This window comes from Colossoma macropomum, unplaced genomic scaffold (assembly GCF_904425465.1).
Source record: "Colossoma macropomum unplaced genomic scaffold, Colossoma_macropomum, whole genome shotgun sequence".
NCBI lineage: Eukaryota > Metazoa > Chordata > Actinopteri > Characiformes > Serrasalmidae > Colossoma > Colossoma macropomum.
In genome coordinates, this window is record NW_023494788.1 from 18,414,082 (window position 1) to 18,486,170 (window position 72,089).

General features: G+C 36.1%; 3 protein-coding genes and 1 long non-coding RNA gene across 5 annotated transcripts; all 4 read right to left on the reverse strand.

Annotated features, from left to right (window-relative positions):
- Positions 1-15,197: 15,197 nt before the first annotated feature.
- On the reverse strand, positions 15,198-33,811 carry LOC118806534. Its single transcript, XM_036567963.1, has 5 exons — positions 33,571-33,811; positions 30,577-30,915; positions 19,844-19,948; positions 19,704-19,756; positions 15,198-15,796 (listed from the first exon to the last, which is right to left on the reverse strand). The coding sequence occupies exons 1-4, from the start codon at positions 33,809-33,811 to the stop codon at positions 19,743-19,745; spliced, it is 699 nt and encodes a 232-aa protein (XP_036423856.1). The 3' UTR covers positions 15,198-15,796; positions 19,704-19,742.
- LOC118806973 lies at positions 27,118-29,442 on the reverse strand. The gene is made up of 3 exons (XR_005007158.1): positions 29,304-29,442; positions 27,788-27,831; positions 27,118-27,694 (listed from the first exon to the last, which is right to left on the reverse strand). It is a non-coding gene; the product is annotated as an uncharacterized LOC118806973 (long non-coding RNA).
- A 4,039-nt stretch (positions 33,812-37,850) lies between the features above and the next one.
- Positions 37,851-51,649, reverse strand: LOC118806972. 2 transcript variants are annotated; one of them, XM_036568709.1, is made up of 6 exons: positions 51,537-51,649; positions 51,095-51,445; positions 49,554-49,892; positions 39,572-39,688; positions 38,152-38,195; positions 37,851-38,058 (listed from the first exon to the last, which is right to left on the reverse strand). In XM_036568709.1, the coding sequence occupies exons 1-6, from the start codon at positions 51,610-51,612 to the stop codon at positions 37,906-37,908; spliced, it is 1,080 nt and encodes a 359-aa protein (XP_036424602.1). In that variant the 5' UTR covers positions 51,613-51,649; the 3' UTR covers positions 37,851-37,905. The 2 variants fall into 2 exon arrangements, with proteins under 2 accessions (XP_036424602.1, XP_036424603.1); XM_036568710.1 differs by lacking the exons at positions 37,851-38,058; positions 38,152-38,195; positions 39,572-39,688 and adding exons at positions 46,454-46,583; positions 46,688-46,731; positions 47,225-47,338.
- Positions 51,650-57,008: 5,359 nt separating this feature from the next.
- On the reverse strand, positions 57,009-61,231 carry LOC118806431. Its single transcript, XM_036567849.1, has 6 exons — positions 61,127-61,231; positions 60,682-61,029; positions 59,582-59,920; positions 58,000-58,116; positions 57,730-57,773; positions 57,009-57,610 (listed from the first exon to the last, which is right to left on the reverse strand). Exons 1-6 carry the CDS (start codon positions 61,182-61,184, stop codon positions 57,509-57,511), a joined length of 1,008 nt encoding a protein of 335 aa, XP_036423742.1. The 5' UTR covers positions 61,185-61,231; the 3' UTR covers positions 57,009-57,508.
- Positions 61,232-72,089: the final 10,858 nt, after the last annotated feature.

The window sequence follows — 72,089 nt, forward strand, 5'->3', positions numbered from 1 at the left end:
CACAGTCCAAAAACATGCAGTTAAGCTAATTGGACATGCTAAATTGCCCCTAGGTGTGAATGTGTCTGTCTGCCTGCCCTGTGATGGACTGGTGACCTGTCCAGGGTGTATCCTGCCTTCTGCCCAATGACAGCTGGGATAGGCTCCAGCACCCCACCGCAACCCAGAAATATAAGCGGTTTAGATGATGGATGGATGTATTTATTTAATAAATAAGTAAGTTCATGAGATGATCATCAAGTATAGTTTTGTACTACTTTCAAATGAATATAGTTCAAACTGTATTTAGAGATCACTGCCTTGTCTTATTATTATTAGCATTTCACATACTGTCCCAACATTTTGGAACTAAGGTATGTAATTTATATCTATATATCAAATAAGACGGTTTATAAAGAGCATAGAAAGACTTACTCAGTTCTACTGATGTTCCATTCCCAAAGATGACCTTCCCACAAGCAGCCACAGCGCAGTAGTAAGTTCCAGTATGGTGGTGGTCGAGGATGTTCTTGGAGAAGTTGTACACAGAGCAGCTTGTAGACGAGCTGATCTCACACTGATGGCTGCTGCTGTTCTGATGAGTGTAAATGATTTCAGGAAAGGATTGTCCTGCAGCAGCTCTGAACCAGAGCACTCGGAGTTCTGCTGCTCTGATCTCAGACAGGACTGTGCACTGCAGAGTGACCGACTCTCCTGGAGAAACTGATCCCCATACTGGGGTTTGGAGCACTGATATGTTTAACTGTCCTAGAAAATATAATATAGACAGTGTAGGAATTTGTATTCAATAGTAACAGTTCAATAACAATATAATATCCATATAATAACAGCATTGCAGTGAAATCACAGTGAATCTAAAGTGTGAAGTAATACATATTAAATTATTATATTATTATATATTATAATTATTATATAAATTAGTATCAATAGCAACAATGTATTTTAGACTGGACTCAGATAAAAGATGTTAAGTATTTATAATGCATTGTCAGAGAAACTTTACATTTCAAGAACTCTGAAGATGAAGGTTTATTTAAATAGCATATTTCATATACATGGGCAGTCAGTTCAATGTCCCTTATATTCTGCTGGAGCAGAATAAACAAAAAGCAGAAAACAATAAATCAATTATATTACCTGTGACTGCTAAGAATGTAGCAGTAGAAAAGTCCAGCGTTTTCTTTCCAGTCTCTCCACAGAAGTACATTCCTTCATCTTCTTTAGTGACACGTTCAATACTGAGAGAAATGCCACTCGCAATTCTGTTGAGTTTAAATCTCGATTTGTTAAATTGATCTGAAATCACGGCCGACTTTCCTTCTAACAGTGATCCCACTTCCAGTGGCACATGCTCCAGTCTTTGTTTGTACCACATCCTAACATCTTTATTTGAGTTGTCTACAAACGTGCAGTTGAGAGTGACTGCTTCACCGGGCTCAGCTGAGATGACCAATGGCTCTGAATTTCTCACTGTTTGAACAGAATCTGTAAAAAAGTTCAGTCTAAATGAATATTAAAAGATATGAAAGAAGTATCAAGTAGAATTTACAACATATGAAATATTTGGTGTTATTTATTAATTTGATGAACTTACAAATCTTGCAGAAATATAAAATGATAATCCCAATCCTGTGTAGATCCATCACCTACAAACACATGTAATATCTGAAAGGAAATAACTGACTGAAGCACTGAACTGTATTTGCTGTCTGGCGTCATTAGTTAAACATCATTGGCTGAACAAAGTCACATTTTTTTTTTCTGTGGGCTTCATTAATAGCCTTTATTGGTCAGACCCCAGCCACCTATAACACTATGTAATTATTATTATCAGTAGTTTTGGTCATCAGAGTTCCACCTTCCCTGTTGTACAGTCGAATGTTAAAATTTTAGCAGACCTGGTCAGATTACAGGTTTTGTTGATATTGTAAGTAAGAATAAGATATACATCCTCTACAGAGAACACACTTCTGCCCTTTATTGCACAGTCACTGTTTATTTGCTGAATTTAATATATTGGGAAAATAAAACAAATTATGGCACATTTTTTTTCTATTTTTCTATGTTAAGATCAGCAAGTAAATCATTATTGGTTAAAATTAGCAGGAAAATGCTATATTAATGTGTGTTCTCTGCAAAGGATCTCTATGGATCTAAGGATCTCTATACAGCCAACACATATACACACACACACACACACACACACACACACACACACACACACACACACACACACACACATTCTTTTTCCTTTGAAAGATACCTGTCTGCAGTTTTCTCTTATATAACTATATTAGGCAAGAAAAGAAATCATTGACTGCATGTGTTCATTTAAATGGTCTTCTTATATATTCTTTATAAGAAACATTAAATCTGTCTGGCTCCTCTCGTGGTTTCTTCCTCCGGTTGAGGGAGTTTTTCCTTGCCACTGTTGCCAAGGCTTGCTCATTGGGGGCATGGACCCAGATTCTCTGTAAAGCTGCTTTGTGACAACATCTGTTGTAAAAGGCGCTATATAAATAAATTTGACTTGACTTGACTTGACTATTTTAAAGGCCTCACTGCCTCCAACATAACATTTTACTGATTCATTTATTTATTCTTTTCTTTTAATTCATTGTTGTAGTCAAAGTATGTCTGTTTATATTGTTGCACTGCAATTTAGATTTTGATACTCCTCTGTGATTTTTATTAGAAACATAAATGCAAACTTTTTCAGGTACATTTACAAATTGCGCATATTCTTTAAGGAAATATTAATGTCTTTAACTTTTTGATATTTCATTTTTAGTGAAGTTAATATGAGGCCTATGTTTTAAAAGCTCATTTACACTGTCAGTCAAATATATATATATATATATATATATATATATATATATATATATATATATATATTTTCATTTAGTTAATATTGAAGCTTTTTGCACAAGAAGATTAGTACATTTTAGTATTAGCAAATTATATATAAGTATTGTAATTTGTCCACAACTCTGTGAAAATACCATGATTCTAGACTTTCTTTGATGAATCAGTTAATAAACATGCACAAACTTTACTTTCATGCAACAAAGATTGTTCTTCATTTTGGAAATATTTGTTTAGTTGGGGTAAAAGTGAAAAAAAGGCCAACAAGTGAAGAATATCCCTATGCCTTTATTAAAAACTGTACCAGAATTGTAACAATATTAGCTCATAGATTATATATTTCATGTACCAAAATATTTGTACAAAAACATTAAAGAACTGCATTAAAGAAACTCACATCCAGACAAAGCCAAAGTCATTGTGTAATTTAAAATGGTATTGGATTTATGTTTATAATTAATTTTCATTTTCCATATAAATTCAGTGAAATTAATATTGTCAAATTTTAAAACAAGTTTCAGTTCTCCAAGTGGCTGAAGTGTGAAGAGTGAAGACTTAAAAAAAAAAAAGAAATGTCTCATCACAGCCACACGTTCCATGAAGGCTTCACCATATCAGACACCATCAGTCTGAACTCATACGACAGTTTGTGTGAAAAAAAGTGTGAAAACGTGTAAAAGATCATTAACACTACACTCACACTGCTCCTACAGAGAACTCAAACTGGACATTTTTCAGTTTAAACACAGAACAGTGAGGACTTTGCAGCACTTTATAATAGATTCTGGCAAGTCTGGACAGAAATATAATATATCTACCATATATAAACCATATAAACAACAGAATAAAGCATTAAAGATCATAAAGCTGAAGTGGAGCTCAACTGCAGCACTGAATGATCCAGAAACATGAAAACATCCCTAAACTTCCCTTCTGCTCATGAAAGAAAAGAGATTTAGCAATATGTACGATGAGAAGCAGCATTAGAGCTTCTCACTGTAGAGGGTCTCCTCGCGTCCCAGATTAATTTTGGACAATGCTTTATTTGGATAATACACTTAGATTCTTTGTAAGTACCTTTAACTCACATTGTCTATTAATTTCACCTTTATTTTCACACTTGGCCTTAAACCCAACCCTAACACTGTTGAGAATGAACTGAATTTCACCAGATATTTTCTTAACCTTTTGAACACAAGGTCAATGTGCAATAATAATAATAATAATAATAATAATAATAATAATAATAATAATAATAAATAATAATATTTAATCTACATTTTTGTGAGAAATTTCATGACAGCTGCCCTTTACATTGTGTGAAAATGTCAACATAAATAGACCAAAGACTCAAAACTAACATGGAATAAAATTTCTTTATATTAGCCTACATTAACAGGTAACATTTCAGGCTATAATCAACTATTAATATAAAGTTCTATTAAAATAAAGAGTTCTATTTTTAATATTGCCAGCATTTATTCAATTACACTTACATTAGTGAAAAGGAACTGGAACGTGAAATATATTATTATACAGGTGTCGGCTTGATAAAATGTGCAGCTGTACTATATCATGTATTGATTATATTAAAAAAGGTGCAAAAACAATAAACAGCATTGAAGACATTAACAGGTAGAAACCAGCAATGTTTGCCTCTGTCTTGAAGACATAAAAAATGAGATACTCCTGATTTTATGTGATTAATACTGTGGTTCTACATTTCTGAAACATCTGTTATTATGATAGTTAACAGTAAATTATGACATTTTATTATATTTAGAAATCATGCAGACATATAATCAGAAAAAAAGTTTTGTATTCGCATTTTGTTTCAGGGTTGATGTAACACAGACTCAGCTTACTATGCAGATGGCTATTCCCCCAAAACATTGTAGGTTAAAAAAATAACTGTGTTCAATAAAAGAGCGGCGATGGAAAAACAAATTTGTGGAAAATTCTCTTCACAATCTAAAATGGCTTTTCTGTTAAACCTAAGCCTCAAAAATTCATCACACTTTTACGAACGGTGCACAATATCAGACACCATCAGCCTAAACTCATGTGTGTCTGTTACAGGTGAAAGATTGTGGTGACCACACTCACTCTAAAACATCTTCACACACTCCTTTAGAGAACTGAAACTTCATACTAAACTGCACATTTTTCACCCAGTTTTAAGCAAAGTGGGGACCTAAACAAAGTACTGCACTTCACTGTAGATCCTGGCAAATATTAACAAAAACAACAAACACCCTCACAGTCCAAAATCAAGAGAAATAATAACATAAAGATCACTAAACTAACCTGGAGATCATGTGCAGCTCTGAATATCCCAGTAAAATAAAAACATCCCCAAACTTCACTACTGCTCACTAAAGGAACGAGATCTAGCGATGAGAACGATGAGCTTTAGCATTAGAGCTTCTCACTTGAGAGTACACAATGTCTTCAGGCCGTTCTCTCTTCACTCGTCCAGTTTTGGGTTTGTTCTCTTTGAAATGGATGGGAGCGTAATTCAGACTCTCAGCAGTCTGTGAGAAAGAACACGAAAGGTTCAGGAAGTTCTGTGTGGATTAAACAGTATCAGCATCTCCTGAAAGTGTTACAGAACACAGGTGTTACCTGACTGGTTGTGTTCTCTGCTGCTGAACCTTGTTGATTTCTCACTGTGGTGGAAAAAGAATATACAGCATCACGTTTGGATCAGGCAACATTAATTTTGCCAAGAAATCATTTGCATCACTTTCACCACATTTTCATGTACAGTCACACAAGCATATTTAATGCATAAACACTGTAAATTCTTTCTTTCTTTCTTTCTTTCTTGCTTTTTTGTATAAACTCTTTCTGTTACACTTTATCACATGGTGTTTTTCCTCAGTGAGTGAAACAGCTGAACTGAACTCTGTGATTAATGTAAAGAAAAGAGTGTAAACTCCTCCACTCACCACTGCAGTGGTCACTATTTCTCCTTTTACAAATTATAGTTAAGGTTAAGGTTTCAGCAGAGATCACAACCACACACACTGCCAAAGCTACTCCCAGACAGATCACAACAGGATCCACAGGCCACTCTGAAATAAAAACATATATTTAAGCAATAGAACATGGGGGGGGCGGGGGGGGGTGTTACCGTAAAATAACATCACGGCTGTGATTTGGTTGCAGGCACTAGCCGAAGGCAAAAAACAAAAAGCATTATTTTGGAATATTTGAACTCAATAAAAGTTATTCTATGTTTATTCAGTTATTATTTAAAGTTAATTTTAATTGAATTACTAACATATGTCCAATATGTTTTTTGCCCTCACATTTTCAATTAAAATTCCAAAGCACTTCAAAGATTTTTAGTTGTTTTTTTTTTGTTTTTTTTTTATCAGTCAGTTCAGTTCCTGTAAATTTGAGTAGATTTTTTGTTTATTAAAACACCCAATAAAATTAATGTCTTTAAAAAATAAAACTGCTCACAACTCTGCTACTTTGTCTTTGGAGGCCCGGTACTGCCCATTAGATGCCACACCACTGCCACACCACATACTTCAAAATTTAATTCATACATTCATATAAATATAGTTTCTCAGCTTTTGTCCCACTCTGAGGCAGTACATTAGAAAATGGATTGTAAAATATGAATAAAGAAATATAATGTGGTCAAAACTTTAAGCTTTACATTAAAATAATGTATATTGTGATGTATAATGTAATATTGCCAGTAAAAAGTCATATTTCATTAGAATAAACGTAAATATGTAAAGCATTTTGTGTTTTCAAATACATAGTTGCTGTCTTGTGATCTAGTAAGAAGAACACAGTGTTTTGTTCTGGATTCCATCACAGTATTCCAGGTCACTGCATTTGTCCAAATCCACCTCTAGCACTGCAGTGTAAAAGTATGGTTTGTCAGTTCAACCTAAAAAATACTGAATGTGGTAACAAGACATTTAACTAGTTTAATTCAAATAAAAACGTACTTTGAAGTAAGGATTCATTCATTCAAAGTATTTGTTTTGTTTGAATGAAACTAGTTCAACTGCTTGTTACCACATGTAGTAATTATTTTTAGGGTGAACCAACAAAACATTTTTTTAATTTAATTAATTATTGATTAGATGTTGGATGACAACTATAAATAATTCTCTGCCTCTTTGAATAGAGCTTTGGAAATGGCAAAATATAAACACTACTTATAAAATAACTACTTATTGTACATTGTAAAAAAATGTCCTATCAGTTAAACCTGAAAAAAAAATCCTTCAAGTAGTAACAAGCAATTTAACTAGTTTTATTCAATGCAAAAAATTATACTGATTGAAAGAATCATTAATTCAAAGTATTTATTTAAGTTGAGTAAAACTAGTCATTTTAATTACTTGCTAATAGTTTAGTAGGCATTAAGAAGCAGACTTTAAAATAGTGTTACCAAGTTATTTTTTTTTATGTCATTTTCTCAGGTGCGTAAAGACTGTTAAATGACGCCATACACAACATAATTAATTCATTCAATGTTGCTGAAGCATATTGTCAGTTCTGTTATGCCATCATACGAATGATCAATGACCAATAGATTTAAACTTCTAAAATATGGCTTACGAAAATGTACTGATGCTCCATTCCCAAAAATGATCTTCCCACAAGCTTCCACAGCGCAGTAGTAAGTTCCAGTATGGTTGTGGTCGAGGATGTTCTTGGAGAAGTTGTACACAGAGCTGTGTGTAGAAGAGCTGATCTCACACTGACGGCTGCTGCTGCTCTGATGAGTGTAAATGATTTCAGGAAAGGATTGTCCTGCAGCAGCTCTGAACCAGAGCACTTGGAGTTCTGCTGCTCTGATCTCAGAGAGGACCGTGCACTGCAGAGTGACCGACTCTCCTGGAGAAACTGACCCCCATACTGGTGTTTGGAGCACTGATATGTTAAACTGAGGTTTATCTGCTCAATATAATGAAGACATTGTAAGATCTTAGTACATATATTTTCTTTTCTCAGACAAGCACATGAGTTTATATGGTAATAAAATGTAAAATGGTCATTTATTACCTGTCACAGCTAAGAATGTGCCGTTAGAAAACGTAATGGTGTTCCCGTGTCCTACACCACAGAAGTACATTCCTTCATCAGCTTTAGTAGTTTGCTCAATAGTCAGATCAAAACTCTGGTTTATTTTGAATCTGTTTGATGAAGTAGCCGCTTTTTTTCGGGTAGCTTCACTGCCACTTCCTGAGGTTCCTGTCCTGCTCTTTGCTTGTACCAAACCCAACTCTTAATGCTTTGACCAGACTTTTCCACAAATTTGCAGTGTAGAGTAACATTTTCACCAGACTCAGCTGAGGCAAATGATGCCCCAGAAAGATCCACAGCTTGAGCAGAATCTATAAGACAGGATTAGACCAGAGCTCAGCTGATAAAGAAAATAGCGGAGGATATTTTATCAGCACAGTTAATAATAACACCTAAAATTAATAGCAATTGATGACCAAAAATCTTTCTTGTAAAGAGCTGTTAGACTTACCTGTTATGTAGAGAGATAAGATAAGAATCCATATCAGATCCATCACCAAAAAAAGAGACAAATCTTCACTGAAGTAAATCTGAGAAGAAGCAACTGACAAAATCACCAAATTAGCTCGCAGAGCACATGACTGTAACCTCATTGGCTGGAAAAAGTTTTTTTTTTTTTCTGACTGCTTGACTAATGCCTATTAGACCACCTGAAGGCTCCTCCTCTCAAAACTATTTTAGTGTTATAATAAGTACCTCTGGTCATATAAACATAACACAATAATTCTATCTGTTCTATTATGCATTTATATAGCATATTATGTAGAAATTCTTTTTTATAAAAGCAGCAAAAACTCTAAAGACTCAAGAAGATAAAAGAACATGCTTGTAAGCTCAGCAACAACAATAATAATAAAAAAATATACATAGCAAGCCATAAAAGTCCAATAAACACTTAAATCACTTAAAACAAGTTCTTTAATAGCATTACACTCACTGGAGATAAGCTGGAAAGTAAAGGCCCACAAAAATGTGAAATACATGCTTGACAGAACAACACCAGGAAGGATGACCAGAATGTGGTGATGTCTAAGGATCTCAGCTAGATTTGATGGGCTCTAACCTGGGAGAGTGATGGCTAATATGCGATTGTGAAGATGTGTGTAAAGCCAGTCACTATAACTTATTATACTGAACTGCTGATAAAGCAATGTCATCAGACAGCTCAGTGTGTTTGGAGGACAGCTGAACATCAGCAAACAGATGCCACGCTACACTCCTGCTGAGTGAAAGAAAAGAGCGAGGGGCTTCCTACCCACCCAGAGAGAATAAGGCTATTTATACTCTCTTGAATTCTTGGCCACAGATGACTGTGGCATCAAAGGATCAACCACACTGTTACTGTTATACATAATTATTTTTGCAGATATTCTTAATAAATGGATCTTCACTGAATCTCTGACTCGATTCTAGTCCATATCTTACTGGATGGCCTCACAGACATCATCACTTCCCAGCACAACTGATCGGTTATCAACTGGGGCCTCATCAAGACCTTCCTCCAGGCTCCCGAGTGGCGCAACCGCGATAGCGTTGGCCCTATCATCAGGAGATCACGAGTTCGATCCCTGGTGATGCTACAGCCATCCGTAGCCGGGAGTCCAAGAGAGCACAATTGGCCTCGCTCTCTCTGGGTGGGTAGGATGGCCCCTCCTTCTCCCCCCATCACTCAGCGCGATGCTAGTCAGCGCAGGCGTCTGTTAGCTGACGTAGCAGATCTGGCGGTTGGCGCTTTCCTCCGAGCGCGTTCGGCTGTCCAGTGACGTTGCTGTGTTAGCCTTCACCCTCCTAGCGTTGATAGCATCGTGTGATTGGGGGAGTCCTAACTAGCGGGTGGAATTGGAGACGACTAAATCGGGTAAAACCAAGACCTTCCTCCAACTGCTCTACATGTAAAGGAAACACAGTGGCAACACAAGAAATCATCCAAATTTAGTAGATCCAGCTTCATCTCCTGCCTTCTAGTGTCTGTTAGTCTGTGTCTCAGTCAAGATCTCTCCAGTATTTAATCTGTTGTTTTGGAGGATAGACAGAGACACTGATTAAAGTTGGATGAAGGTCCTGTTCAAGTTATGATCTGCAGAAGGCTGAAGATGAGTTGAAGGTAGCCAAGTTAGTTACATAATTTATCCAGACAGGAGCTGATATCAAATCAGTTGACTCTGCAGCAAAGGCAAATATTTTTCCACATGTAAAATCATCACTTCAGGCTCTCTTCATGTCAGTTGCTGGACAACTGTTTTCAGCACAGATCTGAACTCATAAAGCTGACTGATGATCCACAGGAGGTGTTAAACACCAGAGGCTTTTGAAAGTATGACAAGTATGACATTTGTTTGAATGAACCATCTTACCTAAAGGTCTGGTGAACTGATGCTTTGAATGTAAATAGAGACTTCCTAAAATTCACCACTTGGAATTTACATGTGCCTGCACACCTGCTTCTACCTCTCAAATACACATTTGTTTTGTCCTGGAAAGATTCTGAGTTAGACCAAGAAAACAGCAGCATCTAGACTATTGAGTTAGTTAGTGTGCTCCAATTACAGTGGACCATCCTTCTCCAGTAGATCATTCTCTGGTCTAAATCTACAACTGTCCTTCAGTGACTCAGGTCAGAATCATTTCATTATTTGTGTCATAGAAATACAGAACCAGACTAAAGTTATTCTCCAGATTAACGCCAGACCATTTACTCAGCCAGCCAGTGAAGATCACCACATCTCTTAATACAACTGATACACCACAGCACAGAAACTGCTCTTGGCACCAGGTTAGAAGGATACATTTCCTGAAGACAAAGGCCTTTAATTCAATTTATCATTTAGCAACTAATTACATTAAAATGATTTCCAAAACATGCTCCACATTTCAATTGAATGAGAAAGAAAAAGATTAAGATTAATTTACATTATCCTCAAATTTAGAGAAACTTGATGCTGTTTACCTTCTTTACAGAAGACAACAGCAAAGTTCTTTGGGTCATTCTTTAATTTGATGGTCCCCTATATATGATCTACAGGGTTTGGTTTAGGGGTAGGTGTAGGTTTTGTGTTGAGGTTGAGGTTAAGATCAGGGTTAGACTTAAAATAATCTCTCATGGTCTTCAAGTACGGTAACACTTATTAGATATAGATATTATAGATATTCATTTGAGTGTTACTTAAAGACAGACTGAGATTCTACAGTTAACTATCAAAATAAAATGTTAGTTTCTTTGGTTTTAGAGACATCTAGAGTCGTATTGTTGGAACTGCACCATCCAGCCTGCAGAACTATAGAAGTTAGTTGTAATAGAGAAATTACCCAAAAGGCATCCACTCAGTAAAGAGCAGCACTGAAGGAATTCCAAATACTGTACAACAAATATCAGCTGTTTTGCATATTTCCTCATTTAAAATTATCTATCCCACAACAAAATATCTAAACCACAACAAATAAAAGAAGAATGGAATTTCAGATATTTTATTATGGCAATTTTACATTTATGATGATGACAGTATGATTTACAAACATCATGACTCAGTTCACAGTAAGCCTTCAACCCTACATCCCAGAGAAGAAGCAGACATCAAGAAATTCTAATAACATCACTAAATGCCAGATAATTATGCAAATTGACTCATGATTTAAAGGATCCGACAAGAAATAAATTTTCATTTTACATTTGATACAATTTGTTTTTCTTCACACTGTTCAGCTGGGTTTTATCTGCTAGGAAAAACCTTAAAGAAAGGGAAAAAGAGAAATATCCAGAGACACTGATGAGACAGTGATTTTTGTTTTAGCATGTTGAATAACATGAATAATAACAAATGAGAAACTTATTTTATTGTTTATTGAAAAATATATGCCCATTTTTAATTTGATGCCAACAACACGCTCAAAAAAAGTTGGAATGGGGGCAACAAAAGGCTGGTAAAGTTGTGTAATACTTAAAAAAAACACCTGGTGGTTAATTGGCAACAGGCCAGTACCAGGATTGGGTATAAAAAAAGAGTCTTTCAGAAGTAAAGACGAGGAGGAGTTCACCACTCTGTGAAAGACAGTAAATAGTGAAACAATTCTAGAATAACATTTCTCAATATAAAGTATAAAATTCTCAATAAAAATCTGGAGAAATCTCGGTATGCAAGGGACAAGGCCAAAAACCAGCATTTGCTGGCTGTGATCTTTGGGCCCTCAGGTGACACTGCATTAAAAACAGACATGATTCTGTACTGGAAATTATTGCATGGACTCACTGGAAACACTTCTGAAAACCACTGTCTGTGAAAACAGTTTTTTTGCTGCATCCACAAATGCTAATTAAAACTCTTAAATGCAAAGAAAAAAACAAATATAAACAGGATCCAGACACTTTGCCACCTTCTCTGGGCCAGAGCTCATTTAAAATGGACTGAGGGGAAGTGGGAAAGTATCCTTTGTTGTCCAACAAGTCAACATTTGAAATTCTTTTTGGAAATCATGGACACTGTGTCCTCCGGGCCAAAGACCACTTGTTATCAGTACACAATTCAAAGGCAAGTATCCATGATGGGATAGGGGTGCATTAGTGCACATGGCATGCTGACGTGCACATCTGTGAAGGCACCATTAATGCTGAATGATAGATACATGTTTTGGAAACATATGCTGCCATCCAGATGACGTCTTTTTGATTATTTCAGCAAGACAATGTCAAACCACATTCTGCATGTATTACAACAGCATTGCTCCATAGTAAAAGAGTCTGTGTGCTTGAGCAGTTGAAATCCTATGTCAAACAAGAATGGGAAAACATTTCACTTTCAAAACTACAGCAGTGTCTCCTCAGTTCCCAAACAGTTACTAGTGTTGGAACAAGTTGTTGGCATCAAATTCAAAATGGGCATTTATTTTTCAAAAAACAATAAAATTTCTTAGTTTCAACACTTTAGATGTCGTCTTTGTACTATTTTAAATAAAATATAGGGTTTAAATGATCTGCACATCATTGCATTTCTCTTTTATCTACATTTTGTACAGCGTCCCAACTTTTGTGGAAATGGAGTTGCAGTATGGAGGTTCAGTTTTGTTGCCTATTACAACAGCATTTCTTTTCCTTCCATTGTGTCACTGAAATTCTTGGTCTATAAGTTATATTTTAGCAAAACACCCCAGTAAAGATAAATATAATGATAATTAAGAAAACAAAGACTATTAATAATTGTTATGGAAAAAGTCAACAAATGATCATAGTACAGTAAAGTGTTGAAAACAACTCAAGGATAGGCTGGTGCTGCTTTCTTTATGTTGTTACTGACTGTAACTAAGCTAAACAATCTACTTTGAGTATTTTGGGGTTTAACTGTGGCAGCTACAAAACCACTGATATTTCTCACATCATTTCAAACAGTTGAAATAACGTGCAATGTTTGGATGTAGCACAACATCCAAAAATATACAATAATTGTTTTTAATGAAGGTCTGCACACCAGTGTCGACATTTGGCATCGTGGTGTTCTGGCGCTCGGTGACTTCGAGCACTGTTCAGTTTCTCCGCTCAGCATTTTTGTGATTAGTATATTAAATTAAAGCCACATTGAGAACATAAAGCCTTAGAAGATGTGGCTTGAAATGAACACAGGCAGCCAGTCTTTTTAGAAGAACAGAAAAATGGTTTGTTAACTCAGCTTATGCTAATAGTGTTGTCTTTTTTTTTTTACCTTGTATCTCTCAAAACAAATCTACTGAAGAGACAGTAAACTAATGCCAAGTGTAATGAATTATGTTAACCCCTTAAAAATCCAGGCTTCTTACACACTAAGGCTTATTATTCAGTAACTATAAGGACATTTATGCAAACTGGCTGAGCTATTGTTAGGTTATAGAAGTGTGCAATAAAACTTTGGGCCAGGTTATTTAAGGGGTTAAAGGTTTTATTCAATCAAATTTATTTTAATAGAATTAAAAAAAAAGGACTGTAACGCATTCTGTGCAGTTAAACAGTAGTTTGTGTAATATTTACTATGTGGCTCGGTGTGTGGAGGCCTTAAGACTGCCCTTTGTAATTATAGTCTCCCCCAAAACAATAAATAAATAAATAAATAAATAAATAGTTTCATGCACATTTTTTTTTTTTACAACAGATCAAGTTAAGCACCCAGTTGCTTTAATGACAGTGTCAATACTGTCAGCTAGGTTTAAACCAGATTGTCCATTTTACTGTCCATTTTAGCCCAATTTTCCACTACCTTTGTGCTTAATGTCCAGCCAGAATCTCTGTAAACAGATGTTTGTCTCGTTTCATTTGTGTATTCTTTAATCTTCCCCAGCAGATGAATGACTGAGGGAATCTGGTCACTGTGCTATGCCCCAGTGAAACAGGAAGTCATGAATGATGATCTAAGAGTTTCTAAACATTCACATGGACTTAAAAAAGTGAAATATAAATGAGGTTTTTATCCATAATAATTTCTAGGGGTGCCAATAACTATAACAAGTGGTTTTGTTCATAAAAGAAAAAATAAAAAAACATGTATTTGTGATAAGTGTTTTGATAAGTGATTTTATTATTTTATTTCTTTATTCATTTTTAACCAAGCATGGCAATAATGCTATCATTGTCATATTCCCATTTTATTAGTGATTCCTTATAGCCTTACTGACTGGTCCTATTAATGTCGCTCTAGAAAAGCATGAGCAAAAAATTGCAAAATCAAAAAGAGCTAATACAACTGACACAATGTCTTCAGTGAGGACATGATGACCTACAGGATGGAGGACACTCTACATGTCATTATAGCACTCTGCACATGGAGCAGCTACTCACTGATATAAACTGAGAATAGCAATGAAAAGAAAAATAATTTACACCATTAGACTGTGTTAGACGACATCCGTCTATGCTGGATGTGTTCATGACTGTCTTTGTATCTTTTTCTAGGTAAAAAATTCTAGGTAAATATTTGAAATATTTAAACATTTTTAAAGTTTAAAAATTATAGGTAAAATATTTTGACAATCACATCAAATCACATCAAAACAATACTTTGAATAAAGAATGAACATTTTTTAATGCTATATTTTCAAAAGATATTTAAGTTCATGACTGTGACAGCATGATGCACAGAGAGGAATAAGCATTTCACTGGCTTTGGTGTTATATTTGGTAGTATTATAAACAGTATTAACTCAGAGAAACAGGACGCATTGGCAAGATGACTTTAATATGAGTAAATTTAGGTCAACAAAACAGTTTAAAAGTCAAAGAGTAAAAAAAACAAGACAAAAAAGGAGCAAATGGCGAATTACATAATCCAACAGAGATTTTGACTTAATCACATCAAATCACATCAAAATAAGACTTTGAATGAAGAATGAAATGTATTTAATGTAATATTTTCAAATGATATTTAAGTTCATGACGGTGAAAGCATGATGCACAGAACACAGAGATACTTCAGAAAGTGCTGTTTATAGTAAGTCTACAACTTTACAGCTCAGAGGAAAACAGCAGTCCAGATATTTTTTAATTGTCATTGGATACCAAATAATTATGGAACCTTAGCTTATAATGTAAAGGATCCAATGAGAATTACATATTTTATCTGTTTTATATTTAACATTAATTGGTACATTTAACACTCTGTTCATGCTATTAAAAATACCCAGAGAACACTGACACTTTACATCAGCACCTTTAATTCAGTATGACAGATTTTTTCTCAGTTATTTTTTTTTTCATTATCTTATTATTTTTCTTATTTTCTCACCAACGTTGTCTTTCTGAATTGGTCTGTAACAAACAGGGAAGAACCTCACTTGGTGTGAAAATGTTCTCCTTGTGTCCTCTTTTCTTCATCTTCAAATATAAAGGAGTGAAATAGTAGCCCTCGGAATTACTCTCCTATTTCAGAGAGAAAAAAGGGGAAAAACGGTTATGGCTAAAATGGACAACTACATTAGGTGGCATTATAAATGCTAATTATCATTGCTGTTGGAACAAAACCTTGTATCTTCATTTTTGTTTTGTTTTTTCAGTTTTTGGCATAATTTGAAAATCCCTGTTGGTCTTTACATTGTGCGCAAATTTCATGATGAATGGACCAAAAGAAACGACCCAAAATTACTTGGGAAAAAAAGTCTGGTTCCATTGACTTACATTAAAGGTAAACTATGTTCCTTCTCCTGAAAGTTACCAATTCGGAGATACGAGGTTTTGTTACAACAACAGTGAAATTATAGTGGACTGTAGTTTTCACTGAGGGCTATATTGCTTTGCTGCAATAGTGAGATCTATACTGATGAGCCAAAACCTTCATAGATGAAGTGGATAATGTTGGTTATCTTGTAACAACAGCGCATGTCAAGGTATAAGACATATTAGATGGTAAGAGAACAGTTACTTCTTGTAGTCGATGGGATGTGTGAGAAATGACCTGCTGTGAAGACCTGAGTGACTTTGGCAAGGGCCAAACCACCATGCCCAGATGGTTGAGTCAAAGCATCTCTGAAACATCAAAGTTTGTGCTCTCAGTCAGCAGTGGTGAGTAGCTATCGACAGTGGTCTGAACAAACCATGACAGTGACAAACCATTAACTGGCAACAGAGTGTTGGGCACCCAAGGCTCTCATGACAGAAACAAAGGCACTGAAAGTTTTAATGGAGGTTAAAGGAAACATGTGTCACAACACAAAGTGCATCCCACACTGCTGAGTATGGGGCTTTGTAGCTGCATACCGGCCACAGTGCACATGCTAACACCTGTCCACTCTCTAAAGCAGGGGTGCACAACTCCGGAGGGCCAGTGTCCAACACAGTTTAGTGATTTACCTGCTCTAACACACCTGATTACACTTCTCTGTTAATTGCCAGGTTTAGTTGGTGTGTTTGAGCGGGGAAACCTCTAAACTGTGCTGGACACTGGCCCTCCAGGACTGGAGTTGTGCACCCCTGGTCTAAAGGGCCTACAATGGATACACACATGTTAAAACTGGGCCTTGGAGCAATGGAAGAGGGTCCCCTGGTCTGATGAGTCCCATTTTCTTTAGCATCACATGGACAGCTGGACATGTGTGCACATTTTACTTGATGAAGTAATGGCACCAGAAGAAGATAACCAGATGGAGAAATTGTGATGCTCTCAGTGATGTTGTGCTAGGGCACTCTAGATCCAGGCATTCATGTGGATGTTAACTTGACAGCGCCCACCTCTTTGTGAACCAGGTACATCTCTTTATGGCAGAGGCAGTGACCTCTTTCAGCAGGATAATGTACCCTGCCACACTTAAAGTATCTTTCGCTAAGGACTTGGTGCCAGGTACCAGAGGGCACCACCCCCCCAGCATTGGGCTATGAAGCAGTCAAACTGTGTTCTCTGGAGTGATGGAGCTCCATCCAATACCTTTAGGATGAGTTAGACTGATTGAGAACTAAACATCTAAAATCAGTACCTGACCTCACTAATGCTCTTGTGGCTGAATGTAATCAATTCCTCACAGCAATGTTCCAACATCCAGTGCAAAATCTTGTTACTGCAGCAAAGGGGGAACAAACTCTCTATTAATACTCATTATGGCTGATGCAAGATTCCAAGTCCAATAGGGTTAATACCCTTAATTTCTGAAGAAACGTTGGTTTAGCAGGTGTCTGTATACTTTTGGACATACACAGTTGCATGCAAAAGTTTAGGCACCCCTGACCAAATAGCATATTTTGTAGGTTATTATTTTTAAAATAAAAGTTTAGGCATCTTTCCAGTAAAGTCTCAGAACTTAACTCCTTAGGCCTTAACTGATTCATTAAGACCAGTTAGGCAGGTCAAGAGTTGTTATTGGGAATATCAGCTAATGAAAACTATAATAGTGCAGTATATTTTTTTTAGTACTTTTTTTTTTTTTACTATACTATCAAAACTCAACAACAGTGAGCTTGTATGAGAAGCTAAGGATCAGAAAATGAAGCCCAATGACGCCTACAAAGCCAGGGAAGCCTGTATAAAATATCAAAGTGCTTGCAGCTTGTATTTCCACTGTCCAAAATGTCAGTAAGACATGGAGGGTAAGGGGAACTGTGGAAGTCAAGGCAAGACTTGGAAGACCAGCACAACTCTCAGATTGAACTTCTCATATGCTAGCTAGAAAAGCAAAGCAAAACTCCTAGCAAAGGACCTGCAGGAAGGTTTAGCTGTGACCTCATCACAAAAGGCGACATCTGAAGTAAGCACAATAACATACAGATGAGCCAGAGGTGTTTTGTAAACAAGTCCTGTCGACTGCAATAAAAAGGAAATCATTGGCCACAACCTCCAAAAAATGTTTGGACAAAAAGGAACAGCATTTGATGAAAAGAACACATTGCCAAATGTTAAACATGAGGGTGGATCGGTTAATTTTTGGAGTTGAGTCGCACAGGAAATTGCACAGGTAAATGAGAGAATGGATTCCACTAACAAGTCTGGAAGCCAATGTGACACGGTCAGTCAAGAAACCAAAAATGAAAAGAGGCTGAATTTTACAACTGGACTACACTCCAAAATATACTTCAGAATCCTCCTTAAACCACTTTAAGACATAGAAGATGAAGCTTTTGGAATGGCCCTCAAAGTCCTCTGACCTGAACATCAGTCAAGATCTGTGGGTAGATATTAAACATGTGCATGCAAGACTAGAACATTTCTAAAACAATAACAGAAAGACTCCTAGCTGGCAACATGCTAACTGGTTTACATGCCATGTTATCGGCCAGAGGGGCTGTTACTATTTTGAACTTCAAGTTAATCAAATATAGAACATTAACATTTTGCTGTAGAGGTTGTTTTTACTTCTTTTCATTTTAAAACATAAAAAAATGTGTAATTTGGTGCCCAAACTTTTGCATGTAACTGCATGCAACCTAAATGTGGGACAGGCTGCACTATGTTAAAGTGTTGAAAACACACCATCTTTTGAAAGTGTGAAACTATCTACAGGTTATTTGAACTCAGTTTTAAAATAGATCAAGTGTATATGTTAACTTCTTATTCTTGTTTTTATGGATATATTAAGTCTTGTAAACATCTTTACGTTGTTTAATGCTGTAAAACTTAAATAACTACTTTATTCAGAACTACCACAGTTGGGTTTCCTGAATGTTAAATATTTACAAGTCATTTAAAGATGACGGTGTGAAAAGTACATTCTACTCTGGCAAATTACGGAGAAGTTTATATTTATGAGCATGACAAAGTCATAGAAACTCATTTAGAATGTGTGCTTTACAGCAAAGTAGAACTGCAACCCCAGGATTGTAATTAATAATAATATCTTGGGCCTTTTTGTCATGTTATCACACAATTTATCTTTTTTGATAAAAATAACCAAGAGGTAGTACATCTGTATTTTACATTTGCTACTTCCTAACTTCAGCAGCCTGGAAAAATGCATTTTCTATTAATTATCAGGCATCAAATATTAATTATCTGCCAGTTGACAATACATTTTGGTCACAATCCTGAGAATATTACTATGATTCAAATTAAAATGTGTTTTGAAAACAGTGATAAAATTTACCTTAATAAACCAGCACACATTTGGACATGAGATCTAGTCAGGGCTGTATATGTCTATGGTGCACTATAGGTTACTAATGAATAGGTGAAATATAGATGGTTCCTTATTCATGTGCAAGAACCTTTGAATATCTCATGGTACATCTGCTGTTAATGAATGCAAGTGACTCAACAGATCTGACTGTTTCTCACAAAAGACACTTTCTAAAGCACTGAATCTGACACTTCAGTGGAATCAGTGAAAAGAGTATGATGGTAACGTACCTGGTCTTAAAGCGCCTCTGGGAAATTGTGGATGCCAGACTAAGATGTATTGCCTTAAAATGCATTGAGAGAGAAAGATCTTCGAAATTTTACCCTCATGGTAATGAATTCCTGAACATACTGATTCTGTATAAACTCACCGCTGCAGCTCTCTCTCCTACAGCTCCAGTAGACTAGAGTGATATTCCCGATTGAGAACAAGGCCAGCGCCACTGCCAGGGTAACAACTAGCACAGGCTGATGATCTAGAAAACAGAGATCTGGAATAAGTGATAGCTTTGTGGATACAGTGAGAAAATTTTACACCTGATTCAAATCTTTTTGCGGGATTTTCTCTGAGTGTTAACTTCAAGAATGATCAGCAACGTGCAAGTTTATAATGAATTTCATGTTTTGTGCTTTAATTTGTATTAATGTTTAATGACGTTTGTTCGAAAGCCTCAAACTTCTAAAATTAAATGCTGTACTGCCATGAAGAGCTTAATGGGTGTGGCCATGTGGCTCCTGAGGGGCACCATGCGCCTGGTTTAGAAAAGGACTGTTAGACCCAATATCATTTCATCCCTTGCCCCTACCAATTAGCCCTTACCCCTCTGTTTTGCGCATTCATGCCTAGGGGTGAAGTGTCACGATTTTTGTTGAGATAAAGGGGTAGGGTGAAACAGAGGTTTTTCAGAGGCTTACTCCAAACAAAGCATTATGATAACAGAAAACCACCAAGATGGCTGCACAAGTGGCCAAAGAAACCCACGAATGTCAGTATTTTCTCTGCTGCAAAATTTTTATAACCATTGTATTATCTTAGTTTATGTCATTACAATGTAATATGGTCTTTTTCTTTATAGCAAGCATAAACATTCACTAATAGTATGATGTCTCTATAGCTAGCTAGCTAAATTTCCCATTCCACCTCAAATGGCAGCAGTTACATTCCGGCACCTCAGGAGTCAGAACTGCTGCACCATTTAAGGTGGAACAGGAAAATTCGAACGAGAAGCTGGCAGATAACTGACTTCAGCTTTATATCTCTGAAGAATTACGGGTTGGTGATAATAAATTATAGTCGCATCACCCCTCTTCGAGGGCATATGATGCCCTTACTGTAACTAAAGACCAGCAGCAAGGTAGCTGAGTTTGCCTGTTTAAAATAAAAGAGCATTTGCCCATATGCGCAATGTTTTCCAGGTCTTCTTCTACACCAATGCTACTATGTATATATATATATATATATATATATATATATATATATATATATATATATATATATATATATATATATGACACTTAACTTACTGTTAAACTTGAAGTTCTTAAGGTTACTTCATAAACTGTTAAGCAAAGTGATTTTTGTTTCAGAGTAAACCACTTTAAGCACAACATCAGACTGATGGTAAACTCTATATGTGGAGAAAGCCTGAAGAAGAATTCCACCAAGGCTGGAGCAAGGCTTCTATAAGGCACAGAAGTGGAAACATCGAAGCCTGGGCTGTTTTCCTACAGTGGTTACAGTCCACGTGTGTCCTTTGATGGGATCATGGACATGGACATGGAAGTGTACAAAGGCATTGTAAACATAAACCTGCAGAAACTGCACAAACAATATTGATCTGATTCTCAGAAGCTGCCTCTTAAAAGAATACTTTGCCAAAAAGAAAATTAAAGTCCTGGAAGTGTCTGTTTAACATAAATGCCACTTAGTTGGACATTTTGTTTCTTAACAAACATTCTTACACAATGAACTTCAATATTTTAAATGGCATATATGTCCAAAAATATTTGAGCCACTATATGTATATAATGTATATAAGACTAAAACAGACTCACTCAGTTCTACTGACGCTCCATTTCCAAAAATGATCTTCCCACAAGCAGCCACAGCGCAGTAGTAAGTTCCAGTATGGTTGTGGTCGAGGATGTTCTTGGAGAAGTTGTACACAGAGCTGTGTGTAGACGAGCTGATCTCACACTGACGGATGCTGCTGTTCTGATGAGTGTAAATGATTTCAGGAAAGGATTGTCCTGCAGCAGCTCTGAACCAGAGCACTCGGAGTTCTGCTGTTCTGATCTCAGAGAGGACCGTGCACTGCAGAGTGACCGACTCTCCTGGAGAAACTGACCCCCATACTGGGGTTTGGACAATTGATGCCTTTAACTGAGGATGACCTGGTGAATGTAATACAAATGTCTTGTTTACGGCTGCACTTTATTCTAATTAAACATTTCATCATATTAATAATTTTCAGTGTGAGACATTAACCGAATATTACTTACTCTTAAATAATTCTAACATTGTAAAAATAAATTGTGAAAAGTTTTGAGTGTGCTTGTATAATAAAAAAAGTAATGTGATTACCTGTCACAACTAAGACTATGATATTAGAAAATGTAAATGTTTTTCCATCACTTTTTCCACAGAAGTACATTCCTTCATCATCTTCAGAAGTTTCTTTAATAGTCAGAGAAAAATCTCCATTTAGATTGAATTTTGAATCAGATAAAATGGGAGATCTGTTGTCTAACTTTGATGCCACTTCTTTAGGTTTCTGCCACAGTTGTTGTTTGTACCAAACCTTAACGTTTCTATCAGACTTTTCAGCTGTGCAAGGCAGAGTGACACTTTCTCCAGACCTAACTGAGATAAACTGCTCATTAAGATCCGCAGCTTCAACAAGACCTACAAATTACATGAAATCAATTATAAACAATAAGAACAATAGTGGTTGACATTTTGGCAACAGAATTTATATAAGAATTTAATTGTAATTTAATATCTGACAATTTTGTAAAGAGCTCACAACTTACATATTATGTAGAGAGATAAAATGAGAATCCGCAGTGGAGCCATCATCATCATCATCATCATCATCATCATCATCATCATCATCATAAGATGCTTTGCTTATATGAAGCAACTTGGAAAGGAACCTTCTGACCCAAAGCAGCAAACTGCATTAGCATGCTGAGCTCAAGAGATAATCTGATTGGCTAGCAAATATCACAAGGTTTTTTTTTTGTTTTTTTTTTGACACCATGCTTCATTGTCATTATTACTGGCACCACTGCAAAGGGGGTACTTTGTGTAACCTCCTTTTGCCAACATGACAGCAATTTCTGGTTTAGTGACTTATCATTATGATAAGGTTCATGATAAACACTGACAGTGAAGTATAGATCTGTAAGACTATGGTGGGAGAAACATGACTTATTGGTCACCATTCAATCAAACAGCTAGAAATTTGAAATATCTGGCATTTAAGTGTCTAATATAGTTGCTGTTGAAACAAAACTCAGTATCTTTAAATTAGTAACTTTGTCAGAGAAATATATCAGGTGACATTTGTATAAGTCAATTCAATATGAAATATCTTTTTATCCTCCTTTACCAAGTAGAGAAAGACAGGTTTCAGTAAGAAGCTGAGTTATCTAAATCTAAGTTTGGTCTGCCATGTGGCCTCAGTATACTGACACCAAAAAAGTGAAAAATTCAATTTAATATATATTATTTTATATAAAATGTAGTTTGTCTACACATTACAAAATGGTTGAATCTGAAATCAACTCATGTTTCCAAAAGCACTGTAAAACGTGCCCTCTTGAGGAATTAGAGATGTTTCTGTGTCACCATGTCCATTCATCCATTCAGAACAGAATAAACCAGACGCAGATTATTTTTATATTCAGTTAGGGCACCTACAGTGTGAAGAATATTCCTATCAATTTATTTGCCTACTAAAAGTCATGGTATGTAAAAAAAAACACACGTCTGCACATTATTCTGCACAATTATTGCTTTTTTGCTGAATTTAACATATTAAAAAAGAAAACAAATATGATATGAATTTATGGTACATTTTATTTTTTTATTTTGTGTCCAGTGGGCCCAAAGTTTCATTACACACTTCTATAACCAAAGAATATTTCAACCAGTTTGCTTCGAAGTCTCTATATTTACTGAATAATAAGCCTCAGTATGTGATAAACCTAGGATTATAAGGGGTTAAACTCAACTAATAAACAGAAGCAGGTGTGGTGTGAATTCAGTTTCAAACTATCAGCCACAATCTCTAAAGGTCTGCAGAGTGACCACAGCTTTATTTTGATCTAAGTATATAGAAACACGTCTTCTACATTTCCATGAACACAATATCAGACGCCATCTGAGCTCATGAATGTGTTTGCTACGTGTGAATGACTAAAGCGACCACACACTCTAACACTGTGTTCTCGCATCAACAGTAAACAGAAAATATCCACAAACTTTACTTCTGCTGCTACAAGAGAAGAGAGTCCAGTGAGTCAGTGATTGTTGGGGTCAGTAACTGAGAAGTATCTGACTTCAGAGTAAACACTGTCTCCAGAGCGTCCACTCTTCATTCTCAGGCTTTTGGCCGCATAATTCAGCTCCACAGCAGCAGAGTCCTGTAGAGAGGAATATGAAATATTAAAAGCTGAAGATTAGAGAACTTTATGGGAATTAAACAGTGTCAGTGTGAATGAGAGAACATATAGTACCTGACTGGGTTTGTTCTCCACCACTGAATCATGATCTCTCCCTATGATGGAATAAAGAAAGATTACAGTGTCATATGTAGAGTTTAGATCAGAGAATATGACCTCAGTGCTGATCACTTTTGGTTACAGTCAGCATAGCTAATTCACACAAAATGATCATTGTATTACTTATTTAAATTGTCAAATATGGACAAATGTTTAATAATACCCTTCCATGGATTAAAATTCAGCTTAAATATATATGCTGGAGCCTATCCCTGTCATCGGGCAGAAGGCAGGATACACCCTGGACAGGTCGCCAGTCCATTATATATATATATATATATGTGTGTGTGTGTGTGTGTGTGTGTGTGTGTGTGTGCTGCATTCTGTACATTCTGTACTTTGGCTATACTCTTTGTGGATAAGCCAGTAAATAATACATTACAATAATCCAAACAAGAGAAAACAAACACATTAGTCAACTTCTTAATATCGTGCCATGTGAGATGAATCCTGACCAAAGTTTTCCTCTTCAATGAACAAATTCACATCAAACCAACCTCAACGACTTTGTTTACATCTCAGCAATTTAATCACTTAGAAACTTTAAAAAGATAGGTGGAATTGATCTTAAATCAAAGTGGGATTTTGAAAAACAAGACCAAAATTATAAAAATAACTCAGTTTAACTCCAATAATCTCATATATTCCTCCAAAATACATTGTGCATGGTACTGGATGAGTAAGGAATATCATTAACCAGTAATAAAAATGTTTGAGCACATATAGAATTATATCCAGGATACTGACACATCTGACAGATGTATTTTTCGAAAGACCGAGTCAAAGTCCAATAGGATTGATAAGTTTCCTGTAAAACAGGGTTAAATGAAATGATAAGACAGAAGGCGTGGCTTATATTCACTATAGTCTCTCATGTCTGAGAGGAAAGAACTATGAAACCACAGTATATACTCAGAGCACGGCCAATGATCACACTGCCACCTACTGGTAACAACAGGCTTTTGTACATTTTAATGACAAGCTAAAGGACTTAAAACTGATGGTCACATTTGTTCCTTCAGAATCCCTCAGATACTCAAAATAGAGAAAGAATAAAAACCTCTCTAATAACTGGAAATCTAAACCATAATCATTACTAAACGACTGCAGAGCATGGATGATGGTTGCATTTATTATTTAATCTAATAAAGTTTTTTGAGGCATCTTGATTTTCAATCTTATGTTAACCCCTTCTTAAGGCATATAATCCGGTATCCGGTGTTAATTACTTAGAAACTGTTGGAGGTGGGCAATACAGTGATATAACATTGTTATTGTGATACGTTATGTCTCAAGGCACTTTTTAAGGAGTATCATGACCATCATTAACTTTAGAACAACTGCATACACCATTATACTGGTTGTTGTTGTTTACAACGTCTTTACATCAGTTAGATAAAGAGCCCATAAACAACAACCAGTGGATAGTATCCCAGTGTACTGACAGTGTTTCAATACCTTCTGCAATCCTGTACCATGAAAATATTATACTGTATGGTGTAATCTTCATTTTTAGATTAAAACCTCTCTCTTAGTCTCTTTCCTTCTCACATTTAATTCTGTGTTAGTTTCACCTTTGCTGATTGCAGGAGTGGCGCCTCTGATATAGAAATCATAACATAAACAGTGCTCACTCAATCTTGACTACTGACTGGATGTAAAAGATTTCTGATTGTCTATCAAGTGAAAACATTCAATAGCACAGATTAAAATGTACACTTTCATGCAGAAACTAAATAATAAGGATTTTTATTGATGGTTTTGGCCTGAGAGATTCCAGATTTAAACCTTATGGAGAATATTTGGTCTTACATAATTATTGATTACATTCACAGTCACATTCATGAGTCAATAACCTGTCTAATTATCGGCATTTTACTTTCTCATAGTCATTTAAACAGGTAATGATACATACAACATACAAAATGACTTCAACACTACAAGAACTAACAGTCGGCCTATTTAGAGTTGTGCTTTTAGAAGCCATCTTACAGACACACTCACTCACTCACTTACTTAGAAATCCAATCTAAGATTTTCTACAAGAGGGCGCTTTTAGCACACAAATCATTGAGGTTTTTGATTTGTATCACTACAATTACATTTGGACAGATGTTTCAGTAAACTTCAGCGTAAAAAGGCTAAATTAACTTCTGTGTGATCAATGTTTTGCTTATGGCCCATATTATGGAAAAATGAATTTACCTCACTTTTTTGTGATAAAACAGTTTGATGTGGTATATAAATATAGTTAAAGTTTCAGCTTTCATTCTCTGTTCACTGTTTCTTGTGATGCAATGAAAACCAGCACATTTAATATATTTGCCTAATCAGTCCCGTCCATTAACGCTGAATATATGAGGAGTGTTTAAGCCTGGAATGATTTTTGTATGTGGCACAGTACAGGAGAACCAAGTAGGACAGAGCTCATTTACATATATCAATCTCAAAGGCCTATGACTGTTTTCAGTACATAGAACAACACATGTAATAAGTGGACTTCAGGGTAAAGGACAAAATAAAGGACAAATACGGGTCCTTTAATAAAGCAGAGAAAAGGCAGCATCATTATAATAAATTTAACATGGAGGCCCTGGAGGACGTTGGTCATGCACAGGGCCGGCTAAGGCCTTTTCCAGGCCACAAGTAATGTTTTTCGGGCCCCCCAAATTGATGTACTACAAAACCAAAGGGTGACTAATAACAATGACGTTGTTGAAATCGGTGGAATTCCCCTTTAAAAGAACATCATCTGTTGGGCTTTAGAAAGCAGAAAACAACAAAGAAAATCTTCAACAAGAATCTTTTCTGACATTAGAAACTGACTCTACTATTCAGGAGGAACATGTAACCAGTATGCATTAGAAGACAGATATGTTGGCAAAATAATAAATAAAGTGCATGTCTGAAGTATTTCAGCAAACTGCAGACAGTAAAAATTAAAAGAAGACAAGAGTTTTAATTTAGGAGAAAATTATGTAGTAATAAAAACATGGAAGAGTAAACCAGTTCAGTTCTTTCTTACACAAACATTTATTCTAATAACTGACCGTCTCATAAAGACCCTCCTCTCACTGATAGTTGCGTATTACTGATATCTATAGTTATGAACACACAAACACATGACATGCAGTTTTATTTTGTTTTTTTGAGTACCTGACTCCACCTCCTCCACCACACTGAATGTGCAGATGATGATGCACTGTGAGTAGAACTTCTCTAAGCTTCACTTCCATTAGTAATAAATACCATTCACCAATAAGAGAATTCATGAGTTACAGTTAACGCGTTACTCTGCGGTCATTAACAGAGGAGCCCCTCACTGCAGAATACAGAGTGTCTTCTTGTGGCTGTTCTCGTTTCCCTCTTCCTCTTTTAGTTTTCCTTTCATGGAAATTTAAGGCTGCATAATTCAGCTCCTCAGCGTTTTCATCCTGCAGGAACAGACATGAGAGTTTAAATAAGAGCTCTTATATATCATTGATTTTGTACATGTAATGTCAGGAATAATGGCACTAAAGCAGTACCTGTTTGGTCGTCTTCTCTTTGACTGAGTCTTTAGGTTTCTCTGCTGAATAACAGACACAAGCAGGTCAGCATCTTTATCATGTTTGTTGCATTTTGTTGGTTGGTTGTTTTTTGTATTTTACATTCACTACCATTCAAAGTTTGAAATCACTGTTTTTAATATCACAATCAATTTGTTTGCAGACCCTTGTACAAAATAATTAGTAAGAAGCTGTAAATAAAAATGAAGAAATGTGTCCTGAATGATGAGTTAATCCAAAATGACTGAGAAAGCTGTATGATATCAGGAATGAAATTATTATGAAATTATAAAATTAATATTTAAAATTCATAGTATATTAAAACTGAAGATCAAATCTCAAGGCAGATAACCAGACCAAAAGATTAAATGTATGTAGATAATTACAGTATAATATTTATCCTTTAATAGCTTTTGTTGACATAATTAGTCATACTGTTGAAAACATCTTAATTTTTTGTAGATAAATTGTAATATGACTGCATATAACATAATAAACATTTTTAAACTTTTGAATGCTAGTGTAAACACATGAAAACATTTCTATTGTAGCAGGTGCTTATTTACTTACTGAATTATATTTTTTCCAAATGTACGCTGAAATGCCTGAAGTAAAATATCTAATAACTGGATCGTTTTTGTAATATCACACATTCAAGCAGGAAAGTAAATCAGAAAAATCAGAGGTACAGGCTGAATAAAATCATAGCAAGAATCATTGCTTTCTTTAACATTCCAGGTTCAGATTCGATTCTAGGCAATGGGCAGATACATACTACATTACATTCTTATGTCTTCAGGTGTCTTTGCACCATATTTTACCCCATAAGACTACACTGTAAAAAGTGGCTCGTCAGATCTACTTAAAAATCTCTTCATGTGGTCACAAATAAATTAACTAGTTTTATTCAACCTAAATAAGTACTTTGAATGAGCAATTCTTTCAATCAAAGTAATTTTTTGAGTTATATAAATAGATCAGTTGCTTGTTACCACATGAAGTAATTTTATAAGTAGATCTTATGAGCCACTTTTTACAGTGTACTTGCTTAAACCTGATATTTAGTGTTTATACTTACCATCTTGTTACACCAGATATTTATGCAAGTATGCAATATTGTACAGTGTTCTTTATCAATTTTATATATAGGAGCTGTTATGCATTTCAGCGTAATTTAGTCATAATTTTGCCTAAAATACTTACAGCACTATTAAGTTTGTACCTCACAGTTAACAAGTAAATATATTAAATCTATTAGGCATTTCAGTGTAATTTAGTTAGAGTACCTTGGAACTGACCAGTATGTTAAACAAATTGTTATCTAATATTTTGGAATTTGTACCACACACTTACCGGCTTTGTACTTAGAAATTAGCCAACTGTAAAGATAGCATTACCTAGTCCTTTGTAATCTGGATACTTCATTTGTAACTAGAATTTTCTTAAACGGATTACTTTAACTTTAAAAAGTTACATGATTCAGATGAAAACTCACCACTGCAGTGTTCACAGTTTCTCCTTTTACAGAATAAAATGGTTTGGACAGAGATCACAACCACACACGCTCCTAAAGCTGCTCCCAGACAGATCACTACAGGATCCAGAGGCTGTGCTGAAGAACATGCGTGATCAGAAAAAAAGAGTACATTGGTACTAAATACATCAAAGTAGGTTCTTTACATCTCTAGAAAACATCTTTACAATAGCTTTTAAAGTGGAGCTGTTTTCAGGCAAACGTTTTTTTTCATTTTAAACATTCATATGCAAACGTTGGGCGCCTTTGTTCAAAATAATGTCTTGTTGATTTTCGAAGTGAAAATTCATTAACACATTCTTCACAGAGAACACGCTCCTGCACATTTTAATACACAATAATTGTTTATTTGCTGAATTTGACATACTGGAAAAAAAATATGCATAAAATATACCCTCTGCTAAAGTTATGGCTCATTTTGTATTTTATAGGTTTTTTTTTTTTTCCAACATTTTAAACTCAGCAAGTAAATAAAAATTGTGCACTAAAATGTGCAGAAAAAAATCCATATTTAAATGTGTTCTCTGTAGAGGATGTGGAACTTATTTTCACTTAAAAACTCAACCAAATGTAATTTGACCAGGGGGTGTTTAAACTTTTGCATATGACTGTATTTATGAATTTACAAAATGACAATTAACAAACACTTTAGGATTTTTGCAAACAAAAGAAAGAGAACAGAAAAGAAATAAAATCTCAAGTTGAGAGATAAATAAAAGTTTGGCCTCAGAGAAGTAAAATGTCATGGATGACCATTTTGCAGTCCTTTAACATGTAAACAAAATGGAAATTATACAGAATACGGAACAATATGAAAAAGAATGTCCAGAAGTGCACACTTAAAAATAGGGTCCTTTAAGGGTTGTTTAGTAACAAAAATCATTCTATACGGAACCATGAACACTCAAAGAACCCTTTGTATTATTAAAGGGTTCTTTGCATCGTGAAAGGGTTTTTTAGATGGAGAATGTGCTGTAGATTGTTCTATATAGAACGTATTTGAAAAGGGTTCTATAGGGCACCCAAAAGGGTCCTTCTGTTGATACAAGCTTGACATCGTAACAATAGAAAAACCTTCTTTGTGCTATACAGAACCATTTTCTTTACTAAAGAATGATTTACAAACCATATTTTAAAGAGTGTGACATTTATAACAATACACAGAAAAAAGTGTCTTGTTATATCTAAAATGTTTTGTTTTATTTTTAAATAAGTGTACAGTGAGAAAACTTACTCAGTTCTACTGATGCTCCATTTCCAAAAATAATCTCCCCACAAGCAGCCACAGCGCAGTAGTAAGTTCCAGTATGGTTGTGGTCGAGGATGTTCTTGGAGAAGTTGTACACACAGCTGTGTGTAGAAGAGCTGATCTCACACTGACGGCTGCTGCTGTTCTGATGAGTGTAAATGATTTCAGGAAAGGATTGTCCTGCAGCAGCTCTGAACCAGAGCACTCGGAGTTCTGCTGCTCTGATCTCAGAGAGGACCGTGCACTGCAGAGTGACCAACTCTCCTGGAGAAACTGACCCCCATACTGGAGTTTGGAGCACTGATACACTTAACTTTGGGTGACCTATTTAATGATATAAATATTGTAAGAGATTTTTGAGTCAAAGTATGTGTGCAAATAAACTGCCTTGAAAATGGTGAAATCACATGTAGTCACATTGAATTTGCTGACATGTAGTGTAATAATCTGTGGCTGAAAATACTGACAACACAATCTGCCCTCCACATTTATAGTGATTATGTTAGTATTTACACCATCAAGCTGACTATAGTAATGTCTCCCAACCTCCTGGAGGCCCACTGCTCTGCACATATTAGTGTACTTTTACCTGAATTGTTAAAGCAGAGAAAGCACTAAAACATGCAGGGCAGCTGGCCTCCTGAAATAGGGCTGGGAAACGCTGGACTAGAAAGTTAGAGGGTAAAATGTCCCGGTTATCTCCGAATCAAATTATTAGGCCAAATCTGTTCTCCTCACATTAAGTCAATGGCTATTCTTATTGGCTAACAGTGATCTGTACATTTATATAGTTATAAAGGAAATAATCATAAAAATATATCATTATGGGGTATTGTGTAGAGAATGTTTGTTTTCAAAAAGAAAAAAAAAAAAAAATTCTTTTAACGTAAAAATGTAAAATTAGACCTTAGGAGTAAGATATCCTCCTAGACAAAGGGGAAGGCCTACTTTAGCGAATTGGACCAAAAATATCCAGTGCTGTGAAAAAGAATTTCTTTTCCCAATGTCTTCTATTTTTGCCTATTCACCACACTTGAATGTTTCAGATCATCAAACTACTTTTAGGCAAAGATAACCCAAGTAAACACACAATGCTGTTTTTAAATGATGATTTCATTTATTGAAGGGAACATGCTGTTCAGCCCTACTTGGACCTATGTGAAAAACAGTAATTACCCCCTTAGCTACTAAATCAACCAGTTAACCAAATTCAGTTGACTATTGGGTCACTTAAATAGAACCTGCCTGGAATGTGAAGCAGGCTAGAAGGTCTCAAAAAGCAGAACATGATGCCACATTCTAAAGAGATTCAAATACAGATGCAAAACAAAGTCACTGAAATCTTACAACAGTGACAAGCCTTCTCAGCAGTGGCCAGCCTAGCAAAATTTCACCAAGAGCATATCAACGACTCATCCAGGAGGTGATAAAAGAACCCAGATGAACATCCAAAGAACAGCAGGCCTCACTTGCCTTAGGTGGGGTCAATGTACATGATTACACGATAAGAAAGACTCTAGGCAAAAATGGCGTCCATAGGAGAGTTGCATGGCGAAAATCACCCCTGACCAAAAAGAACACAAAGGCTCGTCTACATGACCCCCAAGACTTTTGGGATACTATTTTGTGGACTGATGGGTCAAAGGTGGAACTTTTTGGAAGGCATGCGTCCCATAACATCTGGTGTATTGCTAACACCACATTCCACCATAAGAACATCATACCAACAGTCAAACATGGTGGTGGTAGTGTGATGGTCTGGGGCTGCTTTGTTTCTGTAGGACCTGGACGACTTGTCACAATTGATGGAACTATGAATTCTGCTCTTTATCAGAAAATCCTGAAGGAGAATGTCTGCCTGTTAGTGACTTAAAGCTCAAACGCAGTTGGGTTCTGCAGCAGGACAATGATCTAAAGCACACAAGCAAGTCCACTTCTAAAAAAAATAAAATAAAAAATTGGTTGGAGTGGCTGAGTCACTTATTTGCAGTTGCTACTGCCTTGGGTGGTACAACCTGTTGTTAGGTTTAGGGGCAATTACTTTTTTTCAAATGCGTAATAAAGAGTTTTAAATAAATCTTTATTTTTAATAAATGGAATGATAATTTAAAAGCTGTGTTTTGTGTTTACTCATGTTGTCTTTATGTTTTATTAAAATTAGATGATCTGAAACATTAAAATGTAGCAAATTAGCAAAAAGGGAAGAAATCAGGTGAGGGACACTTTTTTACAGCATTGTAATTTAGATTTTCATCATAAAGACACAAAGCTGTTCAAAGGAGTTTCCTTCACTAGGTAGCATTAGTGTTATATGCTACCTATGACGATCTTTGGTTTAAATCGGACATTTTTGCTTTCTTGATGGAGATGAGTTTGAAGGTCAGTTTTAAAACTACGTAAAGTTACATCACCTGATCTGTTTTGTCACATCTAATAGTTATTTATCACTTACCAATTAAATGTTAGATGATATTGCTGTGTTTATATTGTTAGTATTACTGATATAATAATCATCATCATCATGATCATTATCATCATTATCATGTACTTAATGTACTTACAATAAGTATTAACATTGCTGTGTTTATATTGTTAGTATTACTGATATAATAATAATAATAATAATAATAATAATAATAATAATAATAATATTCATCACCATCATCATTATCATGTACTTAATGTACTTATAATAAGTATTAATTAACAAAATTGCCATTTAAAGTTTTTCTATTTTACTGTTTTTTGTTGGTTTTTTTGTCATAGTTTATTAGAATGAAGTGGAATCATTAGAACCTAAACTGACAGAGGCCTCAATTTCATTAAAAAAAACAAATGCTGTGTTGTACTTTGATTAGTAACAGTGTTCCAAAAAATGCAAGGACTATAAATAATTACATACACAGTCTTAAGCAAAAGGATTTTGAATTGAAACAACGTTTACATTTAACTGTTGATAAATGAAAATATGGTGATTACCTGTCACAGCTAAGAAAGTTCCACTGGAAAACTGAATCGCATTCCCATCAGATTTACCACAGAAGTAGATTCCTTCATCATCTTCAGTAGTACGTTTTAAAGTCAAAGAAACGCTGCTTGGTTTTGTCTCCAGTGAGATTCTTGATGGGTCGAACTTAGGAACAATAATAGGTTGTAAATGTGCTATCACTGTTCCCACCAGCTGAAGAGTCTGTCCCAGTTTCTGCTTATACCAAAACATTCGCTCTGAACTCAAGCTTTTACCAAATGTGCAGTGAAGTGTAGCAGCTTCACCAGCTTTAACTGACAAAAATGGCTTCTGATGAAGACCTACAGCTTGACCGTGACCTATAAAATGAGTTTAAATTAGATTTAACTCAGTTAGGAGAAATGAGAAAGGAATGGTAATAGTAATACATACAAAGAAACTTACCTATTCTGTAAAGACTGGCAATAAGAATCCAGAGGGGAGTTATTTTCATAGAATGCATTGGATTATTTGAAATGAATGTTTAAAAGGAAGTCACAAGGTCCTTTTTGCCTGCTTGACAGAAGATAATTTGACCACCAGAAGTTCACTGGGGGCCTCTTTATAAGCTGGCTGTGTCATCAATAGTGAAACAGCCAATGAACATCTTTATTCAGGAAGTGTCACCTCACAGAGAAAAAACTTGATTTGAAGATAAAATACATTTGCCTTTACTATTCCACAAAAAAACTAGAATATTGTATTTACAAACACATTTTTTTTTTTTCAATTTTCTGATAGTACAACATATTCTTATACTAAATAGAGTAATGATATTTCACTAGGGGCTTTTATTATAGTAAGGGTTTGGGTGAGATTTTTTCTTCTTGTTTTAAAGAATTATACCATGTTCATTTATGTTAAGAGTTCATTTGTTATCTTGAACCAGACAGTTTGTTGTCAGAGTAGACTGTCGCTGTGCACACAACAAAACAACATGTATCTGTCTTCAGTCACTTGAGTAGAGTTAACCACCATTAACAGGTTTTCCTAGTTTGACACTTCGAAGCATCTGCAGTTTCGGCTCTGCTGATCTCTTGATAAAACCAAAGCTGATTACAGCTACTGCCATGATGAATTTGTTTACCAGTGAAGCACGTTGGGTTTTAAGTAAGCAAACCATGCACTGATGTGGAAATACCAAGTGCTGATGGCAGCAACATCAGTGATATCAATATTGCTGATATCAGTATCACTAGTGGACACTTTCAGCAGACCACACTACTGGCCTTGCAGGACATGTATGAATAAATCAATGAGCAGCAAACTAACAAAAGCCACAGCCAAGTGTAAAGCTCCTGTCCACCTCAAAACAAGACATAACACTCATAGCATGAGAGAGGCCTACAATGGCTGAAGACCTGGTCATGGTGGTGACAGATGTTTGTGATGAAAATTGGAGATTGTGTTCACCTTAATTTCACGTTCACCCAGTTTTTGCATAATTTTATGTTGAATTGTTGAATAATATAACTGAAAAATGGTAATAAATACAAACTGATGAAGTTTGTCCATTCCTATAGCTATAATGAAATGCTCTGCAATGAATCCCTGTACCTCCATCACAAACTACTGACTGCTGACATACATATTTGCGCTCTAATAATCTCTACAGGCTCCTCCTCTATTACACTGCATTAGAAGTTTCATTCTTTACAGTATCTGGGGATGGGCAGTGTCCTCACGTGCTTCTCACCTTGCACTGCTGAGTCCTGAATTACAGTATAAGACCTTACAGTGTGGAGTAGTACTAGTTTAGAATAATCATTATACTTAAAAACATTTTGGAAACATTATGCATCATTTTAGTTGTTTATACCACCCTATATATGTTGCAGGACTCTCACAATCATAGCTGTTTCTGGTCAAAGGCCACGTCTGTGATGTCAGACATTAGATGCTTTCATCTACTGCTTCCTCTGTCTTTGTTTTGAAAGATGTGCCGCAGCTTCTAGACTCTAACCACAGAATGAGTATGGGGGTCCACACTTTTGTATTTTTCTTAGTTCATGAACACTTAAAACAGTCTCTTTAACAGTTTTCTGCACAGAGAACCAGTGTTTTATTAGAAACTTCTAAAAGAAAAGCTAAACAGAACTAACAATTGAGGCTAGAATTAGAGATAAAGTTATAAATAATACAGTATCTCACTGCACTGTACTCACACCAGACCATCTTTTCTTTCCTATTTTGTTTTTGAAATGTAAAGCAGCTCCAGGTTCATAAGAATGTGTTTAAAATAGACATTGTCCAAATAATGAATTAGCCATGCAGATTAATGTGATTATGATCCTAAGTAATGCCTATGTACCGATAGATCTGCGTTATGTAGCAGATACATTAAGAGTCGCAAAATAAAGAATGATTATGTTATGATGAAGTCTTTAACTACTTATCATCTATATCGCTGTTGTCAGAACAAAACCTCATATTTCCAAAAAGAGAACTTTACAGGAGAAGGAAAAAACATACTCTATTGTAACGTGCCCCTGAATGTTACCTAGGGGTCAAGGGGAAGTAACATGGAGTATGTGATGAGGGGCCAAAGGGAGAGACACGGACAACGGGAGTATCACGTTTAGACAAAGCATTACTGTTCAATAGTAAACGTGTGCACATACACCTTTGAAGTGAAGTAGTGAAATGGAACAAAGACGTAAGACAGCTGACAATAAGACAGCCAACTAGACAAAATCAACAAGATGGACTGATAACCAGCTAACAGGGCTAATCTATGAAGCTCAATGTGATCGAAGAGTTGAATTGACTTTCAGTACTGACAAGGCTGAGAGTAATAATACTGTATGCAAAGCTAGCTGCAATGGTGGACTATGGACGGTGCCAAAGCAACGAAAATAATAAAAAACTTGTCTAACAGGAGCTAACCTGCACAAAATACAGAGGGTGGCACTCAGCCCTTACCTAGTCTCTCTATACAAAGTGTGTCACTACCTTGTGTGTTAGATGTAAAGGCGTGCCCAAACTGCCTGTCCACTCATCGCGCTAGAAAGAGAGATACAGAGTGAGCGATTTAAAGTGAGAGAGTACGAGAGAGAGAGAGAGAGAGAGAGAGAGAGAGAGAGCGAGAAAGAGACACAGGGAGGTCAAGGCAAAACTAAAACTAACGGGCTACAATTTTAATAACAACATAAGTCAAACTACCAGCAAACTAAAGGCCTCACAGACACACAATGCTCTCTTCTCCTCATGTTGCCGGGTCAGCCTTTTATGCACTGGTTGGGTTGCACCTGTTAGGTGAGGTAGACAGACACAGAAAGAAACAAAAAAAAGACAAACAAGAAACACGCATGCCGTCCTGGCACGTAACACCTACTTTTAATATAAGTCAATGGAACCAGCCATTTTTTCAAGTAATTATGGGTCATTTTTGTTGGTCCAATCATCATGAAATTTACACACAATATATAGGACAATGGGTATTTTCAAATTATGTCAAAAACTGAAAAACGACAAAAATGGAGATACAGGGTTTTGTTCCGACAGCAGCGATATATTTAGGCATTGGTTACTACTTAGTAACTGATTGTGCACTTAAAATTAGTAATTAACTACACTGTTAACTGATACTTTAGTTTGCTATTAGTTTATAGATCAATTACTCTGTAACTTTGTACTAACTGCTGCTTATTACACTGATTACACTGTTGATTATTACGCTAAGTACATTGCTGCTTATTACACTGACTAATGAACTGTTAAGTGTGTGTACTCATATAAAGAAGTAACATGAGAACTAGACTAGTACTTATGAGTTGGTCTCTTAGTATGAGTTAATTATCTGTTAATAAATTTACTGATTAATCCTTGAATGGTAAATAAATCAAGTAGTGGATAAAATACCAATTGTGCTTGGACCCCTAGTAAAGACATTAATACAAGTCAGTTAAATGTCAAGTATTGCAGCAAACTTTTAAAAAGTAAAAAGTGAAGAAATACAATACTTTTAATGTAGGAGAACAATTATGTATATAATAATAATAATAATAATAATAATAATAATAATAATAATAATAACAATAATAATAATAATAATATAACATAATACGAAGTCCTTAATAATTCAGCTCATCATTATTTTTTTTTTACAAACATTTAGGCCATTGACTGAATGATCTAATTAATATTTAATCATTCACTTTTTAAATGAGAATCACATGAGATGGTGTTTAATTTTCCGTCATTTTGGTACTTGACTCGACATCCTCCACCTCACTAAATGATAGTAGTGTACTGTAGGTAGTTTTGCTTCTATTAGAATTAAGTAAAAAGACCTTAATGAGTTACAGTTAATGGGTTACTCTGTGGTCATTAACAGAGGAGCCCCTCACTGCAGAATACAGAGTGTCTTCTTGTGGCTGTTCTCGTTTCCCTCTTCCTCTTTTAGTTTTCCTTTCATGGAAATTTAAGGCTGCATAATTCAGCTCCATAGCATCATCAACCTGCAGGAACAGAGATGAGAGTTTAAATAAGAGCTCTTATATATCATTGATTTTGTACATGTAATGTGAGTAATAATGGCACTAAAGCAGTACCTGTTTGGTCGTCTTCTCTTTGACTGAGTCTTTAGGTTTCTCTGCTGAATAACAGACACAAGCAGATCAGAATCTTTATCTTTATATTGAGACAGATTTTTGAATCATTGCATTTTGTTGCAATAACATACAATCATATTTTTGCAGTGTATAAAATGATTGTAACATGTTAGTCTTGTTTAATTTGTATGTATAAAATTACAGTATATCAACCATCATTTGAAAACTTTTTCTTTACAAAATTAGTTTTACTAAAGAAAACATAAAAAATACTTTTTTGGTGAGTAAATTATAATTATATCAACATTGCAGAGACTATTATTCTCTATAGTCATATTTTGAATATTCCTGTCACACAATGTGTTTTGTTGATTTTTGAGGAGAAAAAGTTCACATGTCCACTACAGAGAACACACAGAATATGGCATTTTTCTGTTTTTCTTCAATACGTTAACTTTGGTAAATAAACAGTAATTGTTATTAAAATGAGAAGAAGTGTATTTTCTATAAAGGATGTTTTAGAAATTCAACAAAGCTTGCCATTTACCCAGGGGTGACCAGTCTTTTTCATACAACTGTATGAAATAACAGAATTCATAAGGATTCCATAATTCTGAATGGTAAAGCACATACATACATACAGTTTTTATTGCAACAGATACTTATTTTTGTGCTGGTAATGCTTTCCTTTACAGTCCCCTAAGTTCTAGGTATTGAGATAAAAAATTTAAAGTACTAGGTAATTACTAGGTACTAGGTAACACTACATAAAATGAGGATAAGTACGATGATTAATTACTATGAAATGCATAACAAGGTCTAGACATTAAGCAGAAAAATGCTGCAGTAAAATATCTAAAAATTGAATAATTGTATTGAGTAACAAGACGGTAAGTACACAACAAACACAGTAACAAACATGCAGTAAATTTTACTGTAACATCACATGTTTATCCCAATAAAAACCACAGTAAGAATCACTGCTTTTATTTACAGCCCAGATTCATTTTCAGTTCCAGATAAAATAAATAAGAACATACTATAATTTACTCACGTTATCAAGTGTATTGGCACTGCCTTTTTACCTCATATAACGTACTACCTTGTTATTCTAAAAAATCATCCAATTTTTAGATATTTTACATGTGTAAGAGCTAGAACCTGTTATGCAAATGCAGTGTACTTTAGTCTGTTTATTTACTATCGCTTTACCCAAAATAAAACTGCGGAATTTGTTCCACACACTTACTCAGTTTTTCACCTTAAACTTAGGAGACTATAAAAGAAATCATAATGTGGTCCTTTATTTTTTGGACGCTTCATTTGTACCTAGAATTTTTCATACAGTGTATTACTTTAATTTAAAAAGCATGCAATTTGAAATTGAGGACTTTGTTTTGTGACTGAAATGAAAACTCACCACTGCAGTGTTCACAGTTTCTCCATTTACGAAGTAAAATGGTTTGGACAGAGATCACAACCACACACACTCCTAAAGCTGCTCCCAGACAGATCACTACAGGATCCAGAGGCCGTGCTGAAGAATATTCATGATCAAAATTAGTGGTAACCTAAAATAATATCCTAAAAGTGCTGGATCAAATTCACTGTAGTGTTTATTAAATGTTGGTTATTCTCTATGGGGGGAGCGCATTCAGTTATTCAAGGGACCAGTCATGGCTTTGTGTGGGCCTACTGCCATGTATTCGGAAAAGAAGTGAACCATCTCACTAGTATCCACCAAATAAGATCCACTAAATCTTCTGAATATCTCACCATTATATTACAATACAAAACTTGGTTCCAATCAAATTTCTAATAACATTTAACAGGCTATTTCCAGATTTTGGCACTGTTTAATTAGAATAAAGACAAGTGCAATTGGTAAAATGTAATCCTTGAAGGACATTATACCCATAGAAGGGGAGTAGAGCTTTGTACCAGGAATATGGTGAAGACAGAGATTCTTGAGAACTGGCTGATCTATTACTGCAGGACTGATCTTTTCTCTGTAGCACCCTCTCTAAAGGTTACAGTAATTACAACACACACAAAAAAGTCTTGTTACATCTTCCATTACATAAGTTTATATTGAGGAACTTTACTGAACACTCACTCAGTTCTACTGTTGTTCCATTCCCAAAAATGATCTTCCCACAAGCAGCCACAGCGCAGTAGTAAGTTCCAGTATGGTTGTGGTCGAGGATGTTCTTGGAGAAGTTGTACGCAGAGCAGCTTGCAGAAGAGCTGATCTCACAATGACGGCTGTTGCTGTTCTGATGAGTGTAAATGATTTCAGGAAAGGATTGTCCTGCAGCAGCTCTGAACCAGAGCACTCGGAGTTCTGCTGCTCTGATGTCAGAGAGGACCGTGCACTGCAGAGTGACCGACTCTCCTGGAGAAACTGACCCCCGTACTGGAGTTTGGAGCAGTGATACATTTAACTCTGTTGGACCTATTTAATGATTTAAACATTATAAGATCTTGGTTAATGTAGGGTTGGTTTTCCACACAGTGATCAAGTTAAGTACTCAACTAAAATTTCCTTTCAGTGGAGAATCCCCAATCAGAATGCTGTGTAGTCTAGGCCTAGGCTCAGTCCCATTCTGGGAAAACAACTCTTAACTCTCTATCTTCTCTATTTATAGTAATTATGTAAGGATTTAGAGCAATGTTTCCCAACCCTGTTCCTGGTGTTACACTTCTCTGTATATGTTAGTGTTTTCCTGCTCCAAACACAGTTGATCCCACGAATCAGCTCATTAACAAGCCCTAACTGAGTTAAAGTTGTCATGTTTAAGCAGAGAAAGCACTAAAATGTGCAGGAAAGCGGACGTCTAGGACCAGGGGCTGGATTCACAAAAACCATCTTAAGAAAAAGCTTACAAAGAATCTTAAGACAAACACTAAAAAGCTCTCAAATACTTAAAAAAGTCTAACTAATTTATCTTATTTTTTTCTACAGTAGTCTGTAGGTTATTTGTCAAGCAGGCAATCAATATCATGTTATATTTTATAGATTACCAGAAATTACACCATATTTCTGCTATTTAGTTACATCAGTGTCTGAGCACAGCAAAGTGAAGATAGAACAAAATCAAACAGAATATTCAGAAATAAGGAATAGCAAATAAGAACTAGGAGTGATGGTGGAGGAAACAGCCATCAGGAAAAATCCTCCTTGATTTATATTAACAATCATATGTTTAGAAACTCATTAGAAGTTACAAATTAAGATGTTAACTTCATCAATTCCTACTGTTTAAGACAAGGGTGAGACTGTTATAAGGTTAAGAAAAATATTTAAAAGCATTTTTTTCCAAAATATCGCTTGTTCTTAAAATTCTTCTTAAGAGACAAGAAAGAAGAAAATTCTGAAAATGTTCTGTGAAGCATAAAAATACATCTCAGCTTTTTTCGTAAGTATGTTGTTAATAAAAAAGGCAAAATTATGAAGATTTTCATTCAGTTAATTAAGACATTTTTGTGAATTCAGCCCCAGGTTTGGGAAACTAGACTAAAGAATTTTTCGCCTATTGTAAAAATGAATCGATTTAACTTAAAAAAGTAAGTAACCTGGTTGCCTTAAAATTTTGAGTTCATTGAACTTCAAATACTAAGTTAAGAGAATAACAATGCAGCAAACAGCTTACTGAATTGCTGCAAAACAGTCCCAACATTTACATTTAACTGTTAATAACAAATGAAAATAAAAATATGTTGATTACCTGTCACAGATAAGAAAGTTCCTGTTGAAAACTTAATCACGGTTGCGTGAGATAAACCACAGAAGTACGTTCCTTCATCGTCTTTAGTGGTGTGTGGAATAGTCAGAGAAATGCTGCTCTTATTTACGTCCAGTTTGATTCCTGATTGTTTGAACTCATCTGAAAGTAAGGGATCTACATTTGATAAAATTATTCCCACATGCTGAAGAGTCTGTCCCACTTTCTGCTTATACCAAACCATTCGTTCGTTACTCGTGCTTGCGTCAAATGTGCAGTAAAGTGTAACAGCTTCGCCCAGATTAGCTGATAAAAATGATGGCTTCTGTTGAAGATCTACAGCTTGAACAGGACCTATAAAATTAGATTAAGTCAGATTCAACACACTTAGTAAAGGTAACACATGATTTTACATAGATAAACATAATAACAATACATAAAATGAAACTTACCTGTTCTGCAAAGACTGGCAATAATAATCCAGAGGGGAGTTATTATCTTCACAGAAATCATGGTTGTTATTTAGATTGTTTAAAGTAGAATGCTTGAAAGAAGTCAAAAGGTCCTTTCTGACTGCCTCACAGAAGATAATTTGGCCACCAGAAGTTCTCTGGGCCTCTTTATAAGCTAACAGTGTCATCAATAGTGAACCAGCCAATCAGCACCTTTATTGAGGAAGTGTCACCTCACAGAGAAAGTAGGCCTACTTGAGCTAAAGTTCAAATACATTTGTAATCACTATACAAACACTTCAGAAAATTTTGATTGCGAAGACGTTTCATGTTTTTACCTTCAAAACAACAATACATGTTCTGTCAGTAGAACAATGTTCTGGAGACTAATAGCTATTATTGTAGCAGGAATGTGATTTTTCTGAGACCATCCTTCATTTAATGTTCAATTAAAAAGGCCATTAAGCACAATTTCATTTTAAGGAGATATTTCTCTCTCTCTCTCTCTCTCTCTCTCTCTCTCTCTCTATCTCTCTCTCTCTCTCTCTCTCTCTCTCTCTCTCTCTCTCTCTCCCTCCCTCCCTTTATTTGAGCTCCTGAGCAATGTTTGCCTGACCTGAACCACCAGAGCTGCTAGAGTCACCAGATCTTGATCTCCATTGGCTGATCTGCACCGTTTTGACCACCATGGAGCTTCACACTCTACAATGCTATGCAATGCTATGATGATGCTGCTGCATAAAATCAAACTATTAACCATTGCTCCACTTGTCTTTTTCCCTGTTTTGTATTCCAATATTTTACACTAATGCTGTTTGCTATATGATGTGTTGACCAGAGGAGGATGGGTTCCCATTATGAATCTTGGTTCCTCTCAAGGTTTCTTCCTTTTGCTCTTAGGGAGTTTTTCCTTGCCACTGTCGCCATTGGTGACGATCATGGGGGCTTGGACCCAGATCTGTAAAACTACTTTGTGACAACACCTGTTGTAAAAAGCACTATATAAATAAACTTTGACTTTACTTGACTTGACTAACACTTAATGGTGCCTTGACAATTTGTAGATGACCTGGCAGTCAATATATTAATTGTACGTATGTGTCTTCTCTGTGTTTTAGAAGAAATAATTTGTTATTGATGGTGATTTTGGCTACTTCACAGCACTACTTCAGTATACATGACTAAAGACATTCTATATAAAACATACTGAAGAAAAATGCATCAGCCAAACAGCGTGTATCAGTATGAACTGTAAATTCTTCAGAATAAAGGAGCCAAATGGGCTCTATGGAGCAGTGCCACAGAAAACTACTTTCGCTTCTTTAAAGAGTCTTTCAACAGATGATTTTATTTGGCGAATAGAATATGTGAGTGTGAAGATCCTTTTTAAAGGTTTCTAAACCTTCACGTTTTAAAGGGTGTATAAAAGCTGAGAGTTTTTCCTAGAGTTGTATGTCCAAGAGCCAAATCATTTAAGTGCTTTTATTTAGTAAATGCTGTATCTCCATGACAGAATGCTGACTGTTATAATACAAATTTCTTCTCTACTAATCTGCAGGCCTCTCCTCTGTTAGACTGTGTGAGAAGTTTAGTTCTTTTCTGTGTCTGGAGATGGAGAGCGTCCTCATGTGCTCTTCTCCATGTTACAGAAGGAGGCCTATAGTTTGGCACTGCTGCATGTTGAACTTTTGTTAATTAAGTCCAAAGTCCATGATTTAATTTAATTCACATGAATAATTGCAACACCTGTCCAAATACATCATTAATATCAATCGTCCATTTATCCTGTACCATCCCTGAAAAGACGTTTAAAAGTGTAGAGTGGTCCTTTCTTTTCACCTCCCTCAAGCATTTTGTATTAGGTCCATATTTTGTAAACTGAATATAAAAATTCAATACAAAAACATTAAATAAAAAACAACACAGTTCACCCACTGCCTCTGTTTTAACCAACAGACCTGTATCAAAACCACTTCAACTACAAGGAGGAACAAGCCAGTGCAAAAAACAAACAAAACAGCTCATCTAATGAATCTTACCACATAAACTCAGTTTGTATGTTCAAGACAATTAAGCCTCCATCCCCTTGATCCTTCATCGTCCCCCCATCAGTTAATATCCTGATAAGTAGTTATAGTAAGGTGTCTGGCTTCTCCAATGACTGGGAGAAGATTTTCAAAGCAAATTTATAAAGCTAAAGCATTTTCCTTAATTGGTCAGATATCTAATATAAATATCATCCTGAAATCAATTTTTTTTTTTTTTGGACACCTGTCAGCCCACCCTCTGGTTGGTTCTCCTCCCTCAACAGTGCAGTCACAATGGAAACACAATTCAAATTATCCACCATTGAAAAGCTCAAACATCTTGGACTTGGAGCCCTGAATTATTACTACTTTTTATTATCATAATAGCTACACTACAGAAACATTACAGTTAGACTTTGAAGACTGAAGATCATGTCATGCATCCCTCCAGCTCCAGCTCACACATGGACTCCATGTCCCAGAATCCTGTGGGAGATTACATGACTGTTGGACTTCCACAGTCATCCAATGACCACAATACTGATGTGTTGCACCTGCTGTATGTGTCATATGACCAGTCTTAGTTTAGTTTAAAGCCAGGCTTTAGATTAGTTGCGAAGGTATGGCTTCTTCTAGTAAAGCTACTCTGTTTTCTGTTTGCTGTTGTTTGCCATTTACTGTGTTTGAACCTGTTTCTGGATTTTCTGACTTTGCCTTTTTTGGACCTGGTTGCCTTTGTTATGTTCTTTTTTGGTCTTTCAGCTCTTGGATTTGACCCACGCCTGTTCACTGACTATGATTCTTGTCAAACCCTTTACTATCACAGTCTTTCTGTTTCTCTTTTTTTTTGAAAACAAAAACATCTGGAAGCATTATATTATATTTTGATAGTTTATGCCAGTCTGCATGTGCTGCATTACTGTCACATTCTCAGTAGTTTCTGGCTAAAGGACACGTCTGTGATGTCAGAGGACACGTCTCTGCTGTCAGGCATTAGGTGCTTTCATCTTCTGCTTCCTCTCTGTTTGCTTTGAAAGATATGCTGCTGCTGCTTTTAGGCTCTAACCACAGAATGAGTATGTGGGTCCACACTATTGTCATGGATACCTATGAACTTATGACCATCTCTTTAACAGTTTTAAGCCATGTTTAACAGGAAACTTCTGAAAAAAAGCTTAACTTAACTAATGACTGAGACTAGAATCAGAAACAGAATACAGAAGGACTGAACAACATGATACTGTAAAGGTTTTTACCAGTTTATTTATTCTGGTAATAGAATAAAGTGTGACACCAACATTATTATGCCATATTTTAAATTACAATTTATTTGTTATGTTAAACTCATTAACAATGCACACTTTCCAAATGGTCTTCATAATGCCAGCCTTAGGGGGCTTAGAGGGCACATTTTGGATGACATTATGCTTATTTTTATATAATAAAATAAAATGAGGTATGTTGGGATATTTTTATTATTGTTATTGTTTTATCTCTATTACAGGAAAAAAACACAACATTTTACTGCTTTGCTAAACATTTTTCCAAAGATTTTGAAAAAGAAACAAACCTGTTCATGTAAAGCTAATAGTAATATAATATTTAGAAAGCACAGAAAGTACCTGCTTTAGAAATTTGAGGTTTTGTGTGCTGCTGTGCTCTGTCACCTATTAAAAGGATCATGAAGCTGCATGTTGTTGGATGCAGTGCAGAAGTTTATGAACAAGCACAGAAATAAGCCGACATGCATTTAGGACAGAATCCATTCAGAGCATAAACTGATTAGTCTGATATTACAAGCATTTTTAGAGTAACAAAAATACAAAGTTTGAAGAACATTGTTTAAAGATTACAAAAGCTAAACTGGAGCTCATCTGAAACACAGGATGTGTTACACACACACACATTTTCTAAACCGCTTATCCTTCTGGGTTGTGGGTAGAGGAGGTGGGGGGAGTGATGGAGCCTATCCCAGAGGTCCTTGGGCAGAAGGTAGGATACAACCTGGACAGGTCTCCAGTTGATCACCAGGCACAGGTTGTGTCAGTAAAATGAAAATATCCACAAAAACTTTTACTAAAAGCTTATACAACAGAAAAGAGCTAATGAGTTTAATGGTGGTCAGTAACTGAGAAGTATCTGACTTCAGAGTAAACACTGTGTTTAGAACGTCCACTCTTCATTCTCAGACTTTTTGCAGCATAAATCAGCTCCACAGCAGCAGAATCCTGTAGAGATGGACATGGAAAAGGGTAAAGGTTAGAGACCTCTGTCTGAAATACAACAGTGTCAGTTACATCAATACACACTTTTGAGAGGACACATGTAGTACCTGACTGGTTGGGTTCTCCACCACTGAGCCGTGTTGAAGCCTCACTATGGTTGAAAAAAGAAAAAGTGTAATATTTAGATCAGAGAACATTTCCACTGTGCAAGTCATCATTTTTATTTATTTATTTATTTATTATTCACCATGAATTTTAATACAATATATACATATACATACATATATATATATATATATATATATATATATATATATATATATAGACTGGACATGCTAAATTGCCCCTAGGTGTGAGTGTGTGTGTGAATGTGTATGTCTGTCTGTCTGCCCTGCGATGGACTGGCAACCTGTCCAGGGTGTATCCTGCCTTCCGCCCAATGACAGCTGGGATAGGCTCCAGCACCCCACCGTGACCCAGAAGGATAAGCGGTTTAGATGATGGATGGATGGATATATATATATATATATATATATATATATATATATATATATATATATATATATATATATATATATATATAATGCAGCATCAAATTATTATTTCAAATCGAAAATCTGGCTCAAAATATAGTATACACTTACCACTGCTATGTTCAGACTTTCTCTTGTGAATTAAAATGGCCTGAGCAGAAATCACAACCACACACACTCCCAAAGCTGCTCCTAAATAGAACACTATGGAATCCAAAGACCTCCCTGAAAAATATTAATAAATAGATGTATTTTTACTAATCAAGATCAAGCCAAACTTATATAGTAAATGTGTCAAAACACATTATTTCACCATCAGTATTATTTCCTGGAACAGTAATCTCACTATTGATTACTTTATTTCTGAGTTACTCTTTTAAACACATACAAATCTGTACCAATTAGACCTTTCAATACTTTATTTTAGAAGAACTAACCACAGTCACTATCACTGCTTCTTCTCTGAACAAGACATAACAAGCTATGCTTAGATAAAATTTAAATTTGGCTAATACTATTTGAAAACCACAAAACTATTCATTAAAAAAGTCCAAAAACAGATGCCACAGATTTAACTCTTAACAGATAAAATGTAAGGATCACCATTCTGTTTGAGCGGTTGAACAACAAGGCCGTGATCTATCACCTTTAAAACATTCTGGCATTTGAAACACGGCTTAAAAAAAAACAGGCCTGTTTAGGTGAGGACACTCTTTTCTTCAGTATGGGGTTCTTTAGTCATTTCATATTAACAGTCTTATTAGCAGTCTGATTAGATGCTGTGATGGACAGATTGCTTGTCAAGTTTATAGTGTTGGAAAGTTTTTTCAAGCTTAGGCAGAACTCACACTTCACAGTAGCTCTTGTTCATCAACGTTGCATTAAAAAGCAGCAGATTTGACCGACTTTAATGATGTTCAAATGACTCTGAATCTGATTTCTGAAACTTTCATACGATGTGGAAACAAGCAGAGATTTGAGCACAAACAATCGGCTTCAGTGCATGAAATCAAGCGCTAGCCTATCAGTCTACATTTCATTTGCATAAAGCATGCCAAAATTCATGCTGATGTTTCGGGAGGGAGCCAATAAAATGACAGCATTTAGCAGCTCATGACCAAATTTCACAGTGGTCAAATTACAATGACTGGGATGTATAAAAAGTGAAATAAACAAAAATGTCTTTTGTAAGACAATAGAATGAGGTAATGATTATTTTCCTAAAATAAAATAAATAAATGCTGTATTCTTGTTTGTATGGAGCCCTGCTGGTGACATCCTGCATAAATAAAAATAATGCATGGCCACTACAAGATCCTAATGTGTGGCTGTAAAATGAAATAATTAAGCCTTGACCACAGTTTAATGAAGCATGATCTTTTCCCCTGCCTTACTAAGTCGTGGCTTTAAATTAAGTAACTTTTTCCCACGCCTTACTATGGCCACGCATTAGGATCTCATTCCCACGTTGCAAAGGCTATAGAATAAAAAAGCACAGTTTAATATGTCTACTGGTTTGCAATGTGCACAGATTATAAGTAGTATTGCTATTTTCTATGTTTATCCTATTTTTGGTTTTATTATTATATTAATAATAGTTTGGGTTAGTTAATCACAAAACAAACATGAATTTGTATAGATGCACCAAAAATGAAATTGATGAAAAAAAAAAAATGGTGAAATTTGCACACATTTATTTTATTATCCGATTAGACTTTATACATCTTTAACAATTAGGGCCCAATGCAATGAATTCAACAGAATGAGAGTGTGCTTTTGAAAGCATCTGCTTTCGTCCTCATTGGTCAGTGTACAACTGTCCATAGGGTTGAACAGTGAAACAGTATAACTAGTGCACACATGCACAAAATATGTAAAAGAGCAGGCGTGGATGATGTATAGATGGTATTTGTTTTAAATGCATTGTGCGTAATATAACACTGTTGTCACAAAAAAACCTTGCATCTCTGAAATGCTAACTTTATAAAGGGAAAAACCTACTTGACTTTTAATGTAAGTCAGTGGAACCAGACATTTTTCCAAGTCATTTGGGGTCATTCCTTTTGGTCATAAAATTTACAGAAAATACAAAGGGTAACAGGTATTTTGAAATTATGTCAAATACTGAAAATTGTCAAAAATGGACAAATGAGGTTTTCTTCCAACAAAGTCACTATATTATTCATCTAAAAACAAGTATGCAAAATTAGAATTTGTAATAAAATGAAAAAAAAATCCTACAGTACAATTTGTTACTTTTATTACTGTAAGTTTTCACCATTTACTATGCAAACCCCAGCAATGTTCACTATTGTGTCACAAATAAACCTTAAGCAGTAAATTACTTGGTTTAACAGTGACTGCTTTGTAATTCTTACTCTCATTGCATTAATGATGAGGTAGCAATATCTATACTTGAGGAACTTTACTGAACACTCACTCAGTTCTACTGTTGTTCCGTTCCCAAAAATGATCTTCCCACAAGCAGCCACAGCGCAGTAGTAAGTTCCAGTATGGTTGTGGTCGAGGATGTTCTTGGAGAAGTTGTACACAGAGCAGCTTGTAGAAGAGCTGATCTCACAATGACGGCTGCTGCTGTTCTGATGAGTGTAAATGATTTCAGGAAAGGATTGTCCTGCAGCAGCTCTGAACCAGAGCACTCGGAGTTCTGCTGCTCTGATGTCAGAAAGGACCGTGCACTGCAGAGTGACCGACTCTCCTGGAGAAACTGACCCCCGTACTGGAGTTTGGAGCAGTGATACATTTAACTCTGTTGGACCTATTTAATGATATAAACATTATAAGATCTTGGTTAATGTAGGGTTGGTTTCCCACATAAGGATCAAGTTTATTCTTGAACTAAATTTTCCTTTTAATGGAGAATCCCCATTCAGAATGTTGTGTAGTCCAGGACTAGGCTTAGTCCCTTGTGCCAATAAACTACTATACAATTACACTGATGTGTAACTCACATGCAGTCACAATGTATGCTACTAGTGTGTAATAACTAGTAGTGTAACAATCTGTGGCTGATACTTTGAAAAGATACAAGAAAAAAATGATCCCCTATATTAATAGTCATTACGTTAGGATTTACAGCATCAAGATGATTAGAGCAATGTTTCCCAACCCTGATCCCACTGCTCTGCACATATTAGTGTTTTCCTGCTCCCAACACACCTGATCCCACTAATTAGCTAATTAACATGCCCTAACTGAGTCGAAATTGGCATGCTTAAGCGGAGACAGCACTAAAACTTGCTTGGCAGTGGACCTCCAGGACCAGGGGCCAAATTCACAAAAACCTTGTTAAGCAAAAGCTTCTGAAGAATCTTAAGACAAACAGAAGTTCATTAGAATGTTTTTAAATGTTGTTATTGTAAAAAATGTAAGTTCTCCAATGCTTTTTAAATAAAGTCTTTAGGTAGGCTTAAGGCTATTTGTTGTGTAGACAATAAATATCATGTTATATTTTACATTTCACAAAAAATGACTCCATATTTCCATTAACCGATTGTTTTGTTCAGCAGCAGAGGCCAGCAAAATGAAGGTAAAACAAAATCAAACAAAACGTTTATTGGCAAGCAAGATCTAGTAGTGATGGTGGAGGAAACAGCCAACAGGAAAAATCCTCCTTGTTTTTTAACAGTTATATTCCATGAAATTCATTAGAATTTACAGTTTCAGATGTTCACTACCAATTCCTTACGTTAAGAAAATATTTAAGAACGTTATTTTAGGAATACTGATTAATCTCATAATTGTTCTTATGATAAAAGTTAAGTAAGAAATGACAAAAATGTGTATTTTGTAGTGTAATTTACCTCAACTTTTTACTCAAGTATTTAGTTAAGAAAAAGGTACATTTCAAGACATTTCCTCTTTTGAGACACTTTTGTGAATCTGACCCCAGGTTTGGGAAACACTGGGTTTTTACATTTAACTGTTAATAACAAATGAAAATAACAGGATATTGATTACCTGTCACGGATAAGAAAGTTCCTGTGGAAAACTTGATCACGGTTGCGTGAGATAAACCACAGAAGTACGTTCCTTCATCATCTTTAGTGGTGTGTGGAATAGTCAGAGAAATGCTGCTCTTATTTACGTCCAGTTGGATTCCTGATTGTTTGAACTCATCTGAAAGTAAGGGATCTACATTTGATAAAATTATTCCCACATGCTGAAGAGTCTGTCCCACTTTCTGCTTATACCAAACCATTCGCTCGTTACTCGTGCTTGCGTCAAACGTGCAGTAAATTGTAACAGCTTCGCCCAGATTAGCTGATAAAAATGACGGCTTCTGTTGAAGATCTACAGCTTGAACAGGACCTATAAAATCAGTTTAAATCAGATGTAACTCACTCAATAGAAAGAAGTAAATGTAATAGTAATACATAATAATTATACACAAAAATCTTACCTATCCTGTAAAGACTAGCAATAAGAATCCAGAGAGGAGTTATCTTCCTGGAAATCATGGTTCTTATTTGGATCATTTGAAGCAAAATGTTTGAATGAAGCCAAAAGGTCCTTTCTGGCTGCTTGACAGAAGATAATTTGGCCACTGGAAGTTCTCTGGGCCTCTTTATAAGCTAAGAGTGTCATCAATAGTGAAACAGCCAATGAGCACCTTTATTGAGGAAGTGTCACCTCACAGAGAAAAAGCTTGAGTTAGGCATCCATACCCTGTTCATGGTTTTACCTTTAAAATAAAAAGTTACACTATATTTTAGGGAAACAAATGGCTATTATCTTGTGTGTGACACTTTTCTTCATGTTTTTAGAATTCTACCACATGCAACTATGATAATACAGTACTGTGCAAAAGTCAAAGACCATCCTTCATTTCTTTTTTAGTTAAAATGGCCATAAAGTTCATTTTTGGGAGATATTTCTAAGGAGTTTGGTTACATCTTGCTTACAATTGGTTTCACAATATGTTGATGAGCTGGCAGTCAATATATTAACAGCACTCATGTGTCTTCTTTGTGTTGCAGTAAGTGTGATTTGTTGTAAACAGTGGTTATAGCTGCTTCCAAGCCCTAATTGTGTACAAATCACTAAAGACATACAGTTGAAATCAAAATTATTCACCTCCCATTGCAAATTAGGTTTATTAACAAAATTTACAAACTTTCAGCTGTTTGCATTAAACCAATCAAACAAGAACAATTTAAAAAGCTCAACACAACCAACAGCAAGTGGTTTCTCCACATTCAACACAAAATGCTACTTTTAATGACCACTGCAGTCTCAGAATTATTCAAACTCCTGAATTGAATTCTTCATAAAAGCACACATTTACAAATCAGGTGTTGTCTCAAGGGCTTCATTAGTTACATCAGGTGTGCTTGAGATAAAACACATCAAATATCTGGATGGGCCAGGGGGTTTTGTTGACTGAAAAGTTTGACTGCATATTAGAAATATGGCTAAGTCAAGAGCTTTATCCAGTAAGTTTAGAGAAGAGATTGTTGTCTTGCACAATCCAGGAAAAGGATGGAAAAAGATAACAAAGGCACTTGAATGTTCCTAGAGATACAGTTGGAAGCATAGTTTGCAAGTTCAAAGTTAAAGGAACACTGGCTACACTACCTGGACATTCCTGAGGAGGCAGGTGGTCAAAAACCTCGAGTGACTGCAAAAGACCTACAGCAAGATTTGGTGGCAGCAGGCACTGAGGTTTAAGATTGCACAGTAAGGCACATGCTACACGCTAAAGGTCTCCATGCCCAATCTTTACTTCCACTGACCCAAAAGCACAAGTGAAGTCGGCTTGGGTATCCTAAAATCACATAAATAAGCCACAGAGGTTATGGGATTCTGTTCTGTGCAGTGCTGAAACAAAACCAGAACTTTTCAGGCCTATGGACCAGCGGTATATCTTGAAGCACATGTTGAAAAGAACACCCTGTCTACAGTGAAGCATTGCGGTGGCTCAGTGATGCTCTGGGGCTGCTTTGCGTCCTCTGGCACTGGAAACCTTCAGCGTGTAGACAGCAAGATGGATTAAATAAAGTATCAGGAAATCCTAGGAGAAAACATCCTGCCTTCTGTGAGGAAGTTAAAGCTTAGGCGTCGTTGGATCTTCCAGCAGACAACCAGTCCACCAAGGCTTGGTTTCAGAAGAAGTCCTGGAAGATTCTGGAGTGGCTGTCACAGTTGCCTGACTTGAACCCTATAGAAAATCTTTAGTGGGATACGAGGAAGGTGGTTGCAGCATGACAAACACTAGAATATTAGTGAAATGGAGATGATTGCCCATGAGGAACCGGCTAAGATCCCTCAGGAATGCTGCCAGAATCTGGTGTCTGGCTATGCATTACATCTGCAGCAGGTCATGACAGCAAAAGGGTGCTCTACTAAACACTAAAGATGATTATCATAAAAGAGTTGAATAATTCTGAGACTGCAGTAGTCATTAAAAGTGGCATTTTGTTTGCATTTGAGAAAACTACTTGTTACATTAGATGTGTTGAGCTATTTAAGTTGCTCTTGTTTGGTTTATTGCAAACAGCTGAACGTTTGTAAATTTTGCTAATAAACCTAATTTGATATGGGGGTTGAATAATTTTGATTCCAACTTACATTCTCTAGAAAACATACTGAAAACCAATATAAGTTGACCATTGCCTCTGTTCTAACAAATCATTAGAACATGTATCACAACCATTTTAACTACAAAAGGAGCTAGACAAGGATGCTCTATGTCTCCATTATTGTTTGCATTTTTTACTAACCTGGCTGCTTCCACTACAGAGTGCAAAAAAGTCTCACGTATCCAGTCAAATTCATACCACCATAACATTAGCTTACATGCCCATGAACATTTAGAATACATCACCCATCCTTCATTGTCCCTTCCATCAGTTCACGATCTGATCAGTAGCTCTAGTAAGGTATCTGGCTATTCCATTGACTGGCCAAAATATGAGTTTCTGCCCCAAATTAAATTTATTGAATATTGTGATATTCACATCTCACAAACCTAAATGATTTATACAATGTCCTTCTACTACAAAAAATAAAAGCAACACAAAAAAAATAAAACTACCTTTTTCTTGGATATCTAATATCAAAGGGAATACTGTCCATTAAATCAATACAGTTGTCAATTATTAAAATTAATTATCTGTTTTCTATGACCCCTGTCACCCCTTTGACTAGTTCTCCTTTCTCAACTCTGCAGTCATAAAGTTCTAGAGGAAACACCAAAGCGGAAAAATTTTGGAGCTTTGAATTTTTACTACTGTTTGTTTTCACACCAGCTTCTTTACATCAACACTGGACAAGCTACTCAAACCAGAAACAGTTAGACAGATCAAAAACTGGACATTAATCAGATTCATTTCAAAGACAAAACTATAAAAACACAACGTTGTTTTAGATACAATACAGTAAGTACCACCCTAACTGGTTTGGTGGAAATGAAATACTCAATCACAGTCTTTCTCTGTCTGATCACACCCTTTAGGGAACAGTCATATGTTGCATCTTAGGCCTCTTTTCCACTGCACGGCCAAACAGTTCTGAGCACGGAGGGTAACTGTTCCAGTGGTGTTTCCACATGAACATGGTTCAACACGGAATGGTTATAAACCAGGCTCAGCCCAGTTTATCGGCATGGTTATCTAACCATACGTGGGGCCACAGAACCGTTCAGTGGGATGACGTAATGACATAGCTATTTGCTGATTGGTTCTATTTTTACGTCAGTATTGTGCCACTGCATCCTGCTGCTTTTTTCAAACTTGAAACCAATCAAATAAATTCAATTCACTCATACAGAGGGCAAATAAATGAAAGCAGTGCATGATTTTAAACCCACCGTTCAATAAACGTCAAAGCTTCCATCTAACATCAATTTTTTAAATATTAAACTGTGCTGAGAACTGGTGAGCAATAGCTTAGCTAGCATGCTGCCAGCTCTGCTCACTACAGAACAGGTTAGATTCTGACTAGCAAAAGCTTTACTGACACAAATGTAGAAGATAATGACTCAGCTGTGAGGAAGAAAAGTTGAGCGGACAGAAAGCCGTAATTAAACCTGTTCGCTGGTGTCTGGACCTGGAGCCTCCTTGCTAAGCTAATGCTAGCCAGCTCCTCTGTCCTAGCTAACTACACCACAGTGCAGGTTTGATTCGACTGACTGCACTGCTGTCACAAGTATAGATGATACAACTTATAACAGTGAGAGCAAAGTAGACTGATTGATGGTGGAGTGACAGAAAGCCGAAATTGAACCTGTTCTGTAGTGCTTTAGGATTTAGCCTGCTAGACTAAGCTAAAACAAGTGCACGGTGCCTCCTACAGCAGTATAGGCTTAGTTTTAGCGAACTGATGATTAAAAAACACCCATTTAGAGGATAAAGACTCATTTCTGAGAGTAGATATTCAAATTACTGGTGTTGAAGTGACAAAAAAATAAAAAATAGAATTGTTCTGTAGTGCTTTGAGCTGTACCCTGCCAGGTGATGTTAATGCTAATCTAGCTAGTTATCCAGCTACAGGTGAAACTCACTGCAGTATAGGCTGTTTCAGTAACAAATGCTCAAATAACACCCATTTAGAGGTTAAGAATCTGAGAGCACACCGGGAGACTGGAGGTGGAGTGACAGATGGAATTAAACGTGTTTTGTGGTGGGTGGTGTGTGAATGGCCGCTAGCAGTTAGACACTCTTTGTGTTGTTTCTTGGGTATTTCCTGGTTTTGATTTAATGGTACAACAAATGGAAAATGAAAGTATAACCAGTCTCACGAGTCCGGACCAGTGCGGAATGGCCCACTACAGCCCTGAGAACCATTTGGCACGATAGTGGAAAAGCAGCCTTAGAGTCAGGGAGGAGTAGTCAGCCTGGGACAGTTATTCATATATTAATTAAATACAAGTCCAGAATAATCCTTGATGCCTTGAATACATTCAGAAAACATTATATTATATTTCAGTAGTTTATACCAGCCTGTATATGTTGCAGGACTGTCACAGTCTCAGTAGTTTCTGCACAAAGGACACGTCTGTGATGTCAGAGGACACGTCTGTGATGTCCGGCATTAGGTGCTTTCATCTCATGTTTCCTCTCACTTCGTTTTGAAAGATATGCTGCTGCTTTTAGACTCTTACCACAGAATGAGAATGTGGTTTTATACTTTTGTAATGAACACCTATAACCGTCTAACAGTTTTCAGCCATGCTTCCTAGGAAACTTCTGAAAGAAAAGCTTAACTGAACTAATGATTGAGGCTTGAGTTTGAGACAGAATGCTTACGAATCCTAAATAATGGTCTTTATCCATTTAGAGGTCCTTTCTAGAGCTCTTACATAATGTGGAGGTTCTTTAAAATCTAAAAGTTTCTTAAAATTCATGCATCTCATTTGTAAAAAATGGTTCTACAAATGTCTTAAGAGCACGAACTGGACAAGCATAGCGGAATAAGTTTTTCATAAATATTATTTTTTATGTCGTCTGCTGGTGATATTCAAGAAACTCAGCAAGCTATCGAAATATATGTCTTAGCTAAAGCTAATGCTGCTTACTACAGTGGCTTGTATAAGGAATGGCCTGTTTGGGTGGTTGTTAAAGTGGGACACCAAACGTCTTTGTGAAAGTGAAGGACGACTTTGAGTTACACCACACACATCTGTAGATTGTGGGATAGATTGTGATAATGGAACTCTTTGTATTTGACAACAACGTTCTCATAAAAATCACAGCTTCTTTATTTGATTCTGCTTTTCCCCCTCTATTATTCTACTCGTCACCTCTTTATTTCCCTCTGTATGTGTGTACTTGTTATGTCCATTTATGACACTTATTATTTAGTATTATTTTTATCATAGTTTAAATATTGTTATTAACTCATTAACAATACACACTTCAAAATGGTCTTCATAATGCCGGGCTGTTCGAAAAATGCAGTGCATTTCAGTATGACTGAAGGCCTGTTTGTGGGTGCCATTTATTTTTTTTTAGAATACTTTAATGTCAGTTATGTTGGTTAATTTATTTCTTATTATCTCTATAACATGGTGCATGTTACTGGGTTATTGAAAATGTTTTTAACCAATTTGGGAAAAATAGATTTTTCCAAACCTGTTAACACTAATGCAGTATTTAAAATACCTCTAGCGTGTGCATCTAGTAAATAATGTACCTGCTTAAGAAATGTGAACGTTTGTGTGCTGCTTTGTGTCAATTTGTAAAACATTTCTGAAGCTGTTGTTGGATGCAGTTCAGAAGTTGGTGAACAAGCACAGAAATAAGCTGACAAGCATAACAAAAAGAGAAGCTTGAAGCTAAACTGGAGCTCATCTGAAACACAGAATGTGTCAGTAAAATGAAAATATCCCCCAAAATGTACGTATGCTTATACAGCAGAAAAGAGCTAATGAGTTTAATGGAGGTCAGTTACTGAGAAGTATCTGACTTCAGAGTAAACACTGTGTCCAGAACGTCCACTCTTCATTCTCAGCCTTTTGGCAGCATAAATCCTGTCCTGTAGAGATGGACATAGAAATGTTAAAGGGTAAAGGTTAGAGAACTCTATCTGAAATACAAGAGAGTCAGTTACATCATTACACATCATTTGAAAGAATGAGAGAACACATGTAGTACCTGACTGGTAGGGTTCTCCACCACTGAGCCGTGTTGAAGCCTCACTATGGTTGAAAAAATAAAAAATACAGTGTAATATTTAGATCAGAGAACATTTCCTCTGTGCAAGTCACCATATTTGTCTTGCCATATATGAGTCATTCTACCAAACTGGTTCAAAATCAGAGTTGATAACACATTTTGGACTTTTAACAAACTTACACCTTAGTCTAAAATCCTTTAGCTTCAGTTTTATTATGTATATATATATATATATATATATATACTTACCAGTGCTGTGTTCAGACTTTGTTCTCTTGCAAGTTATAATGACCAGAGCAGAAATCACAACCAAACACACTCCCAAAGCTGCACTTAAAAAGAACACTATAGAATCCACAGACCTCCCTGAAAGATATGAACAAATAAATACACTTTTATTCATCAAAGTCAAGCCAAACTTATCCAATACTAAATGTGACAAATCACATTTTTTTACTATCAGAATTATTTCCTGGAAAACCTAATCTCACTCTTTATTACTTCACTTCTAAGTTACTCTCTAAAGCACATATAAATCTGTACCAAATTAACAAATCAAGCAATGACAACCAAGTCAGTAAATGTAGACCAAAAAACAGATGCTGCTTATTAAAATCTTCACACATAAAATGAAAGGATCATCATTCTGTTTGAGAGGTTGAACAAGGCCATAGTCTATCACCTCTGAAACATTGTGGTGTTTTAAACATGGCAGAAAATCGAGTCAGGCCTGTATAGGTGAGGGCACTCTTCTTCAGAACAGGGTTCTTTAGTCATTTAATGTTAGCATGCAGTCTAATCAGGTGCTTTGATGGACAGATTGCTTATCGAGTTTACAGCATTGGAAAGTTCTTTCAAACTTTACCTCACAATAGTTCTTATTCATCAAAGTTGCATAATAACAGGTTCAGTGCGTGAAATCAAGCACCAGCCTATCAATCCCTCATTTACATGTCATTTACATGAAGCATGACCTAATATATGCGAATGTTTCAGGAGGGAACCAATAAAACGACAGCATTCAGCAGCTCATGAGCCAACGGCCGTGCTCGTAGGTGGAGTTTAAGGTCAAGCAGTGAGTGCACTGCTCCCCCTACTGACCAAACTTTATAGTGTTCAAATTACAATGACTTCAAAGAATAAAATGTGAAATAAACAAAACGGCATAGTGTTTTTTTTTGTTTGTTTTTTTTTGATGGTGAAGCTCATTGTATGATCAGATTTGACCATACACAACTTTGATGAATAAGAGCTAATATTTTAGGTTTACATGCAACTATTTGAAAATAATGAGAATATGCTTTTGCAAACATCCACTTTTGCTTGTGCTCCCTGTACATTAATCACATTGGTGCACTGTCAAATATGTAAAAGAGCAGGCACGAATAATGTATATATGGAATTTATGTTTTAAGTGCATTGTGTGTAATAAATATTAATCACCTGGAAACCAATGTGCAAAGTTATTGTTGGGTCAGAAAGAGACCCAGAATGTAACTGATTCCTTACTTTGGTGCAGGTAAAGGTAATTATGTTACTATAAGTTTTTACCTTTTAACATGTTACCCCCAACAATATTCACCATCGTGTCACCAATAAACTTTAAGCACTAAATTACCACACAAATTAAAGCTTTCCTACATCCTATGTGTGAAGTACAAATATGGCCTAGAACAGTGTGGAATCTAATAAATTTAGTCTATATTGGTGAAGAATGGCTGTTGCTGTTGCATCAATGATCAGTTAGCTTTATCTTCACACTTTTTAAAAGCAATATGCAGTCACATAGGAAATGTACAAAAACATACACAAAGCTCTCAAAATTACTTACTCAGTTCTACTGTTGTTCCGTTCCCAAAAATAATCTCCCCACAAGCAGCCACAGCGCAGTAGTAAGTTCTAGTATGGTGGTGGTCGAGGATGTTCTTGGAGAAGTTGTACACAGAGCAGCTTGTAGAAGAGCTGATCTCACACTGACGGCTGCTGCTGTTCTGATGAGTGTAAATGATTTCAGGAAAGGATTGTCCTGCAGCAGCTCTGAACCAGAGCACTCGGAGTTCTGCTGCTCTGATCTCAGAGAGGACCGTGCACTGCAGAGTGACCAACTCTCCTGGAGAAACTGACCCCCATGCTGGAGTTTGGAGCACTGATATGTTTAACTGAGGATGACCTACATAAAATAATTCAGAAATATCCAATAAACAATAAAGATTTTTTTTTTAAATATTTTTTTAAATTATAAAAGTCTAGAATTATAATCGTCAATTTACTGTAATATTTAAATGTAATTATGCAATTAAATGGTTAATTATTATTTTATTTACTTACATTATGAATTACGTTTGAGTTTACAGTTTACATTCTTTATCAAAAGGTTTGGTTCAAGGCAAATAGCAAATAAATGTTTTCATTCAATAATAAAAACAGATGGATGTTGTTTGGTTTATATTCAGTTGTCTTTAGGTGGTGATTTGAATATGTTTTTTAGAGAAGAAAGGACAGAGAATAATCCCACCAATGAAGTACAAATTGGTGTCAGTTTTTCCACTTTTTTCTTTTTATTTTTATAATCTGAAAAAATTTAAACCTAGTGTTGGTTCTGTCTCAGTCTTGGCCACACCTAGTCTTTGGCTACCACAAATTCTTTGTCTTGACTTTGACTCAGTGTGTTCAGGTCTCGGTCTTAACTCACAATTCAGCTCTAACGGACACGACTACAGTAGTAATCCTTTATCCCTCATGTACCTCTTTTTTTTGTAAATGTTTTTTCCTAACACTTGGGATCCCCTACTTGTAAATTTCCACATATGGGTTGTAAAAAATTCCCCTATGGCAATTTAAGCCACTGCTTTTAAAGCGTAAAAGAGTCTTTTAAATATAACTTTTGACAACAGATGAAGAAACAGATAAAGATGAATATATGGTGATTACCTGTCACAGCTAAGAAAGTTCCTGTGGAAAACTGAATCGCATTCCCATCAGATTTACCACAGAAGTACGTTCCTTCATCGTCTTTAGTAGTATGTTTAAAAGTCAAAGAAATGCTGCTTGGATTTGTCTCCAGTGAGATTCTTGATGGGTCGAACTTAGGAACAATAATAGGTTGTAAATGTCCTATCACTGTTCCCACCAGCTGAAGAGTCTGTCCCAGTTTCTGTTTATACCAAAACACTCGCTCTGAACTCAAGCTTTTACCAAATGTGCAGTGAAGAGTAGCAGCTTCACCAGCTTTAACTGACAAAAATGGCTTCTGATGAAGACCTACAGCTTGACCGGCACCTATAAAATGAAACAAGAAACATAACAGTAAAAAAAAAATAATAATAAAAACTGTCCAGTATTTGCATGTTTTTCTTAAAAATACTAGAAAACGTACCTGTGGTGTAAAGACTGGCAAAGAGAATCCAGACTGGAATTATCTTCATACAAAACATGATTATTAGTTGGATTACCTGAAGCAAAAGAAAGAAAGTGAGAAGGTCTTTTCTGTCTGCGTGAAAGAAGAATATTTGACCATCAGAGGTCCTCCAGTCCTTTTTGACCCAGCTCTGTCATCAATAGTGAAACAGCCAATGAACATCTTTATTTTGGACGTGTCACCTCAGACCTGGGCATAGAAACTTTAATGACATTTGGGGGTCTTTTTAGATAATAGTAGTGATAATTTGCTCCTTTAGGTGGTCCACACTGCTTTTCAGTGTCTCATGAGTAGAAATTCCTATGCATAATGAGCCTAGCATGTAACTTATACATGGACCTGGGAACTGTTGCCAATCATTTGCACATTTTTTATCACAGTTTTAACTTTATTTACAAGTGTTTATGTTGTATGTTCATGTTTTATTTTTAACTTTAGTTTTATCTTATTTATTTATGTATATATGGTTTTTATCATCGATGAGAACAAACTAAAACTAAATTTCACTGCACATGACAAATTACTTGTGCTTTTCATGCTGTAAAAAAGAGATATAAAGCTCTGGAATCTGGAGTGTTACATTCAAGCATGACAGAATTTTGACTTTTTTTTGCCATTTTATAAGCAGTTAAGATGTTTGACACTGCCAAATTTAAACTGTACACACTTAACAATGATGGTTCTTCAAGGGTTCCTTAGTAAAGAAAACCATATAATACAGAACCATGAACACTCACAGAACCCTTTGCATGATTAAAGCATTCTTTGCATCATGAAAGGTTTCTTCAGATTGATGGCGAATGTGCTGTAGATGGCTCTATACAGAACCTTTTTGAAAAGGGTTCTAAACAGCACCAAAGCGTGTTCTTCTATTGTTATGATATCAAGCTTGTCAAAATAGAAGAACCCTTTCCAAAATGTTCAATATAGAACCATCTAAAGCACATTCTCCATCAATCTGAAGAACCATTTCACCATGCAAAGTATTCTTTAATCATGCAAAGGGCTCTTTGAGTGTTCATAGCTCTATATAGAACCTTTTTTTTTTACTAAAGAACCATCATTTTTAAGTGTGTAGTACAAGACCTGTCTATTAATACTTGTATTGTGAAAAAAAAAAAAGGAAGGTATCGACTATTTTAACAGTTAATCCAGCTCTAAATATGCAGACTGTCACAATCTCTCTGTTTTCTGGTTAAAGGGCAGAACTGTGACATCAGACATTATGTGCTTTTATCTCATGTTTCCTCTTTCTCTCTCTTTGGTGCATTTGCTATTAACTGCAGTGTGTTTTTAACCACAGAGTGTTTGACCTTATTTAAGTCCAAATGCACAGTTTACAGATTTAACACTGATAAAGGTCTGGATTGCTGTGATAATTAGTTATTATAAAACATCATCTACTTAGTTTCAACAAGCAAGTATAAAAAGTAGCATGGACAAGTATAATTAATATTAATTTGTCGTTTCATTAGAACCACTGATTTTGACTAGAATTAGAGATGTAAGCAACAGAAATGAAAGCAACTTCCTCTCTTTATTGTCTTTCTTTTAGTTTTTCACTGTAAATGTAAAGCAGCATATTTCAGTTCCTGCATGAACAGATAAGGCTGATAAACTAGTTCTATTACAAAATTTTCCAAATCATGACTTGCATGTTTGTAACATGTTCAGCTACTGTATACCATTGTTAATGACAACTGTAATTACAAATTGCTCAGTCACATCTTTTTGATAAAAAAAAATAATAATACTAAAGATACAACCTTAACAGGAGCTTTCATGTCATCCCATTTTAAATCCATAGGCATTAATATTGATTTGGTCCCTCTTTGCAGCTGTAACAGCTTCCACTCTTCTGGGAAGCTTTCTACAAGATTTTGGAGAGTGTCTGTGGGAATTTTTGCCCATTTATTCAGTAGAGCATTTGTGAGGTCAGACACTGACGTTGGACGAGAGGGCCTGGCTCACAATCTCCGTTCTAGTTTATCCTAAAGGTGTTCGATGGGGTTGAGCTCAGGGCTCTGTGAGGGCAAGTCAAGCTCTGCCACATCACACTCACCCAGCCATGTCTTCATGGACTTGAGCCCATGAGCTTTGTGCACTGGGGCTCAGTCATGCTGGAACAGAAAAGGGTCTTCCCCAAACTGTTCCCACAAAGTTGAAGTATACAATTGTCCAAAATGTCTTGGTCTGCTGAAGCATTAAGATTTCCCTTCACTGGAACTAAGGCTATGTTTACACAGCAGGTAACAGTGGCCCAAATCTGATTTTCTTACCAAATCCATTTTTTTTGGCTGTTCACATTATCTTTTAAATGTGATCTGTATGCATCTGAAAAGAGCAGCTCCTAAACCGACCCGCATGTGCAAAAGAACAGTGCTTCACGTGGCGTGCTCGTCCAGAGGTAAACAATCATGACGGCCAGCAAACACCAGTCGCTCCTGGAGCTTTCAGTTTCGTCTTCGCCAGCACCACAGGAACGATCAAGTTCAGTGGTTGACAGCTGGGCTCCTCACCCAGAATGTGGTCGAGCTCACCATAAAAAAGGGCACGTTATTCGGCTACTTCTTTGGTTTATGTTCTTGGATTCTTTAAACTTTTCTTTGATGCTGCAGCCTCTGTCTCTTTCAGCTGCATTCGGCCATTTCATTTGAAACCTCTTCGAACACGAAGCGTTGTGATGAGTCTCTTCAAATTTTTTGGTACAGAAACATCAGCCTAAATGTTTATGAGGTCTCAGCAGCGCAAACTTATGATGAATGTCGAGTTGGATTGATGTAAAAGTTGCATGAATGAGTCGCATTGCCACAGAACGGACACGTATCAGATTTCAGTACCACATATGACAGCGTCTCAAATCAGAATTGAAAATGTCAGATTCAATGCATTTTTTGCTGTTCACACAGACACACTGTGTCACATATGGAGAAAAAGTTCGGATTTGAGCCACTTTTACCTGCTGTGTGAACAAAGCCTAAGGGGTCTAGGCCAACTCCTGCAAAACAACCCCATAGCTTTATCCCTCCTCCACCAAACTTTACAGTTAGCAAAATGCAGTCAGGCAGGTAACGTTCTCATTGTGATTACTTTTAGCCTTTTTCCAGCAGTTAGTTTCACCACTGAATTACTAAGTTATGCACTGAGAGCAATATAAAAATGTATAGGTTCACTGTTTTTGTGGTGCATGTGAATTTCACTGCTGACTCAGCCATTGTTAGTGTTTATTTATGTACTGCAGGACAGAAGTAATTAGTTACAATTAGCCAAATTTTTCAAGTCCAATTCAAGTCATTGCACATTATAAAAATCATGATCCAAGTCCATGTGTCAGGGCTGGTTGACACCTTTTGTCATGTAATGATTCTAAATAGTTATTGGCTTGATGTATGGTTCTATGAAAAACTTTTAACTGCTATACAGTAAAATCTTTTGATTGTGTGGAGGTTTGTTTAAACATTAAAATTGTCCTTCACTCTAACACATACCAGTTTCAAAAAGAACCATCCACTGAAATGTTCTTTCTAGCCAATCAATCCGGTACTTATGTAGTAATATCAGTAATCTGCATTATGACAATCTACAGAAATTCAAATCCATTGGTGTTTCTTTCTAAATTTAGCCACATTATCTTTCAAAATTCAGAAAAGATGAGCAAAGAGCTTTTCAGCAGATAATAACTTTGAAAGGGCCTTATTCACTGACCCAGAGGTCAAAAAATGTATAGCTTTAGACCTACCCTGGCCAGAAAGCTGGTCTAGCTAGCCCTGTTGATCTTTACCCATTCTCTGAGCAAATCATTGAGTTCACCAATAGTTCCGATGAAAAAGAAAGATGAGTCATGGGACTTTTGTGTGGATTATTGGTGACTAAATTCACTTATCTACAAGGATGATCACTTTCCCCCCTCGATTAGGAAATCTTTGCCATGTCTGAAAAAGCAGAGTGATACCCAAATTTAGACCTGTGAATATTAGCAGGTTGAGGTCCATTGTACCAATAAAATGCTACTTTCAGTTTTCAATTTGAAAGGATGCCCTTTGGAGTATGAAATGCCCCATAGCACCACAAAGATTCAGCATTGCATGACAGGCTGTCCAGTTTTTGACTTCTTATTAATTTACTTGGTTCATGTGATGGCTTGTGCACTCCTGTACATCAGTAGCCGTTTGGAGCTTTTGTCACAGTACCTAAATATTTGCAGTGTCATGGGCAGAAGCTCTAATCAGAATGTTGGCCTATTGTCCATCGGCCAGTGTGGGGTGTCACCTTACGGTGCGTTCAAGTGCAAGCTGCTAAGTTTACATGTTAACTATAACCAAGAAATATATAGAATAATATATAGATATGAAGTGTGGTTCCACTTTTAATAAGTGCTGATGCACTTTACCCATGGAGAAGGTTAGTCAAAATAGCAAGGCCAGGATGTGGAGCTAGGCCAAGTAGCACACTTAAGCCAGTAGGTAAAGATATTGCGTGAAAGCTGTAATTCTACTAGGGTAATAATAGAGTACTGCTTGAATTGGAAAAGGGAAATCTGTGAACACTGCCAAAGTGAGTTAAATTAAGGTAACAAAAAGTAATTTAGTTCTGATTGTTTGAACTTCTTACTTGTTCTTCTTCGTATATTCCAAGATAAAACATCTGCTATATTTGGTCAGTTTTTTCCAGCTTTTGAAGGAAAGTCTTGTACAAATGAAATGTTTTTTGAAAAGATGTTTTCACCAATAACCTTTACAGAACTAGACTCATATTCTTGTTCTGTGGAGTGGAGTGTAGTATTTGATTTTGCTATGTTTTAAACAGTATCTAATAAAGCAGAACCTGCAGTTTGTGTTTTGGACATGACTTGTGCTTTACAAAAATTTACCAATGGCATTCTTACAGCACACAAGCTTGCAGCTTAAAAATGTGTACTGTCTTTTGAGATCTGACATGCAAGACCTGTGAGGCCATGTAGGCGGGATTCACTTCAGCTCTAACTGGGGGTCCTTAAGTTGTAGCAATTACCAATCATATTCTCTCTAGTTTCTCCACTTCCACACCACACTGAGGTTCTCTTTCACTCCTCCCTTTTCTCTTTATCTCTCAACATCCTCTCTCTCTCTCTCTCTCTCTCTCTCTCTCTCTCTCTCTCTCTCTCTCTCTCTCTCTCTCTCTCTCACCTCTCACACATAAACACATTTCTCCCCACCCCAGGCTACCAAACTACATAAAAACATGAATTAAAAAAACTGACAAACCAAATTTATGTCATAAGAGTGTTTCATACTCTTTCTTGCAAATGTACAATTGCATTCAATTCACAGAATTTTAGCTGAAGCTAGTTGGGCCTTTGATATTTTTGTGATGTAATATACTTCCAGTGCATATATCCACTTCACATTTACACACAATATCTTTTTACTTTGTACTTACAAATATAAGTGTTTTCATAAGCAGAAACAAAGAACGGTTTAAATATGTGATAGACACCACAAGTTAATAACATTCGCAATTTGTTACAAAACTCTTATTGGCACTTTCAGATTAGAGACCCCTGCAGTGAGATGTCTACGGTAAGTAAAGCAGCTTTTTGCAGCATTGCAGCTCTATTTTTTTTTTTCTTAACGCCTTCCTCAAGAACACTTTTAAGAGCAAACTTAGGAGGATACTGGTAAATGAGGCCCGCTGTCTTTCTGGAATGTCCATCTTCTCTCATTTCTTTGCCGATTAAATGTATCCCTCAATGTATCCCTGTACATTGCCCCAGTTACTTTTCCTGCAATGACTTGTAATAGAAAAGGTCAGATGCAGTGAGAGGAAACATATTTTCAGACATTTTTTGCTTGTGTTATTTAATATATTTATGGTGCATATACCCAGCTAGAATTTTTTTGTTCTAAAAACATTCTGATAATATTACACACGTTCAATTTTTTTTTTTTTTTTGTTGTTCTTCTGGGAATGTTCCCTAAAACATCATCATGTAACATAATCTGTGACCCTAACTAGATCCTTAAAACATTGTCCAAATGTTACGGAACGTTATGTCTTAGTTAACATGTAATCTTATAGGAACATTATTTCAAATGCTAAACATCCTTCAAACATTCTTTGAACATTAGATTAAAATGTTTTCTTTAAACATTATTAGAACTTGTAGGTAATGTTAACCAAAGTTATGGGACTGTTCCCTGCTAGCTGGGTGTTCATGTCAAATTTAGACACAATGTCCACTGACATGTGAACAAAAACAGCGTGAACAAAAATATGTTTAAAAATGAATTAGATAGGAAAAATGTATTCCGGCACCAAAATGAATAACATGAGTGCAAAGCTGTTGTTCATACAGCTTTACAAGAAGAACTTAATAGCTGTGTTTTGCAATGTTGGCCTATTCTTTTTCATAAACTGTCTTCAATTCCCCAAGCTCATGAGGCTTTTCCGACGGACTTGCAATTTCAAAGTCCTTCATTAATTTTCAATGGAATTCAAGTTAGGAGATGCAAGCCATGTAAGCACATTCACCTTCTTTTTCAGAAACCAGTCTTGCGTTATTTCCATATTCTCTCTAATATTTCCTGATACATCGTTTCCTTTGATGACATATTCATGTACATCTTGATTTATAACATTTATAGCAATTTGATATTATTAATATTTTATTTTAAGATCTTTGACAACACACAAAACAGAACTAAAGCCCCTGATGATGTCACTCTCCTAAGTATATAGCATGTGTGTGTGTGTGTGTGTGTGCGTATCTGTATCTGAAACTCAGCCTTTGAAGTGTCAGTGGACAGGGCTGACTGTGGCTGCTGTTAATGCCTGCAGGCTGTGGTGGTTTTGCAGCTCTGCTGTCCTTCACACCTTGATGTTTTACCCACTGCAGTTTCTCTGCTTTATCTCTGTAAGCTACGCTGACCACCTCTCAGTTTCTCAGAAAAACAACCCCTCGCTCACCGCTCAAACTTTCCACAGGATGCTCAGCTATTTTTACCTGTCATGAGCCACATGGCTATATTCTTCAAACACAACATTAACACCTTAAATGTCCAGGGCCCGTTAGTGCGCCCAAAGTTTTATTACACACATCTATAACCTAAGAGGACCTCAGCCAGTTTGCACTGACGTCCCTGTAGTTACTGACTAATAAGACTTAGTATGTAATAAGTGCTGCATAGATGTGTAATATCATAATGCTATGAAGCACATACTGACTATATAAACTTTTGATCCAATCCACAGTTATCGCATATTTAGATATTTTACAAATAACTTCGTGTAATATTGTTCTATTAAAGGTGAATCTGTAGCACCAAATATCAAAGTGTTAAAATACCTGAACAAAAATGTACTTAAGTAACAAAAGTAAAAATGCTTTTCAAGTCTTTTGTCAAGTTTTAGGGGGGATTTTTCAGCCATGCACTGGTTTCCATGTAAGTAAACTTTCTGAATACAGCATTTTATGCAGTTATACTTATATTTATATCACTAAATGTAATGATTGGTGATATTCTGTCGCAGTTCACTTAAACCACACAGACTACGAACTCACTATTTTATGGAGTTAACTGATTTGTTTACTTATTTTGAGGGTGTTCAAAAGCCACACTGTAAATTCAAGGTGCACCGTGTATTGTGCTTAACAAGAAGCACGTGCCTCTTGGGTCTGGTCAAATGTGGATGACCTATGGTGCTCTTTAACGGACACTCGGCACTGAAGTTGGTGGTTTTTCAGTTTGAACATGTGATTTCCAAATGTGAAGTGCATTGTCAGGCAAGACAAATGCTTTTTCAGCTGTGGTGTGTTTTGCTCCATAGGCAACAAGAAAAGAAGTGTGAGAGAGATGAGAGAGTTTGAAAAGGCATCACCAGAACAGCCCCTAACTGTGCACTGACTGCTGCTTTTTACACTGCCAGTGAAATGATAAGTGTGCAACATGAGAACTCACTAGTACCTGTGTGTTAGTTCTGTTAATTATTAACAATCTCTTTTACTGTAGAAGAGTAAATATAAAACAGCAAACTCTGAAGTGTAGGTGATAAAATCTTAACATTTATACCTGGTACCCTGGTACTGAGTGGAGTATTTCTGTTGCTGTTTACTACTGATCTTGAATGTGTGTGTGTGTGACATTTCCTGGCGTGTGTGTGTGTGTGTGTGTGTGTGTGTGTGTGTGTGTGTGTGTGTGTGTGTGTGTGTGTGTGCACCATGTACCTTTATAGGCCACCAAACACCATATGATCATTTGTGACTTGCAAATAGTTTTAGACCCATAATTATACCTAGAAAATATGTTTGTTTGACTTTTTATTGGCATAATGCATTATTGAACTAAAGATATTAAGATAAATGTGACAATGTTGCTCGTGTGGCTAATTTTTAACAAAGATTTGTGATGTTAAATGACTAAAAGACTGAAAGAATTCAAATAATCAAGATTCAAGATTCTTTATTGTCATTGCACAGGGTACAATGAAATTGGGTAGCAATCCTAAAGGTGCATAAACAAAAAAAGGAATTAAACTAGGAATAAAGCAAAAAATATAGGCTAAAGTAAAATATGAAATGCAAGATATTAAAAGAAAGACTACATAATTTAAAATTATTTTAAAAAGTAAAAATAGAAAATTAAACCAAAATAATTTAAAATAAAATTATAAAAGTAAAATAAGTAAAATAAAGAGAGTGGATATAAAAGTTTGTAGCAGCTGTGGTATTGCACATAACAGTATTACACATATGTGAAATGGGGTATTTCTCATTACAGATAGTGCAGTTTAATAATAAATATAAAATGCAGATGAATGTAAACATCTTTTAATTTCCTTGAGTATGTTTTAGAAAGGTGCTGGTAGACACTCTGTTCCTGTGTTGTTGGTGTTGGATGGCAGTGTGCAGTGTTCAGTTCTCTTACCGCACTGGGATAGAAGCTGTTCTTAAGTCTGTTTGTCTGTGATATGATGGACCTGTAGTGTCTGCCTGGTGGTAATAGGTCGAACAGATGATGACCAAAATGAGATGGGTGTTTCATGATGTTAGCTGCCCTGCTGAGGCAGCGGGACCTGAAGACCTCCTCCAAGGAAGGCACTGAGCACCCTATGATCTTCTGGGCTGTGGTGATGCCTCTCTGAAGGGGTCTGCTGTCCGCTGCTGAGCTGCTGGTGTAGCGTGTGGAGATGCCATATGTAAGCACGCTTTCAGTGGAGCAGCGAAAGTAAGACACCAGAAGCTTCTCTTGCAGGTTGTTTTTTCCTGAGGATTCTTAGAAAGTAGAGTTGCTGCTGTGCCTTTTTCACTAATGCTGTGGTGTTGGTGGTCCAGGAGAGATCTTCAGCAATGTGTATGCCCAGGTATCTGAAATCATGTCAATAACAATAATCAATAACAAGCATAAAGCACAGCAGAGTCAGCAGAGTTGACTGACTGTAGCATGGCTTGTATTCTGTGTGAGTATACAAGTCTCTGACACAAATGACCACAGAGCAGGCCTTAACTGGATTAGTGGCAGTTATGGTAGTGGTATATACATACAAAACTACAAAATGTCCAAATATTTAGAAAAACAGTTAAATCACACCCTAAGTGGGCTTTTTATTAGGTTTACAGCCACTATCTGTGATGGGCTGTTCAGTGCCAGCAATGCATAGTGGGCCAGTAATAGAAAAACTGTTTACTATGGCAACGCAGAGGATCACTTAAAAACTGTGCGCTCTATCTCTAACCCAACTGCAGTTGAGCTTTTCAGGAAATGACAGGTGGAGATTCTCCTTTAGGATTTTCTGATAGAGGTCAGACTTCATGGAACCATGAAGTCTGATAGAGGTCAGACTTCATGGTTCCATCAATTATGACAAGTTGTCCAGGTCCTGCAGAAGCAAAGCAGCCCCAGACCATCACACTATCACCACCATGTTTGACTGTTGGTACAATTTTCTAATGGTGGAATGTGATGTTAACCTTATGCCTGATGTAATGGGAGACTTGTCTTTCAAAAAGTTCCACCTTTGACTCATAAGTCCATGAAACAGTATCCCAAAAGTCTTGGGGGTCATCTAGATGTCTTTTGACAAATGCGAAACGACGAGCCTTTGTGTTCTATCTAGTGGTTTGTGTCTTGCGACTCTCCCATCGATGCCATTTTTACCCAGTGTCTTTCTTATTGTAGAATCATGTACATTGACCTTAACTGAGGCAAGTGAGGCCTGCAGTTCTTTAGATGTTCATCTGGGTTCTTTTGTGACCACCTAGATAAGTCATTGATGCGCTCTTGGTGAACTTTTGGTAGGCCGGCCACTCCTGAGAAGGTTCACCACTGTTCCATTATCTCTCCATATGTGGATAATGGCTCTCACTGTGGTTCACTGAAATCCTAGAGCAGAGGTCACTAATAGGCGGACAGTGGTCCGAGTCCGGACCCAGAGGCTGTCCTATGTGGACCTGAACCTATAACTTTTCTAGCCTTTACGGTACCGCTTTAGCAGCCCAGGAAACTCACAGATCAATCACATTTGTTGTAAATATCACACATGACGCTGCTCAGCCAATCAGATCTGTGCATTACGATGAGCACTGAGATTCGAGTGAGTGATGTTCCAGACCTTTGCTTAAGGATATTTTCTCTAACTGGACCTTACTGAATTTTAATTAAAGACCCCTGTCAAAGCCTTAGCAATGGCTTTGTAACCCTTTCTAGACTGGTCGATTTCAATGACTTTGTTTTGCATCTGTATTTGAATCTTATTTGAACATGGTGTGTTATTTAAGTGATGTTTAGATTGAACAGGTGTGATAGTAATCATGACTGGGTGTGGCTAGTGCAATTGAACCCAACAGTCAATTGAATTTGATTAACTGGTTGATTTAGTAGCTAAGAAGCTACTTACTTTTTTTACATAGGGCCAGGGCTGAACAGCATTCTTCCTTCAGGAAATG

Bases quoted from the DNA above. Each gene is read 5' to 3' on its own strand.
- LOC118806534 (XM_036567963.1), bottom strand. From the start codon at position 33,811: ATGTTTTGGTATAAGCAGAAACTGGGACAGACTCTTCAGCTGGTGGGA. The intron at 30,916-33,570 runs GTAATCACCATA...ATCATTAAATAG, and splicing joins AACTTTCTTAGCTGTGACAG to GTCACCCAAAGTTAAGTGTA. The intron at 19,949-30,576 runs GTAAGTTTTCTC...TCTGTTTTCTAG, and splicing joins TGGAGCATCAGTAGAACTGA to ATCATCAGCCTGTGCTAGTT.
- LOC118806972 (XM_036568709.1), bottom strand. From the start codon at position 51,612: ATGATCCAAATAAGAACCATGATTTCCAGGAAGATAACTCCTCTCTGG. The intron at 38,196-39,571 runs GTGAGTTTTCAT...TCTGTTATTCAG, and splicing joins AAACTGTGAACACTGCAGTG to CAGAGAAACCTAAAGACTCA. The intron at 38,059-38,151 runs GTACTGCTTTAG...CTGTTCCTGCAG, and splicing joins AAGAGAAGACGACCAAACAG to GTTGATGATGCTATGGAGCT.
- LOC118806431 (XM_036567849.1), bottom strand. From the start codon at position 61,184: ATGTTTTGTATGAAGATAATTCCAGTCTGGATTCTCTTTGCCAGTCTT. The intron at 59,921-60,681 runs GTAATCACCATA...TATTTTATGTAG, and splicing joins AACTTTCTTAGCTGTGACAG to GTCATCCTCAGTTAAACATA. The intron at 57,774-57,999 runs GTAAGTATATAT...TTTCAACCATAG, and splicing joins AAAGTCTGAACACAGCACTG to TGAGGCTTCAACACGGCTCA.